This window comes from Charadrius vociferus, unplaced genomic scaffold (genome assembly GCF_000708025.1).
Source record: "Charadrius vociferus isolate BGI_N301 unplaced genomic scaffold, ASM70802v2 scaffold368, whole genome shotgun sequence".
Lineage (NCBI taxonomy): Eukaryota > Metazoa > Chordata > Aves > Charadriiformes > Charadriidae > Charadrius > Charadrius vociferus.
This window is the reverse complement of record NW_009649714.1, coordinates 506,663-559,050: the sequence shown is the minus strand read 5'-3', so window position 1 is coordinate 559,050 and position 52,388 is coordinate 506,663. Positions and strand designations below refer to the sequence as shown.

Here is a 52,388-nt window from a genome sequence, read left to right as displayed (position 1 = left end):
GCCTCCCCACAGTCCCCCGCCCCCCAGCTCTGCCACGGGGCAAAACCATCGGCCGCGGCGTGAAGAGGCACAGTGAATCCTGGGCTAACCTGTGCCAGCCCTTGTGGGGAGGGAGAGAAAGCCGAATTACCTTTGCTTGTCCTGACTGCCCCGAGTTTTATGTTGCCACCATGTCATAAGCAGTGGAAAAAGCACATCGTCTGGCCACGGTTGTGGGGATTCACTGTGCGGGTGTCACAGCTCACGGGATGCGGTTGTTACACGTCTCGCGCACCGCTGGTTGTCGGTGTGGGCTCCTGGAGCAGGAGAGGTCCTTGAAAATGGTTCTGGCCTCAAACTCTGTAAGTCCCCTCACTCAGGCAGCCTCAAAAACGAAGTGAAGCTGACACCAGTTTTCAGCCTCTCACTCTACAAACCTGACAACAGAGGCAGAGACCACACATAAAGGATTTCAGCCCCTGGACACTACCTGCTGACCTCAGCCATCCTTTGCAGACTCCTGAGGAGCAACTCACAGACCCCCGTGAGTCCTCAGACAGAAAACTGCTGCTCTAGACCCCAGGAGAGCTGCCAGGTAGGAGCTATTTGAAGTCAAGAACGACATCAGGCCAGATGGGAACAAAAGCCTTCAGATCTCGGGCAGTTCTCTGAGCCATCACATCCCAAAGGAACTGCCCAAGGGAAGGACTTGTGAGTTTGGCCATTCTGTAAGCAGCGAAAGGAAAGAGGAAAAATAACTAAACTCGATTTCCTTGTTTTGCTCTACAAAGAAGAATATGTGGCTTTCTTTATAAAAGCTACACTTCTGCTTCTAATACCCGAGTTTAAGAAAAACTCTTAGTCTAAAATTTTGGTTTGCAAAGAAGGTCATTGCAATCATTGTGTTAAAAATCACTTTCTACTAGGAATAAGCTCTACAGAAGGAAAAGGAACTAGGTGTGCAGTTTGTCTCCTTAAAGCAGTTTCTGTTTAAAAACAAAATAAAAACCTGTACAGAGAGACTGAAGACTATAGTACACATCTTCCTCAAAGCAAGCAGCTCTTTTACATTCACATCAGGATGGCTCTGAGGAAGCTCGAGGAAAAGAATACATTCCTGATGGCTCCTAGTTTGTTCAGCACGGGAAGATGACCTCAAACTTCCATGGCAAAAGTTTTGGGGGTTTTGCTTTCAGAAGAAATCAAAACTACAAAACAGGGCAAAGAACCCGACCTAAACAATGTAAAACTGCACCATCTTCTTCCCAATTTACTTCCGTGGGCATAGAACTGCTAAGGCTCCTGCAATCCCGATGCCCTGGACTGTCAGAGACCGCCTGGCTTCCATTTTTGGAGGAGATAGTTGCTGTATTTTATTCACAGAAAGCTATTATGTCCTTTTTTCTTTGTAAAAAATAGATTACAGAGGCATTCAGTTTGAAAACAATGAGCTGCAAGGAGGATAAACAAATTCTTTTTACCTAGTCCAGCTGAACAGCCAATATCGATTGGGAAAAATCAGTTTTCTAAACCAGATTTTATCTGCAAAGGATCCAAATTTTCCTTGATGTTTTAGAATTAATGTGAATCAAGAGAGTTGGAACTGTTTATCTAGAGCCCTACAATTCTTTCCTACTGCTGAGAAGTACTTGTGAAGATGGAATATCATTTTTCCTGACTTTAAAAGAACAAAAAAGCATCTCTCCCTCTCTCTCACACAGACACTCAATAGCATTTGATCTCCCTTGCTGTTCATTCTAAGCTCAAATCACAAAATATAATATAGAAAATTATGCTGAAATGGCAGAAAGATGGACACCTTGAGCTAATGAGAAAAGCTTCTCCTGCATTTTCAACAACTGTGGAGGAGGAAGAGAAATCATCCAGAGTGGGCATTACTTCATATAAAGGGATGGAATTAAGCCAAGAGAAATAAATGTAAGACATTCTCAGGGATGAGAATGAAGAGGCTGTGAACAGTTTGGCTAGAAGAGGGTGGAGAACTAATTCAAGACAGATTATTAGAATACACTTAGGGAAGGTCCACTGCACTGTCCAGAAGGACACTGTCCCACACAGCAGAGACAGTCAAAGCCTTAAAGTGCAGCTCTGAAGTGCCTCAAGCAGCGGTGATGGAAGGGAGTTTGTGCTGCCCATTCGAGCAGTCACCAGTAAAGCCAGGCTAGTTAGATTTAGTTCATATCTTACCGAATGCATTTTGCCATCTGTAACTTCTGTGGGTCTAGGAATATAGCCTTAAGAACACTATCAAGCAGCGAATCTGCTAGAAATGATGGGAAGTGTTTTCCTTGGGTTTTAAGTGATGATCACTAGAAGACAAACAGAATCCAACTCACGGCTGATCGTTAGGCACCCCTAAGTCACCTGTGCAGCAGACAGAAGGCACCTCCTTTCATCTCCCAACCCTCCGCTGTGAAATTCACGTTGTATCTGTGATCTGGTAAGGCCATTTCAGTTGGACACCATATCAGTAGTGTCAACTAAGTAGGAACTGATGACATGCACTAACTGTTCAATGACTAATTGCTAATTTTCCATAATTTATGGGGTGAAATGAAAATGTGGCTACTCTGACATGGCACAGAAAGCTGAGACTAGCCAGGTTCCCAACATGTGACTACTGGCTAATTAAGTATTTTAACATTCAAGTAAAAAAAAAAAAAAAAGTGGTTTTTAACAGATATTAATATGAAGTGTTTTAATAAAATGCAAAAACAGTAACAAAAAATACTCATTTACTTGTGTTGGTTTTAATATTTCCCTATAGCATCTGCAACCAAAGCATTGCTGCATCTGTGCTAGTTCCCAAAAATCTGAAAGTGAACCTGGTGACTTAACTGTGTAATTTACTTCTGTAATGCCTCTGGGACTTTCTTTAAGCTGCTCTCTCCAGGTAGATGAAGAAAACCCAGTATTTTGGAAAGAGAGAATTTGCCATCTGAAATTTTACACAGAGCTCCTCTGAGGCTTTGCTATACAAAAAAGAATCTAGTATCTCCAAGCAGGAGGGAAACACAAAGCGGACGAGCATTTGAAATATAGAAAAAATCCGCTATGGAGAAAGATCTCCACAGATGTAGATTAAGTTGCTAACACTGAAAAGCAACAGGGCTTGCCACTTGCACTATGGTAAATTTGGAGTAGTTCCACTAAAGCCAATGGAATTACAATGGCAGAAATCTGATCTAACAGATCAGGACTGAGCCTGTAAACTCTCCTTTTTTAATTTACGTAAAACATGAATGCAATATATTATTTACTATCCACTGTATAAATTATTGAAAAAGTACTTAAGTATAAAAGTGTGGCAAATTTTTCAATGAAACTAAAAACGTGAAATGCGACATTGATCACTGGAGTCATTTTTTTTAATAAAGAAATAAAACAATTTGGGAAATAAAAAAAAATTTAAAATGTTACCACACTGAAAATGGAAATCTTTGCAGCCTACGAATGTGAAATACCTATTCTGAGTTCTTACATTGAGTGTAAAGAGAAAGTGTAAAGAGAAATCTCCCTTGATCACAGCACAAAGTTATAAAAGCTTCTCAGAACACCTGTATTCTGAAACCATTAAGCGATGCTCACAACTAAGTCCCCGGTGCTGATGATTATAAGGCCATTATGCCCATCTTACTGCATTCAAGCCAGACATTTAACCACCAGCTGTGAGAGTAGGTACTTCTGTTTAAGAGACTTTAAAAATACTGAAATGAAATACCAGATGTAGTGCACCCAAGTTCTTGGTTTTTTCTCCAGATGTTACCAGATCCAGTATTTAAAAAACAAAGGGGGAAATTTTCAAAGAACAAGTGTTATGGGTTTTTATAATTTAGAACAAATTATAAATTAACCTGTCCATACTTTTGAGACATAATATACAAGAGCAAACAGCTGAGTGTTCTTTTATTACTCAGGTACTACAATTTTTTCCCAATAAAAATGTCTTTTAAAAATTTCTTGCTACTGTATCCCAGCTCAGGTCCTGGTACAGCCTTTCAGATGAGGTATTCTACCATCTCTCCATCTGGGAGGTCCTGCCCCACAGTCTGAACAGGGGCTTTTCTTTCAAGAGTGCTGGAGTGGAAGAGTGGCCCATCTACGTGAGGAGGAAAAACAAAAGACAGACAATCAAAGCTGTAACTTTAATGAGGTTAGAAAAACGACATGAACATTTTAAAAGTCATCTTCTGTCATTGGCCAAAAGACAGCTAACAACTCCTTATTTCATTTTAAAAAATTCAATTTTTCAGGTACGTAGCCAGACAAATAAAGATATTTTATCAAATTCCCTTCGGGTATCTCCCACTGACACACAATGGCATATAAAACTGGAGTGACTGCATTTAAACCAATGTAGTCAGTGTAGACTTTCACCACAAAACCTGTTCCCCTGTCTCCCACGATGCCCATTAAATAGCATAGCATGGGCAAGATGCACAGCAGACCAGCCAAATTCACTCTTCCATAAAGAACAACATAATTGTAACGTGTCTGTAAGTAGAAGAGGCAAGGTTGTGTAATCTGCATTGATTTGGCAGAGCGGTCTGGAAAATGAGCAGCTCTTGCCAGCTCGGAGCTCTGTGGGAAGCAAATTCAGCTTCTGCGACAGTCACCGTCAACTGGATCTACTTGTGCCAAGGCTCAAGTCGGCCCTGCGACTGGGACAGTACAGTAACGAGACAGCTTTATCACGATAGCTACCTTTCCTTCTTCTCCTTCCCCCTTATCTGAGTCCACTTTGCTCTGAATACCTACTAAAATGCAATGGCCAGTTTCTACAGCCCATTTTCACACACTGTTTAAACCCCACGTGCTACCCGCAATTCAGAGCAGACACTGACTCAGAGACTATCCTGGATTTTGCATATACCCGCTACAATTCTTAAACCTTGTTAAACCTCTCTACCCAGTGTGTCCATGTTTATATTACCACTCTTAAGGCTTTTTTCCCTTCAGAGCATTTGAGACCCCTCAGAACTTTATCAAGCTCACCTCTGAAACCCATCTGTCCTCACAAAAACTAACTCCAGTATTCCTGAGTGGAAAAAGGGATGGCAGAGCCTGTCCCACAGAGCAGAACTGATGGCGAGTCAGTGGTAGGGGCCCCTCTGGGAGAGCAGCGGAGTTTTGTTACCTGTTTTGTCTGCACTGTAGGCCAGGCTGGTACTGGGGAGTCGTCCTGGTGTGGGAGCTGCAGTGGAAGGCGCAGCTTTGCTCTGCTCGTTCCCCCGGTCAGTCTGGGTGCTGCAGTCTCTGCTGCCTGTTTTCGAGTGGGCTGACAGCAACGGTGTGGAAGGAAGGACAGGAGAGGGGGTGGAGGGAATGGATTCGGAGCGATATTCTGTTCCCAGCAGAACACCTTTGTGGAAAAAGGGAAGGGAATTTCACAATCCCAGAAAACTAATTGGTATCGGTTCTGCACTCTGCTGTGGTACTTGCTCCAGGATCTGGAAAGCGCTCCGTGCTTCAGCAGACAGCACTAATCTACCTTTCTAGAGCACCTTTCATCACTGGGTGCTGAAGTACCTGAAGAACAACAGTATCCTCATGTTGCTGCACGTAAAGGTACACAAGTGGGCACTAACACCTTACTTCCCTGTCTCTAAGCAGTGGCTCATCATGGCAGGGTAAATCTGCACAGTCTGAAATCAGCTGCAACAGATTCTCATTTACATTTTAGGGTCTTTTAGTCTCACAGACTCAACTACCCCCAGAAAAAAAAAAAAAAAATCATCTAAGATTTGCTCTGTTACAACTCATTTTTTCTGAACAGTGGTGTTGAGCCATTCCAGACAAAAGTCAGGCTAGTGCAGGCATAACACTACAAGATCACGATCCTGATTAGTACCTCTGCTCCTATTCAAGGATACTTTACACCTTCAGACAGCTGAAACAAGCCAGCTGAAAGCAAGCACTCGGGAACTCTGAAAACTAGATCTCAGATATCCCTAAAGTCAGGTACCAAACTGGGAATAAAGGCTCACACATTTTAATGACAAAGCCTGGACATCAGAAGCCACTATTTCCCAAAAGTGTTTAAAACAAGCAGTAGTTCCAAATGTGTCCCATCGTGCTTGCAGTCAGCTTTACTGCATGCTGGGCCAGCTGATCTGTGTCTCCCACACACCACTTTCCTTCTGCTGCTCCTCCGACCCCTCTAAGCAGTGACTCGTGTACCTGAACTGTCATTGTTATTGAAAAGTTACCTAGGCTGCCTTTCCAGCTCTTGTCCTCCCTCTTCTCCTCCAGGATGGGAGTGCTGCTCAGTGTTGATGAGTGGGACAGCAAGCCCGAGCCAGCGTTCGATATCGACATCAGCGACTTGGCGGGTCTCATTGAGGAGAGCTGGTCTGTCTTACCAGGCTCCTTCCGGGACCGCTGCTGGAGGACTTTGATCATAGCATCCTTCTCAATGATCTGAGCGTGCAGAGTCTTGATCCTTTTTGAGAAGCACAAAGAAGAACAATGTAGTTGTACTCCTGCCTCCTTGGATTGAGGCCTCGGTAGCCCCATGGCTGCAACTAGGACTCCCTTAGGCACGTGGGGAGGCAGAGAGAGGACGCCAGTGAGCCCTGAAGACTGGCTGCTCACTAGCCCACCAGAGCAGATAACACATGAGACTTACTGTACACATGCATGAGAGCACAGCACTGAGATACGCACCCACCACTGGCTACTGGAAGCTGCTCTAAACAGCCACGGAAGGGGCTTTGAGAAAAAGCTGAGAGTTATGGGCAGGACATGAGACTATCAGAAAGAAGAGGATTAACACACTTTGGAGAGTCTGCACTGGACCTAGCCCCAGGCAAAACTGTTCTGTAAGACTGTTAAGAGGTGGCTGGAGCCTGGGGTCTGATGAACACGCCCTGAAGACAGAAGAGGAACAAGCTAGATGCAAAAAAATCTAAGACAACTTTTTTGCATTAGCCCTCAGTATCAAGACAGGTTTTGGATTGCTATGTAGATACTTCCTTGACCAAATGAGCGTCTGGCATCCTACATCGTCGCTATTGGTGAAGACACAAGAATTTCTGGTTCTGAGGCACCTACCCAGGCAATTAATTTAAAGTCCGTGTCCTAGAGAAGCCAGATCGCATTTTACCTTCCCTCCATGTCGAGACACCTCCTGTTGGCAAGCAGGATCTCTTCCTCCTCCTTCTGAATGCGAGCTTCCAACGAGGTGTCATAGCTAGGGTTAGGCGAGTGGCTGATCACTGTTGTGTCCCTGAGAACAAGCAGTAGAGCAGATGAAGGACCAGCTAAGTTTGCTGCTTTCCTCCTAGCCGCACAAAATTATTGCTCAAAAGTAACAAACAAGAATATCCACTTTTTTTGAGTTTAGGCTGGCTCAGTGTCTTCCAAAAATACACTCCCAGTCCTAATGAAAGAAGGATTACAGAAATGTGCAAGTCATTACACCAACAGTCAATCTACCGTCCATCCCGGGCCAGTCTATAATCTAACTGATTCACTGCACTATTGTAAACCGATCGATGAGGCAAATCCAAGGACACGGGGAGGGGGAAGGATGATATAGAACACTAGGCACTTTTCTTCAATTGAAGCAGCGCAAACTTCGCTTCAGATATAAAGCTTTTTCCCTTCCCTTTCCAACAGTATCACACAGGGAATCTGAGTGTCAAAAGGAACTAGGCATGGAAGTTTCTTAAGCAACTCTAAGCAGCTTGGCCCAAAAAACTTGGGAGTGGGCTGAAAACAGTTTTAGACTGATTCCACCTAGTGCCTGATGTTAACACTGTGATAGTTGTTCAGTCCACTAACCAAAACATAGTATTTCATTCTACTTGTTGCTGTTCAGTCAGAACGAAGTCACTGTGCTACACTCTGTATCACTGTATGACTCCATGTTACTGCCCTAACTATGCATTAACATAATTAGAAAAAAAACAAACACACAAAAAAAATTGGAGTTACCAAGAGCTCCAATTCCTTGTAACAAGAAATCTGTTCTCTCAGACCCAGCAGGTCTAAGAATTGTCAGGTAAATGTACCTTTAACTCTGAAAAAGTTTAGATCAGGAACAGCAAAGCACCAACATGAAGGGCTTAAGAAGGTTATTCATCAAAGAAACCTAACCTGACCCAGATTCCTGCCTGTGCTATAAAGCATCCTTTCTGCAACCTCAACTTCCTAAGGGATGCTATTTTCCACTAACAAAGAAAAGGGAAAGAAACCTGTGCACAGCGTAGATGAGGTGGTCACTAAAATTAGTGGAATCCCTCACAGCCTCTGTTTTTGAAGAAGACAGTATAGGTGCCAACTGCGTATAAACTCGCAGGAGTATTGACACTAATGGAATACTCTCTTTTAGGGTAGAAGCAGCTAGAAGGAAACGGAAAAACAGAGGTTGGCTCTTTCCTGACTGGAAGGCGTTCTTGTTCATTTAACGAAACCTGAGCAGACCTAACACATTCCCTCTCATTCCATGACAAACAATAGACCAGACCCTACTTATCAGCGCATGCTGAAAATATAACATGGCCTCTAAGGACAAGCAGTAGCACGAGCCTTTAGAGAATCTCCGGGGAGGCAGAAAACAGGGCACAAGAAGCATCAATACCCTAAAATAACAGCCTGCCTCTGGAGCAAGATAAGATAAGTCTTTAAACGCTAACACAGCAGATCTGCAACTTTCCCCCTGTAATTCTAGTATGATCTTACAAGCTAGGAAGCCAGCTGTGATAACAGCCCTATTTGAATCTGGTTCACGAAACAATCTAAAATAAAATCTGCCATCAAGAACTAGAAACTAGTGAGCAATGAAATTATATGTAAGCAATACTTAACGCTAAAGAGTTGCATCCCAATAACAGCTTTTGTTTACCAACTAGCTGAAGCGCTTGGGCCTATTTGCAGCCATAATAAGTATTTCTGTACAGTTGTCTTGGAATGTGAGCTTGTTACCAAATTTCAGACACCCTTCCCTTCCCACCCCCACAAGCACTGCCCTCCATACACAGCAGAATGTTTTGAGCAGAATTTCCTAGTAGATGTGTCTGGTTAGTAACAATGTTGAGGACAATACCACAAAGTAATTTGCAAAAACATTCTGGAGAACAAGCCAGCCATTCAGGGTGAATGATGTGAATCACCAAGCTTAGCCCATCTCACATGACTTCAGCGAGTACTGATCCCTGTTTAAAAAAAAATAAAAAACCAAATCACTCCTCATACATCTAGTTTTGAACCAACAGTTTCTAGGAATGGCTCAGGACAATTCCAGTCTCGAAAATGGCCTCTGTATGCCGGGGAATCTTCCCCTGGAAAAAAGTTTCTAATTGTTGGCAATTGCACAGCTCCCAGGAAAAGCTGCCAAGCTCCACTTGCAGAAGTCTGAGAAGTTGTTCAGACCGCAAGGAGAGGTATCATGGGAGGGTGGTATGACAACATTCCTTGGTGGGAAATATGACATTCAACTGGAAAAAGAAAATAATCCCTGTACTATGAAAAGTCTCATTTACCTCTGAGCAGCCACAGTTGCAGCTGCATCCAAAGCAAACTGTCTCATCACGCTCTCCTCCAGGTATTTCTGTTCCCACTTGGTCATGTCGGCTTCCAGAGCAAGAATCCTTTCTTCCTTCTCGCGCAGGAGTTCCATAAGCGCCGTGGCATTGTACTCTGAGACGTTGGCAGCCTGAGATGTACCCTGACGCTGATTGCCAAAAGAAAAAAAAAGCCCCAGGATGCATCTGTAAGACTCGGGGTTGGTTTCTTTGCTTTTTGTCTGAAGGACAGAGGCTGGTCCAGAGCAGCACTGGCTGGACATAAGAACACCCCAGGGAGAAATGCAGCGGCCTATGCCATGTTGGGCAGACTAGGTGATGGAAATCATCTCCTTAAGAGCTTAATCCGAAACATCTGCAGGGGCACTTCAGCCTCACTCTGTCAAGACCAGGAAACAAGCTCATATAATGCAAGAAAAGCTCCTTCTCTTTTCCAAGTGTTGAAGCTCAAAAGTCATAAACCACCCAACACTGCTCCCAAGAAAGCTTAACTCACAGAACTCACGCTAGAGTGCTTCCTGGTGCCATTCCAGAGGCGGTCAATACTAACAAGCAAATATCTGAGATGGAAAATACTCCTCCTAAAGCCTTTTTCCATGGGCAAAGCCCCACATGTGCATCTGAGAGCTGGATCAGGCTATTCAGGTCTGATGCCTACAGCCCATCCACAATGGGCATAACCACAGACTAACTTCCAACACTGTTCCAGCAAAATACTAAATAGTATACAAGAGTTATCACACCTTTAAAAAAATACATCCAATATATTTTTAAAGGATTTGTTTATTAAATCAATATGATCAGTGTATACCTGTTGATTAAGTAGCTGGGGATCAAAAATAATTCAGTTCTAAAGCAAGATTTGGAGGACAAGCAGTGTTCATTTTCAAAACAAGAAAGAGTGGAGATTTGCTGAGCTAATAGTTCAACAGATAAAATGCATAGTTTTATATGGAAGTCTTATCTGGGATTGGCAGGATATTTGACTGAAAAATTTTAAAAATAGTTTAAAAGGAAAGAAATTGGGCAGACAAGCTCTTTTATGTTCAGCTCAGAATTCTTAATCATGACAAGAAAGCTAGTTTTTTTGTGCTGACTCAGACTCAATGTCAAAAATTGTGGAGTTCAGAGCACCTAATCTTCCAAAGGTAACACAGAAAAGTTTATCAAATTACTGTAACTCCTACTAAAACCAACACAAAAATACAAGTAAGATATAAGTATCCATTCCTATGCAGAGGTGGAAGTTAGGGGATAAACATAACCTGAAACTAAATGCGATTTAGAACACAGACCTGCACCCTATTTCCAGTAAAATCTACAAACCTGACAGTTCACCTATGTTTGACATAGGTTAAAATAAAACTAAAACTGCACATCCAATTCATAACACCACTGCACCATCTATTTCTCATTCATTCTTTTCACTGAAAAAGACACGTGTTGCAATTGTAAGAATATTCTCTATGTGAAGCTCCCATCCATTTCCATCAACTGCATTTATAGAATTGGTTTTGCAGGTTTGGTTTTGTTTTATTCTTAAATGCAAAAGTTTTTTGAAGGCCCTCTTTTCAGGCCAGTTGTTAATGAATTTTATGTAAAATCTCAAACTGTGAATGATATTCTTAAAATAATATAAAAGTAAATATAACCAGGTTACTTAAAAACAGAACACCATGTGGCTACATCTGAATCTTGTCACGTGATGGATCCCCTATTGCTCTTAACCAAATTTTCTGGTTGGAATGGAAGAATTAAATCAAGTAAAAACAATAGAATGGCCAGCAAATCCATGATTCTAGCCACCAAAAGAAAAATTCGGTAATTTTACAACATGGAAAAAACCACTGCCCTTCTTTTACGTGTGGTGTAGGGTGTAGTGTACAATCCTACAAGAAACCTCGTATGGCACAGGGAAACAGCGGGTACCTGCTGCATCCGGAGAGATTCCAGTTCTCTCTCCAGGCGGGTCCGCAGCCTGTGTTCCAGCTGTTCCCGTTTCTCGCACGCTGCCTGCAGCTGTACCAAAGCCTGCTGCATCTTCTCCACCTTCTCAACATAGACCTGCTTCTTTTTGAGCTAAAACAAAGGAAGAAAACGCAACGTAAGTTAAATAATGAGAACAAGTGAGTGAACTTCTGGCTTCGGACGCACTGGAGAGCACAGAACACCAGCGGGGAAGAACACGTCCAGATGACTGCTGTCAGTGTGCCTCCGACTCCTGCTCTGGCCTCGACACTCAGGGCGTTACAGGTCTTTCCCATCTCTGCTTTCCTGCTCCGTGTATTTGTTCTTGTCCTCAGCGACCCCATGGTAATGATGGGGAAACTGAGGTAATTATCTGTTGCAAACGACTGAGAGCAGCAATGGGCAAGAAAGGGCACCTGGGTTCATAATAGAGAGTGTTTAAGTGACTTGACATGTTACCAAGGTAACTGTAGCAAAGACGGGGATTAGAGCTGGTCCACAAATTGGGAACACTTTTCAGTGCAATACTGAAAATTGCTGGCGGTGTTTTTGTGAGATTCAGCAGAAACTGAATGAAAAACTGCAGGATCCTATTCCAGTCCTGTAACAATAAAATAATAGATAGGATCAAAGCATACAATCAATATGGCCTGTGCTCTCTCCACACCGCAGCCAGGTTTATTCTAGCAGTCCGGACATTCATCTTGGTCATCTTTGCCCGGTGTGACCTGAGAGGTCCCACTCCATCCCTTGCCCCTGCCGTTCTGTCCTCCTCCATCGTTCATCCTGCAAACCCCACTGCCACCTTGTCTCACAATAAGCAATGAAAACTACCACGCTGAGACCCCCAGTAACTGTCTTAGCAAGGTTAATCCACAGTTCAGGCAGAATAAAACCAAACTAAAATGGGAATTAAAAAAAGGAATAAAACACACCCAGGGCCCAGCTCGATTCTAATATATAGAATACCGCGCACCTACGGACATAATTTCCCATTAAGGAAAAGAGTAACAATGACAATGAGGTGGCCTTCTGCGGCAAATCCAGGGCATTGGTATTTTAGCTATGATTGTCATAAACCCTGAAATACAAAAATAGCAGGAAGGAGGCAACTTTTCCCAACAGTCAGAGCCAAAGTCTAGAGAAGCATCACAATGCAAAACACAGACTCCCTTGTGCGAGTTCAAAGAGCTACTCTACAGCTTCATGGAAGGAAAGTCCACTGAGGGATATCAAAGACAAAAGACGCCACTTTTGGCTCAGGAAGTCCTTCTTGGAAGCAGAAAGTATTCTGGGAAAGTATCGCTGTTTGTTGGCCCCATTCTGATAGCGTTCCCTAGGACTCTGTAATAAGTTTTGGTGGAGACGGGATACTTGGCTGGGTGGGCTTTGATCTGTACAACATGAACCATTCTTATATCGCACCTTCCTTCCGAAAAGGTCCTATCGTGTGTTTCTTCAAAATTTTCCCTTTTCACTCTCCTGTTCCTTGAGGCAATCCAGAGACTGCAATGTGAATAGCAGAGAGAAAAATCTCCAAACACTATTAATCCCAGACATGGTAGCCTTTTCTTCTCTTCATAAAGTCAGCAGGCATCTAATCTCACAGCGTGAATGTTGCTGCCCTAGAGGATTTTCCCCAAACAAGTATTTTATAATAGAAGTTACAATAAATAGTGAGTAATCCTGCCAAAGGCCTTCCCACCAGTGCATGTACAGTAGAAAGGTATTTTTATTCTTCGATTGCTCAAGATTTCAAGCTTGTTTGGAATGGGAGGGACAAGAACATTTTAATACAACTTAATATTCCACTGCTGCTCTGCAGAAAATCAGTAAAAACGTTATATTTAATAGATCTTTTTATTCCAGATTATAGTGCTTAATAACCATGATTTAAGCTTTCTCAGACTCCAATAAAGCGTAGATTAATGCACTAGTTTTACACTTAGATTAACAGCAGCTCACAGTAGTTATGTAACTAGCCAAAAATGATCAACTATGAGTCAGCAGCAGAACCTAGAAATGGAGAGCATCCCGTGTCTCGGCTTTGCATAAGATCTCACTGACCGGGGCAAGAGTAAGGAATAACCTAACAGGAAAAGAGGAAATGGCGCCAAGTTGTGCCAGGGGAGGTTTAGGTTAGACATGAGGAAAAACTTCTACACTGAAAGGGTTATCAAAGGCTGGAACAGGCTGCCCAGGGCAGTGGTTGAATCGCCATCCTTGGGTGTATTTAAAAGCCCTCTAGTTATGGTGTTCAGGGACATGGTCTAGAAGCGGGCCGGGTAGAGTTATCTAATGGTCAGACTTGATGATCTTAAAGGTCTTTTCCAGCCATAACGATTCTATGATTCTATGAATAAACTTGCTATCAGCGAAATATCATGCATCAAGACAAATAATAATCTCTTGAAAATCAGCTCTCCTCCCCCACTCTTCTGTATAAAAAATTAAGGAAGGAAGGACAGACATTTGGTCTCTTATTACCTACCACAAAGCATTTACATTTCTGAAAAGTTTTTTAACACACAGGTAAAATGCTCCTTGCAAAAGTAGGCACCGACAACATTTTACCGGTTTCATAATTAATAAACCTGAGTATGCGTATGTGTGGATTAACATTTTGGCCCACATTCAAAGAATACCAAGAGCCCAGCCAAAAAAAGAATTAGGACACAGAAATTCCACTGAAACGTTCACTTTGAAAGTGCTCCCATCAGCCGAACCTGCAGGTGAAACGTTGCAACACAAGGTGTTGCCCAACTTACCAGCACTGCCTGCACATGCCTAACTCATGCACCAGACCTAAAAGTACAGGCGCGGCTTGTTCAGTGGCTTTTCATAAAGACTTTTTTTTTTTTTTCCCTTTCACAAAATACACTTCATCTTCCAGCATCAGGAAGAATTAGGAATGTTAGAAAATTCGGGGTTTGCGTGTGTATTTTTTTTAATGGCTTAAAACCAGAATTAACTCAGGAATCCCTCAAATCATTTTCAGTTTTTTGGAACACGGATGTTCAGTAAGCTTTAAAGGCATGTATGTGCTCCAGACAACTCAGCTTTCCTAACGTGCCTTTTGACACAATTATCCTTTATATATGAGATTGTTTCATTTCATGCACTCGCTGCACTCAGTCAACTCACTGCGTATTCCGGCAGTGGCATTCATCTCCAGCTCTGCCATCTCTGCTACTGCGAGTATTTGTGAGGAACAATTTACCCTTCTGCGAACCAGAATTCTAATTTTTATTTTGTTTTTTTTAAAATCTTTCTGACTTGATCCGTCCTTGCAATGTAAAGAGGATCAGGAATAATTCTTCCAAGCACAGAGGGATTTCATTACCATAAATTGAGAGTATGATCGTGTTTTTCTAAGACAGGAATTGGAAACAGGTTCCTGAGTATTGCCAGGGTGCTGCAGACATGAGTGAGATGGGAGGAAGAAAAAAAGGCAGCGTGCTGAGGCGTGCTCTTGGTCATTTGCCATGGATTCCCCACCCTCCCTCTTCCAGCAAAGAACCAAAACTGGCTGCTCAGTGCCAAGGGCCACAGTAACATCTACCACAGGGGAGATGGCATCAAAGGACACTGGAATTCTCTCCTCTGCAACAGGCCGTGCAGTGAACACATGCTCTAGATAAGAGTTCGTTCCTGAAGCTTTACACAGATGCAGTCACACCCTTCGGTACATCATTTGAAATAAATTTGACAAGATAGTAATTTTCCTTTTGATGGTACTGCATTTAACTAAGAAGCAAGCTCATGCTCACATAATGTATTGTAACTGTTTTGCCTTGAAGGCTGCTCTGAAAATGCAGAGCATTTTACTCATAATAATATCTTTATTATGACACCTCTTTAAGACGGTAAGATTGCAAATAACCTCTCAGTGCACGTCTGGAAGCACAGCAGAGCACTTCAGCACGACTGTATCCCTTCCCAGCATTTCCTACAGCACATGGCACAACTTTAATCACGCACCTATCTTCTCCAGGTCAATCCCTGACTACTTTGGAGAATGTCCTCACCAACTATCAGAGGTCAGGCTTTAACTCTATCAACAAGATTTTTCTAATTAAACCATTGTAACCAAGAGCAGTCACTCTCCAGTTTGCATCCACTACGATGTTTATGTAAATTCTGCAACAGGACTGAGGGAAAGAAAAGTAAAGAATGCAAGGACTGGCTCAGGACTCTGCACAAATCTAATACACCAAAGAGCGAACTGATGCCGGGAATACCGCTGAAAGATTCCCTGGCCTCCTAATCAAGTACTTCTCTCTTCATTTGATTTTCTCTATCCCTTGTCAAGATTGCTGTCTGCAGTTGAGAGCCAGCTGGGAGAAGCAGGATACGGTTGGGATTCAGAGGCTTCATTGCTCACAAGAGTCTGGCTGACCTGAAGAGCAATCTGTTTCCAAGTTAGTCAGATTTACTGCCTGAAAATGTCTGCACGCTGATATCCCCGAACTGCAGGGCTTCCAGCCATGGAAAATGAATCAACCACTCTAAACATACAGGGATGAAATGATTAAACAAATTCACTAAACCTAGAAAACTGAAACTAGTACTCAGAATCTTTTCACAGGAGGAAAGATTTCCTAAGACAACGTAATGCCTGGCAGGAGGCAACCTGCAGGCTTCTCTGCTACAGAGAGCATCTGTATGGTCTAAGATCAATGGCCAAGGACAAAGCGTTCCTGTCAGAAATAGGGACATTTGATTATTACTACAACTGCCCAGCAGAAAAGAGATTAAGAGTCTAAAAGCCAAACAAATCCTGTTCCTTCATTTGATTTCGGCTTCGACAAACCATGTAATCTCTGTCAGGGACCCCAGGTCCTCGCAGAAGAAAGGCGCTGAAGAGGGCGTGGAGGTTTCATGCACACAGCGCAGGGAGCCGGCAAGCGGGAATGAGGAATTTTCCCTGCCCAGTCGCTAGAAGCAAGGAAGGCAGAGGCTGTAGCATCCTCTGGGCTGGAGCTGCCTCTGCAGGACAAACGTAGTCCTGGACATAGCAGGTGAGGGGGAAGGAAGGTTCTTCTTTTGTAAAGAGACTCATCACTTCCAGATGCGTTACTCAGCAAAGAGTTTTTCTGGGGAAGAAGAGAAGACTTCCTGCATAGCTAGCAATGAATCAGAAACTCTCCCAGGCATTCTGAGAAACTCAGCCATCACCCTCCTCATCTTGGACAGCTCCTATTCCAGCAAATTAGTAACACTCGTCAGCATCTGCTTGTCTCCCACCCACTATTTCTGATGTCTTCAAAGTCCTCTGTTTAATATATTCAGGGTGTTTTCATTACATTCTGAGTTTATCCTAAAGCTGAATCCATTCCGATGCAGCTGAAAATGTGTTTCCCCACAAGAATTTGCCTGCTATGGCAGAAATGCAGTAAAAAAAAAGACAGCAAGCACGTTTAAACCACCTCTCCCTCTTGCAGTTGGAATATATTCCTCTAGGATGCCTTTGAACCCTCCGTTTGTTTGAATTCCGGCCCAATAAGGCGCCACTGGCCTCAGCAAGAACTCATGCTGAAGCAATTTGGTAACGCTATCCTCTTGCTAGGGAACAGAGTTTGTTGCATGGGAATGTCATAATGTCGTCTCTCCGTTTGTTTGTGTTAAAATAAGTTATAACTCTCAAAGCCACCTCTGGAAAATTACTAACAGGGAGAATAGGAGAGGTAGCAACACAGCAGTAAAAAGCTAGTCCGGCGTTGTTACAAGAATGCAGGTCATTAAAGACACACACATACTCGTTACAGGGAAGAGAGGGAGTTTTCTCAATAAGCCATCCAAAAAGTGTCCCCTTTAAAAGCAACTCTGTCCTGAATGGACTAGTTATGTAGCTCTGAGAGTCTAAGAATTTAAGTAAGACAAAGCTGTGGAGACTAGGAATATCTTTTTATAGACCCAGAGAAGTAAGTGGAAAAAAACAGGCAAGCCTTCAAGCACACAACTCTCCTTTGGGTCTCTTCCCTATAAGCCAGAGCTCTGTTCTGAAAGTATCTCAGATGCAGCATATGAAGTACAATAGATGTCATTTGGAAATGAATGTTTCTACGTCTCCCCACAGACAGAAGCCTCAGTGTTATCAGAAATAGTCTTCTATTTCTCTCCACAATAGCTGAGTGGGAAATGAATATAACGTCTTAGCTCTGATATCTGGTTTATGTTGAATTCTGATAGCTGAAAGATCCTATAGCTTCTAAATACAAGCCACTTTTAGAAAAGATACTTGATTCAAACTTCTTCCCTTCTCCCAGCCCCCAATTTGCACCCAGTAGAGAGGATGTCTGGCTTCTCTTTCCATTGCAAGGTGTGTGCATGAGGACGGCAAAGAGTAGATATTTATGTCTTCTTAGTGGTAGTCACTGTTTTTCAAAGCCGTCTCCTTAAGGCACTCATTAAAACAGTGGCTTGTAAAGGGGTGGAGTAAAGGAGCACAAGTTACACTACTGTAAAAAAAACCACACGCTTTTTTAAAGCTGAAGTGTGGTCTTCCACAGTATGAATTAAGCAGGGTAAGCAGAAATTACCAAGTTCAATAAAACTTCTGGAAATTCCTTTTTTAAAAAAAAGAAAGTGTAGAAACAGTAGCAATCGTACCGTCTACATCCAGCAGCTGCGGTTAGATAAAGTATTTGGCATGAAACTCCCTCCTGCAATATTACAAGTCTCACAGTGAGCCAGCCTTCACCCAGAGTCTCAGGCTGCCCAGGATGGTCCTTTCTGTAAAACCAGCAACTCTGCCTCTGGCCCAGAGCAAAGCCAAGTTTAACCATCTGCTTTGCTGGTTGAAGGCTGCCAAGGTGTACGCTAGCAGATGGTGGGTTAAATCACGGTAATGTGACTATTTTAAAAGCTCACACATACAGGTCATCTGTGACCATCTACCAGCTACAAACCGGCTGCACGCTGCAGCCATTCAAATGTTTACATCAAAATTGAGACCATCATGGCAATCCATGCTCCAAAATGAGAATTTTTCATTGCTTTAGCTGTAAATATTATCATCACTCTTTCTGATCGTCCTATATGACTTTAAACCAACATGCATTTTACCTCAAATATATTCAATTTCTCTCAAATTTATTCCATGTAATGAAAATAATCTGAAGTTTTGATTTTAAAAAATGAAGACTAATACTTCACTAGAAACAATTGTAATAAGCTGCCGACATGCATAACTGGAGCATCTACTAAAGGGAAGAATGAAAACGGAGAAGTGAAAATTGGGGCTAAAAGCTGGGTATCTTTATGTAGAGTAGAGAAGTAGTGAAGTTTAAATATTACATATAAAACATATACATGCTTAGCAAGCCTGTTCGTAGACATATTTCAGTTTGCTTTAAATATTCATGATCACTCACCCTTTTTAGCACTTTGTAGAAATAAACTCCACACTATCGAAAACTTTAATGGCGGCTTGTTCTAAATTCAAAGAGTCATTTCACCCCTGCTAACAGACCAGGGAAAGTATTCTGCGAATGTCTACTTTTGCTTCCAACTACTTCACACTATGCTTCAGTATCTCCAAGATCATTCCTTTCTCCATCACATTTAGTGTCCCTTTATCTCTTCCTTCCCTCTAACTTGGATGCTAAAATCCAATAAAAGCTCTCAAAGCTCCATGGGAGTAGGCAAGTGTCTACATTTTACAGATGGGTGGTTTTGTCCAAACTGGCAATTCAGGCAAAGGATTTTAAAAAGAATCTGGAAGTTTCCATTCCAATGCAACATTTAAATTCAGCTATACCGATATATGGCTTATAGCTCTCATTAGAACGGAAATATTCTTTTTATAAAGGATCTGGTGCATATAACGCAGGGTAACTCTGCTTAATAGGAAGTCAAAACGGAAGGGGAAAAAAAAAAAAGCTGGAAATTTACATTACAGGATGCAACAACTGAAATATGCACACCCCCCTCAGGCCCTGAGCCAGAGTGGCTGCCAAACCTTAGCGTAAGAAACTCCACCCTCTTCTGCAGGACTAGTTTCGAAATTCCTGACAATTACAGGGACTAGTAACTCAGATTAAGATGGCAGGAATAAAAGAAATAATTGACAAATTGTTCGTATCTCTCGGTCACTGAATGTCACTAACTCAGGCTGACATTTACAGTCCCTTCTAAACGGTGCCCTGAGCGCTGAACAGCTTGCTTGGCTGTCTTTCGGAAAGTTACCAAACAGCTGGGGGATTTGAGAAGTTCCCACAATTTAATACTAATGAGGCAACAAATGCTTTATAATCCTAAGTATTTCATTAAAAAGTGATTTGGGAAACCTGCAAAAGTGACTCTTTACCCCTTCTGTTTCCCCTTATATCCCCTCACCTCTAGGAAAAAGCAGAGTTAATTCCTGCTCCCTGACTGAGACACTTCCATATTTATCTACAACAGGAAGGGTGGCACTTCCTGCGCACCCTGGGATTCGAGCAAAGGTTGGATGCAAACGACCACAAGTCCTCATGCAGGGCATTTCACTCTATATCAGCATATGTGTGTTTTTTAAGCTATCATACAATCTAGCCCACAGTTACTCACCTATTTCACTATTCTACCTAGGCAGAAACACTGTGCAGCAACACTGAACCCAGTTCTTCTAGTAAAATGAGAGACGTCTTTGAAAAGAAAACATACAATTATTATTACCCCTAAAGAGTTCAACTTTAATGTGAGGGAGCCAATATTAGTGCCTACACAGAGGTTCGACCTAGCCGAGTGCTGTGTGCGCTGGCCCTGGCTGATCTACACGTTGACTCCAAGCACGTGAATAGTTCCAGGGAAGCCACAAGGATGTCCTGTGAACTTAAAGTAAGTCACTCATCGGACTTTCAGTGTAATAAGGTGCTGAAATCTGAATGGAAGCCAAAGAGCTCCAATATGTTACAGGATTAAATGACAGAATAGCTTTAGAACCAAATAGAATCACGTCATGTTTAAATTTGCGTATAACCTACAGCTCCCTGTCCCCCTGAGCAACAGAGGTGCAAGTCGGCCTTGCCAGGAGATGCTGCAGTTTTAGTGAAATCAATGGACTCGTCAACTGTGCACAAGGCTGGATGTGGCCAGTGATATTTACGCATTCATCTGACTCTGTTCTTCTTTTTTTGTTATGATGATTTGTATTGCACAGGACCTGGATCCCCAGTGACGGACCCCAGCCTGGCGATGCAAAGTGCTGTACAAATGGAAGCTCCTTGCCCTCAAAGCTCACAGCCTGAGCCTGGGACCGGAGACAACAGGAGGAAACCCATGCAGAGGGCAGGCCAAGTGGACAGTCTCTGGGTCAGCATGAACTGCGGCCTACCCTCTGCCAACCATGTTGTGAGCACCACAGCAAGGGATGCTTCAAAGTGGCCTTGTCAGTGTTTGCAGTGAAGGTGAGGACAGTCTGGGAGAAAGCACAGAAGCACTTGTTTGGGGTGGGGAAGAAGGGGTGGTTGCAAATTGAGAAGATAGAAGACATCCTCTAAACAACAAGGGGAGAAGAGAAACATGGTTGGGTAAACCATGAGGGGCCTGGAAAGCAAAAAGGAACTGCCTGAATTTGATGTGGGGAAAGGAAAGCGAGCTGAAGCACTGGGGAGAAAGGTTAATAAGGTATGATGGAGGTGACACTGCAACAACATCCTGAATGAGCAGAGCAGATCCAGGAGGGGAGAGACTGAGGGAGGGCTTCCATGAAGCTGAAGAAATTAAAAGAAGGGTAGTGCAAGGGGCAAAAATTAAGGACATCAGGGAAAGAAACACAGGAAGATTTAGGAGACGGGCTACTGAGGCAAATACAGAGCTTAGAGACGAGCAGGCTAAAATTTCAAAGGCAGCAACATCTGTACCTGGGAGAGGAGGAAAGTAGGCAAGACAAGATAGCAGGGTGTTCACTTTGTATTTGGTCATTCCTCCTCTCTTGGCACAATGCGATCCTGAACAGAGAGAGCAGTAGAAGCAGAAAAGGGGAGGGTTTGAGGAATGTCTCTGAAGACAGCAAGCTGCAGGTGGATATAGGCACAGCGCTCAGCTGAGGGTGATGGTGGCGCAGCGCTCAACTGAGGGTGATGGTGAGTGCTAGTAGGCAGGAATGTGGCAGAATTGAAGAAGAGAACAAATCTGCAGTGGAGGAAATGTGCTTGGTCATGAGATTTCCTCCAGAGGCTCTCTTTGGAGGAAGAGTAGGAGTAAAGGAAGCAGAGGCTGGGAGTGGGAAATGGAGCCTTTGAGAGGAAAGGAGTAGGCGGGAGGAAAGAGGACGGCACTATGACGCAGAAGGGAAGCGAGGTGAGAGCCATGTGCGAGTGGCAGGGACAAGGCTACAAAAAAAATGCTGTGAAAGCTGCCCAGTAAAGCAGCTCAAATGCTTTATCCCCTCTTGGGAGGAAAGGGAGAGAAAACAACCAAGGTCATGCCCAGGTTATTACAAACGCTGGGCACATACGGCGATCTGCACTGTGTGCCACGATAACCTGGTCTAAGTGGAACACCTGGCAAGGGGACAAGCTGCATTCATTTGATATTAGTTAAAAGTTCATCCAGATCTGAATTTCTGCCAAGTTCAGGAGGTTGCCAGGGCTTGGATTTCAGTTCCAGCCCACTTTTATCAGTTGAAACAAAAAGAAAATGAGACATGGCTACTTAGAAGAAAGCACTTCCAAGGAAATACAGATTTGTGGCTTATCTGTGCGCAGTTCAGTGGTTTAGCGAACCAACACAAAGCTAAGCCGACATAAACAGCTTTGAAGCAAGCAGATTTCCTTATAATTTGCACAAGGCAGACTCATTCCCATAGTCACTTTTACTGGAACCCAAGCTACCCTAATTTCTCTCTTCCAGCATCCTTACCTCCTCCTCCAGTTTCACCACCTTGGCCTGAGCATTGTTCAAGGCCTGGTCTCGGATCTCGATGTGTCTTCGTTGGTCCTCGTTGGTGGAGCGTGCAGCAGCCAGTTCTATTTCCAGTTTCTCTTTTTCCCGCTGTGTTTCTTTGTCTATCAAAACAAAGTGAAAGTTATCAATGGACAGCACTCATCTCTACGCAGCTCTCAGGAGGCTTTCACTCCAGAGGTGAAGGGAAGATTGTACTGGAACTTCTCACAAAAGAGAGAATGCAAATCTAGTGCTAAGGGGAAAAGAAAAAAAAAAGTACATGGCTTTCAAGGAAGAGAAGGACTTGTAACCCTGAAAAACAAGCATGGCACCTTCAAGTAACAATGTGCCACAATGCCAGTGAGAAGGAATAGAAGGTGCATCACTCAGTACAGTTAGGAAATTTGCCCTGATTATGCAGATGATTAGTGAAACTTGGCACCTCTTTACCTCTGAGCTTTCAGCAGTGGAGAACAAAGTGGGTAATTTTAATATCCTTGGCTGGGGAGAGGAGATGGCAGACTTCTGTGCCTGAAAAACTTGAGCTCCTTTTTTTCACACTGACCCCACAAACAGGAAGGCTCTTCTGCCTGGGGCAGCTGTCCTCCTTCTAAAGGAACACCCAGTTGTCCCACTTTGCTGACAGTACCATCAGAGGAGTCGGAAAACAAGTGAGCAATGAGAACTCCTCAGTCTTCCTCTACTGCCCTTATAAATGACCAGTTCTGGGCCAGAACTGAGGCACATATATCTGTCCTCTCACTGCTCAAAGCAGATCTGCAGTTCGAGAAAGCCTTTTCCCCAGCACTGAGAGTCCATATCTAATGCTTTAAAGCCACCCCAAGCAGAGCAGCCAGTCCTTTTCTGCTGCTCTCCAGAAAGAGCTGGACCTAGTGGGAGCAGCTATGCTGTATGTTTCAGGAACAGGGCAAATGCCTTCATAAAAAAAAAAAATACGATAAAATAATTGGGGACTGGAGAAATTATCACACAGGGGTGTAAAGCAAAGCCACAACACAGAGCTGATGTCCTCTGTCTATGTTGTCACTCCCAGCTCAAGCCAACCAGCTACAATGATAACATTAGCACACTTGCTGGATACATAACCACAGAATACTCCCTGGAGTGATCTACACCCAGCACTGATGACACCAGAGAAACTGCATTCCAGAAACCAACATCCCACGACAAAGGAATGAGGACAAGGAGTGGAAGGCTTGAAAAACAGGAATTAGATCCTGGGTGTTAGGACAGACTGCATATGGAGTAGTGCACAGGCCCGTTTGTGCAAGCATGTGCATAACTATATTTACAGGACCACAATTATTCCCTTTCTTCTGCCAGCAGAGAGCCAGGAGCAAAGCTTTAGCAACTCGGAGTAGCTAAAGATTCCCTTCTGCTAGGGAATCAACGCAACCCACACACAGGTTGCAAAACAAACCTGTCCACCAACAGCACCCAGAACTCCACAGAGCAAACCCTGACTGCAACTCAGAGCTAGTCTGTGACATAAGACACAAGGACAAAGGCTAATGTCACCATCTGCCTATACTTTTCCCCATTTCTCCCATCCCAGTATTTCTCCTCCACCCAGGAAATAAGTTGCTGACAGCGTCAGCACGTTAAAATGTGTTGCAGAAAATGGGCAGAGATGAGACAGGGTGGCGTTATGCCAGCAGGTATCAATCAGTGCCAGCAGTCTGTTTGCTAATCTGTAAGTGCTTGCAGCGAGGCTTTTGGAGGTTTTGTTCCAGACTTCTCCCTAAACGAGTACTGCTTCACCTGACAAGTGCCTACAGCACCCCTAGAAATGCTGGGACCAATGAAATGTAGCATTATGGTTTCCATGTTCATCCAAAAGGAGAAAGTGAGTGTAAGGCCTCACAGCTTTGACCTTCCCACCTCTCTGGGTGAACCTATGAACCTCTAAGTCTACCCAGCCAGTCTGAATGCAAGACTAAACTCTCAGACTTTCCACTACCACCAGTTTTTGATTCACACCCTGACAGCCATCTGCTCGCAGAGTAAGCCACAAGGAATAAGCTAAAGACAACACAAGAAAGGGATACCAGCATTTGTCAGAGTAGAAGCAGTGTGTGTTACACCACAGAAAATCTCTATTTTGCAATTTTATTGCATTACCTTTTTATATAACAATTGGAGAAAAGTGAGCATTGTCAGAAGGGTGGAGTACACTATGGGATGACAGAGAAGTTGGCTCGCTGCCGTCGGCCTCAAGACATTTCAGTACAAAGGAAAAGCAGCATTTCACATCCGTCATTTTGGCTTGCCTTGTGATAAATCCACTGCTGTGGATTGCATTCATGACCCTTACCCAGCATACTGCGGGCAGTGTTCATCCCCTTTATTTTTGCTGAACTGGATAGGGCAGCGATAAATTAAAGAGGAAAGAGATAGGTTCCAGTTCCACTGGCCTTAACTCACGCCAGGACTCTTGTCAGCCTGGAAAGGCTTAATTCCAAAGCTTTCAGAGGAAAAAATAAGTGGATAAAATATCCGGTACGTTATGGGGTAAACACTAATTTTACAGTTGAACAGCAAACTACATTTGCTGCAAAATCTCTAATAAATGCCATCAGATGGACTTTACATACTGACAGAAAAAGAATTCTTGAATCCTTCCTCCTTTCTCCACTGACAGTTTTGAGCTGTCACTGTCCCGATTCCTGTCCTGGTAGAAAACCGACAGATTTGAACTAGGCTAACCTGCAGCATTGTTATCCTTCCCAGGACAACTGGAGCATTTCTACTGACCCACAATGATTGCGTAACTCACTTTGTGCAAAGAGTTGAGAAATGGTTTTCCGATTGTCTTCAGACCCCTCAAATTCCTTCTCTGCAAGCTGCTTGTTGGCTGTCTCCATACGTTCTGAAAAAATTTTCAACAAAAGGAACACTAAATAATTAAAATCTTTCAAGCATTAAGTCACATCTGCTCAGGACATTTCTAATGCAAGCTAGGGGAACAGATCTCCTAATTCTACAGAGCCAAAAGTAAAAAGCCTATCAGAAGCTGACACTCCCTTTTGAAACGTTTCTAATTATGTCCTTAAGAAGATATTCTCAATGAGACAAAATGGGTTAAATAAAGTTCCAATAAAATGACTTTAAATAATTATAATACCTAAGAAGTTTATTTTTTCAATTTTTACAAATGTTAAGGCACCTTATTTTTTCCACCTGAATAAATTTCACCATGCAATTAAAGGATTCCCTTATAATTCTCCACTAAATCTTAACAGTTAGAAGATTAAATCACCGCTGTCCAATTACCTGACTTTAGGGAAAAGCATAAAACCCTAAGCACAGCTTAACGGTTCTGCTGCTGCAGGCTGTTAGAAATCTATATCAGTCTATGAAAATAAGAATAAAATGTTCATGCTGTTTTATTATGAATAAGATGGTTTAATGCAGGCCTTTGTGTACTGTCCTTCTCGATAGCACTGGGCACTGTACGGCCTTACTTCTTAGATGCAAAACAATTTCTGGGAACACAGTCTTAGTAAGAGACTAGGGGCAGTGAGAGCCGATGACATGTAGGACAATCAGAAAGCTTTCATAAAAAAATAACTTACAATTTAAAAGCCTGATTGTGCACCTTTAAACATCTCAAATTGCAGATGTTTTTCACCTTTCAAACTAACGCTTAAACTTTGACCCACATTAAGGTCAAATACCATTCAACACCACTCTCCACTGCCAGCCATCCTACTGCCTCAGCCGCTGAGCAAGAACCAGACACCAATAACACCTCACTGTGGAAAAGGAAGGGAGATCCAAAAAACCAGATGCCTACGTTGATAAGGAATGACAAGACCTTCAGGAAGAACAGACAGTCTGTAGTTTGTATGTCAGTGCAAAAGGGTCACTGGACAGGAAATAAAGCGAACATGCCTGGTGTGGGATTAGGCAGTCAGCAAAACGTCTTTTCATTTGTACAAACTGAACAAATTGTACAAATTGTGTCCAGGATATAAGACAAGACAGAATTCCAGGCTTGCATCTGGTTTATGGTATTTGGCTTATCACATGTTTCTGCTCAACGAGAAACAGGGTGGAAATGAGAGACTACAGCACTCTCCTAAACCTGTCTCTTCCATACTTCCAGCAAGCGCTTAAGATCTCAGAGTACTGAATATACCTGAGCATCCTGTCATAGCCTAGTTGTGTCACCAGACACAGGGAATTCTGCAGCAAAACACCACCCTGCCAAGTAAGCACAACAATAAAAAAAACAACATTGAAGAATAGAAGTTTTACTTCATTCACCTCTTAGATCCCTGTTGAAATCATGAAGCCTACGAATTTCTCCTTCCAGCTTGTTTCTCATGGCCTTTTCCAGGGCATCTCGCTTAGAGGATGATTTCTCCAGGTTTTTGTACGCCTCTGAAACTTGCTGAATTTCTGTTTCCAGCTGCAGTGAAAATGAAAACAAGCACTTACTACTTTATCACTAAAAATTCTTTTCATTCAGTCTCAGAAAGGAGATCAGTCTCTCTCAAGTTTTCTATACTGAAAGAAACCTACACATATATATTAAGTAAAACAACAGTCTCAGGTTTGTGATGGATCCTTCTGTATAAATAATACCAATGGCTGAAATGAAGATCTGGACTCTCCTTCCAGACTCTACCTCTGTTTCCCCAAGATGATCAGAGCATTGATAAAGCAAATTGAAGTGCAAATGTCATCTAATTTTTTCTAAGACTGGGGCAGTTTCGCACTACTGTTAGTTTGGGCAAAAAGCATTTCTATAAATAGCTAATGGAATATCAAGTTGAGTGAGTAAAATAAAACAAGAAAGGCAGACAAAACTATACTAAAAAAAATGCTAGCAGCAGATCTTGCATTAGTGATCAACTCTGTAGATCCATAATTGTTATGGTCCAAAACTCACAGTAAAACCTCCTGATGTTTAAAACCTCCTATGTTTACACTTTTCAACTTAGTTTGCTTTTAATTATTCAATTTACTAAATGGGGTGAGGGAAACATTTGCAGTAAAATATTCTTTATCCTTCCTTCTAGCCTTCAGTGTAAAGGTTCTCTGATCACCCAGAGGAGAAGGAGATTCCCTTCTAACTCTCCTTACTAGGCATGGTTTGCATTGCTATTCCACATAATAGCGAATATTCCACGTAATAGCAAACCCCACCAGCACTGTCTACAGCAAGTGATCAACAGGGGGGTGGAGGGAAGTGCATTTTTATCCTTCTTTCATTATCAGGAAGCCGTCAAACATTTCTCTAAAGCATTTCCTGGCCAGGAAACTTCCAAAAAAAAATACAACAAAATGAACGTATGTCCCTGGAAAGAGGTAACACAGGGAACAAACGAGTGTGGGAAGCCACACTGGTCACCTGAACTCAAACAAGTGTTTTAAGCAGCCACACATTTTTATGGCCCTTGCTCAGTGCAAAGAGCACAGCAAGGGCCACAAAGTCCTAAACTGCAAGTAGAATCAGCCTTTTCACGGCTGCAAGGCAAAAGCAAAGCTGACCTGCTGCCCAGCTTTAAACCGCTGGTCATCAAGAAGGCTGCAATGAAAACACCTCTCTACACATGCACGTTAATGATGAGTCTCACTGGGATTTTTTTTTTTTAAATATTTTAGCATCACTTAACATTACTTGTTTCAAATAAAGCCAAAGGTGGCAAATAGCTCGATCCAAAACAAGATATTAAGTTTTCATGGAAGTTTTGTGGTATTGAGAGATTGACAAAAGAAGTGTTAGTTTCAGTCCTGCAGTCCAAATGTCTTTAATGTAGCCATAGCAGCAGTACTTGCCTTGCACACTGTCCTGCCAACCAGTTTTGTAGCAGTGTCCCCTGTTGCCTCCTTGAGTGACTATGATCTCATGTCATTCCAAAAAGGCCCTTCCTGCAGTCTCTAACATCTTTTAGACTCATGGGAAAATGAAGCCTGCTGCTATCCTGGACATAAGAACACTAACTTTAATTTAACCAAGCAAGCCAAGCAGTCAGCCTCTTCAAGACAGCTGATGAGGATATTCTTTTGAGCATGGTCAATAAACTGTTAGAATAAAACTGAAGGCTTTGATTCTATCTTCTGACAAAGTTAAGCTGCTGCCCAAAGGGACAGGATACAAACTAATCAATCTGCATGTAAAAGACTCTAAAGTGGATAATCAATCCCTTAAGCAAGGAACGTAACAGCTGCAGACTAGATGATTCAATTAAGGATGACACTAGACACAGGAGAGTGCCTGATATCCAAAAACACCCACCTTCTGCAGCCGGGCTACTTTCTCATAACACCCATCCAGCTCCTGTCGTAGAGACCGGTTCTCTTCTGACAGGATTTCCACCATCTGCTGGGCCCTGGAAACTATGGCAAAAGGATCTACTTGCATCTGCTGATAGGGGGAAGGTATCTGCTGAGCCCGGGACATTACTGAATAGGAATCGCCTTGCTGCTGCTGCGGGCCTAGGAAGGGCTGGCATAGTCGGTACAGATCTCCCTGATGGACTTGGTTCGACAAGAACGGCTGCTGGGTCCGTGGCAGAAGGCCAGGATCTCCCTGGCTTGGCGTCAGAGGTTGCTGATGCTGGGAAGGGGACAGCCTGGATGGTGGCGGAGACTGAAGCAAAGTCAAAGATCCCAGGGATGTCAAGGAGGAAGTTGGGCTGTGATGGTGAGGTGGTCTCTGTTGTAACTGCAGCTGCACATCTGGGTTCTGCCTGGAAAACAGAGAGCAGAAGCTCCATCACAGTCATGCAGAAATGGTGCACAAGCCCAGTGACAAGGCACGGGATGACCTGTGTAGGTCCTAAGCACAGGTCCTTCCCGCACAGAAGACTCATCTGGGAGGTTTTCCTCATTTTTATAACGCTTCAAAATCAAACCATTATCAGAGAATATATTCTAAGTGTACAAAGGTCTTTCTCCTCTTAAGTCTATTTTGTACAGAAACACTAAAAGAAACTCCATCTACAACTACTGACCAAAATTATTTTTGTAACTTTTCTCCACACTTTGTGGATAAAACAGCTAAACTGAGGACTATTAAGAATGGGCTCACTTGTTCTGTCCTGAAACGTGCCATGTCTCATGGAGAAAACAATGCATTTTCTTCTGCAATTCAGGATACAGAATTAAAGGGATTGGCTAAGCTCCATGCTTAGCTCTATGCTAGCACCACCGATTGAAACGTTCTGAAATATCAACCAACAAGCTGCAGCCTGGTCAAATGAGACAGTTAAAGGATCTGAAAACCAGCCTGAGAGTCAGAAGCAGCCTCTTGATTCAGAATAATCCTCAGTCCTGTGCAGTAGGCATGTTTACTGCTCCTAACGATAACTTTTATAGCATACCGAAGACCACTCTAGCAATATATTACATGCTTGAATCTATCACTGAACTAACTCCAAGCTACACCAGCTCACATTTCCCAGGCGCTGGAGATCCCCAGCTCAACTTCTGCTACATTAGCCAAGTAAGAAATCTCTCTTAGAAGATTGTGCGGATTTATCGTGCTTGGATGACCTCAGGAGGCAGGTTTTGCTTCCTCCTCCAAAGACATTAAACCTTTAACTTCTCTGGATGTTCTTTATTCTAACAGTTGAAGTCACTCCCTCTGCGTGCTGCAGCCAGTCTCTTCTTAAGCACAGACCTCAGCCCGGTGCAGACCCAGTCTGGCAGTTCAACGTGTTCTGAAATACTCCTGGTTCCTCTGATAAAATTTCCCACCCTTTGAGATGTAGTTCAACCCTGCAGCTGGAAGAGGACATACTGTTGTTCCACCTGGTCATAGCTGCTACAGAATATCCCCGTGGTTGCCCGCGTTCACAAAAAGGACCCTACGCGCTCGCTCTGCTGAGTGCGGTGGGGGTACTGGGTGGACAAGACAGCCCGCAGCAGAGCTCTCCCACTGCACCAGGAGCATTAGTGGCATGTCAGTTGACAACAACAAGCGTGAAGCTGAACTGGGAACTAAAGGGTTACACAACGGGCTTCTCGGCCGATGTGCAAACACTCAGCATCATCCTTCCTGTCCTCTGCAGAAAGAACTCATCAACTCTTCGTACCAGTCCAAAGAGGAAACGACTGCATTACTCACATCTGTCTGGCAGCGCATGTAAGAGTTCATACGTTCTCAGCCCAGCACAAGGTTCGCTGTTTCACTATCATGCATCTTACATCTCATTTTCCCTGCTTTCCAGCAGAGAAGGTGCACAGAAACCTCCAAGCTGATGCTCAAATTCCTTAACAGGGAAACAAATCTACCCTTTGTCACTTAGGAAAAAGCAAATAATTACTGCTCTAGTTACTGCTTCTCTCTCTCTCACGCTCAGGTGACTGTGGTCCCTGCCAGCAACATCATTTCAGGAGCTGTTTTTCCCCAGAAATGATCATATGCAGCGTGAGGATCTCAGGGGTCATGGAGAAGAAAGATGTGCAATTAATTTCCATAGGAATGTTCAGTTTAGTGGCAACAATTTGGTTCTTTCCCTCCCGGGAGGGCAGCTCTACTTATCGTTGCATTTAGTTCATTACCTTTATTTGGCAGTTCTCAAAACACAGAATGAGGCAAAACCATCACATGCCATGCTCAAGGTCATCTGGTTTGTCTCAGGTGGTTTCCAGCTCCTTTCTTAGCTCACCCAGTTACGTGCAGAATTAAAACTTTGCATCTTCAGAAATCACTCACCTCCTTGAGCTTACTCTTCACCTAACAGCACGCACCTCTGTTTTGATGTTATGATCAGTTAGGGAATAACTTTGCTGTGACATTTAATCTATGATGGCCTACAGAGGCTAGATCAAAAGAGATACGCTGCCAGTCTGCCTCATGGATGGAAAAAAAAACACCTTTCCAATTTCGAACCTACAAAATACTCTCTTCCAGTCTGGAATCGACCTGATGCAGTTACTCAGAAAGACTGACTCCGCTGATCTCAGTGTGTTAATATTATAAGTCTAATGAGGACTATTTAGATCTCAATGTTAACAATTTGAGCTATTAGACTAAAAGCATCTCGTTATTCTGCCATCGGAGAAGCATGGGCAGAGTCTTGCCATTTCTGCAGGACCTGAGCACTAACGAAAGGAACACAAAGATGGCCAAAGCAAAGCAACAGCAGCAGCTAAATTCTGAGGGGACAGTCTTTGTACTGACATGCCCAGTAATGACATTTTTTTGTTTAAACCTATTGTAAAGAACAACTCTAGGAAATCATGGCTGAGTATTTCTAAACAAGATACATTTCCAAGATTTCCAGCATCTTGGCACTCACAGCTGAAGCCTCTCATAATCTTGTAATCATACCAATCTTGTGGGTTCAAGCTAAAACATGAGAGCCGGGAGCCTCTAGTTCTGTTACATTACCGCTAGCATCAGAGCTTCCAAAATGTCACAAAGGCGTTTATATTCCCAGCAAAACCAGGTAATGCAACCGGGGTAATACAGCCTACCTTTAAAAAAAAATCTAAAAATCCTAGTAACCTCACAGTGACAACTAGGCCTTTTAAGATCTTGTATGCAAACTTTTACATGCATGTTCAAAGAACCTTTTAGCACCCCCACTACTCTCAATTTTGTCTTATAAAATACTTATATATATTTTGTGCGTTCAAAATACCTGGCTCCGAAATCCCTCAGATTAACATGAGAATTGCAGAATTTATTTCCATATAATTTTATTATTTAAAAACCAGTTTTGGACTGAGAGATTCAGAAAGGTAAATGAACACAACTGGACTTTTCAAGATTTTTAAGCCAGACTGCAAAATTTTAAGGTACAATTCACTACTGGGGTCACCTAACAGAATTGCTGATACAATGGTAGTAGAAACTTCCCTCCATGAGAGAATCAGTCCTCGGGTAACCCTGCAGTAGTAATCAAAACTAAATCTGAACTAACCACTTCATGCAAAAAATGCAGAAAGACTCTCAAAGTACATGGAAAAAAAAATTATGCAATCTCCTTCCATTTGCCTCAGTGTCATAAAGACCAGAAAACTCCAAACGCAGGAAAAAGACTCAGAGCAATAATTCCCACAAGTGTTTAAGTTTGAAAGCATAACTTTAAGGGCCACTTCATTTTGAAGACCGTATCACGCAAGAATCTCTGCTTCCCTTACAGTCCCTGGCACGTATCGGAGAAACACACCACGCGGGCCAAGCACAAACCTGCATTTATGGTTCTGCAACTAGAAGGGTCACATTAGCTTTTAAGTCATGAAGACAAAGATACGGAGTAAGGGCAGCTCTGCAAGCAAACGTAGCCATCAGGAGTCCTGAGGCTGCCAGGATTGCAAACAGCAAGTCACGCAGAAGATCTGCGGGTAGAGCAACAAAGTGGGGAGGGCAGAAGAATGAAGAGATCAGGAAAGGTCTCTGGCTCGTTAAAATTTTTTCTGCCTTCCCAGCTTCTCCTGCCTGTTTCATGTTCAAGAAGCTACAGTTCCCCTCTCTTCCATACCCCTCCCGCACAAACCGGGAAACGCGACTGCAGGAGGGCACAGACTCCGCTTGATTAGACAGCTGAAATCAAACCAATGCATTTTTGTTCTGCTTCCTAGTCATACCTGATTATCCCCTGCTTTGATGCCGCCCAGGGGAACGCAGTGCACAGAAGTGATTTACTAATTATGGGACAAATTCTGCAGCCCTCCTTCTCAAAAAGTTTCTGTGAAGTCAACGGGATTAATCACCACAGCAGGAGATCAGTCATTTGGGCTCTGAACAGAGGATGGCGCTTGAATCAGAGAGACAGCAAGCTTCCTCTGCACCCAAAACTCTACCAACACGAGCCCCTTCTCGCCCGTCTCTCGCTGTTCTGCCACAGGAGACTTTGCAACCCCCCAGGACACTGAGCCCACGGCACCCGTCTTCTCCTCTTAGACCTGCAGGTTTGCCTTCATCACCAATGCTAAAGCACAGCTGAGATATTAGGGAGAGAACAGGATTTTGGAGCTTCATATGGAGCCAGCCCTCTTCTGAACTTTCTTTAAAATTTCCAAATAACAGCATAGATGCCTCCGGCATGCCCAGTATTTACATTAAACCAACATCATTACGAACATATACGTGTTCCCAACCTTACACCGCCCAGGAGCAGGTGAGGCAAACTGTTTGCAGACTGGTTTAAACTTACCACACAGCCCATTCCTTTCCCAGACTGGGGAGGGTGAAGCATGAGAATGCTGTGAATTCCCCAATGTTTATCTTGCTCAACGAGTTTTATTTAACCGCATCGTTAGGTCACCCTCAAATTCCCCCGAACAATGAGGGGAAAAACCCGCAGAAAAGGGTGTGGCTTCACCAGCAGAGAGAAGGGGCTTTGTTTCCTTGACGCACGGTTCAAAAAATGCACACATTTACCGATCCAGATTAATCCCGATAAACACAAAGCCGCAGCGCAGGAAAACTGGAATCTCTGAAAATACTTTATCACTCCAGTGAGGCTGCAAAGACACTCGTTAGCGCTGCCTGGTGCGAGAAAAACGCACTCCCGAAAGTTGTACGCCTTTAAAATCCTCACACCATTACCCAGCTGCACCTTTAGTAACACAGAAGGTTTCTTGTCTAAATGACAGTTTCTCTTAAAGCATGTGGGAGAGGGAGGGGAATAGAGGACTCGCTCCTTTCCTTTGCTACGCTGCTCTGTAATTTATGGATTAGTCTTGCAATTGTTCTACTGCTTCAGCATTTGCCTGCAAAGGAAACCTCTCCTCTGTGCAGCTATTTAGGTTAAAAAGTAACCTCATTAGATTCCCAGTGCTTTGAAGACAAATTTCAGTTGCTTCCCCTACTGGAACCCTTGCCAGCTGAACCTTTCTCCTTCCCCCCCCTTCCCCCTGCCATGTTCTTTCAAAGCAGCCAGGATCCATCCAATACAGACAAAAATCACCCTGTCTAGAGGAGCTGACTGTTGGCGTGTTTTCAAATACCTCTCCCTTAACCAGCAAGCAGGCTACGTCTCACATTCACTGTATGTAATATCATGAGTATTTCTGATGCAGCGTAACCATCAAGGATCTGTTTCCCTTTCCTGTGTGCACAGAGATTTAAGGCCTTTGAATTTTCAAAAACATTTGCAACGAGCTTCTACAATCATTACCCCCCCTAAACCCTTTACTTCCCCTTTTCCTGGCCTCTTTATTATTTATTTAGCCAGATCAAAGGGCCTTTTCATCAGGCTTGTATGCTGCTGAAGTCATTTCAGATCACAAACAATGGTGGACAAACTCTGAAAATAGCTCCCCACAGGACTTAGGAAGGTTCTGAGAAGATTCAAATTCTCCAAAATTCAGCCTCTGTTCCCAAATACAGACTGGTTTCTTCTTCATGCCCCCCTCAAAACACAACACAATATGTGCAAACACAAACGCACGGAGACCTCACCATTTACTTATGCAGCAAGGCCCTCCTGTTGCTCCTTTGTATTACCCTTTTAGCTTCAAGATGAGGCCAAAACCATTGTACCAAATCCCACCTGGTCTTGGACAGAGATGAGACAGGAAGGAAACAGGTAAAGTAAAGCTGTATTTCTAGCCCACCTGAATAAAACTTCACCTTCACCCACATGGACATCAGTGTTTGGCTCAAGCCAAATCTAGTTCCTTATCTAGAGGAAACCAGAGCAGGCTGAGATGTCAAACGATGCAAGGAAAAATAGCGAAAGCTAAACAAGCAAGCCTGGGATGAGGCACAAAGCACACTCCATTTTCCACTCCTGCACTTTGGTCCACTGAAAATAAAATTTGAGAAACTCTAAAGGAAGCCCAGGTGACTTTTGTTACCTGCATCATTATTGCTTACATTCATTTTTCTCCTTTCCTACGTAGCATTTAGATGCAGTTTAAATTTAAAAAAAAATCTTTTGCCTGGGCAGATGTAATTAAAGAACAGCTTAAGTCCTGCAATAAGTAACTGCAAGTTTCTACAATGAATCACTCCATAACTTTGGCTTTTGTAGCAAACCTTTTGTAAGGCTCTGGAGCCTCACCATTAAACTTCCCCATGCCATAAAATCAAGCTAGCTTGTTTTGTGTTTTGGTGCGGTTTTTTTTTTTCATTTGCATCTTTTGTTTTGTTTTTTAAAGAGTCAGGCCTCTCTAAGAAAGCTACTGAAACAGGTTACAGCCCTTCCAGGCACAGTCGGTAGCTGAACACAATATGTTGTCTCACATAATAAAGATGGGACCTTTGCTGAAAGAAAACCTGCCCCAGGAGCGAGGGCAATGGACTGAGTTTGATACTGTCCTTCCTTTTGTGGCTGTCATGGAGGTTGTTTTAAGATCTTGCTTACCTGACTGACCCATACTCAGGGGGATGTTGATACCTCATCATAGGCCCATCAGATCTTCCCTGCTGGCTCATGCGATGATCACTATAAAAATGTCCCGAGTCCTGAGGTTTGCAGTTCATAGACGGGGTGGACACGTTTTTGTAAGGATATTCTGGAGGAGGACCCCGCTGCTCCATTCCTTTCATGTTGGGCTGGGAAGGGGGCTGCACCGAGTTCTTGTAGAACTCATTGGAGCCAGAATTTTTATAAGGGTCGCTGGACTGCTGAGGGGAAAGCGGAGAGAGGGGGGAGAGAGGTGCACTCGTGACAGGCGCGTGGGCCTTGACACCGCTGGTGGCCAAGGACAGCTGCATCAGCCTCTCGCTCAAGGAGCGGACATGCCCTTGCTTGAGGTCCTTAAGTCCTTCATCCTGGTGGACCTTCCCCGGGCTCACCCGCTGAACCGTGGGCCGCCCTTCAGTCCTCATCTTTTGGTTGGTGACCCCCGTTACATAAAATGCTGCCCCAACGCTAGCGTGCGGCTGGCCCCTGAAATACTGCGACTGGACTTTGGCTTCCTCGTAGGTCGGGAGATCCTCGCTGTTCTGAAGTCGCGGGGAGAGCTGCTTCTCCATGATGCTGTTGTCCACCTGTATCTCCTGGCCCTGGGGCTCCTGACGGGCAGCATGAGTCACAAGCTGGTGGTCCTGGGAGCTCAGCCCTTCGTTCTGAGATGCTGGACTCCCAGTGCTGTTGAAAGGGGGGGCATTTCCTGTGGCTTGCTGGTGTAAGGCAAGAAGGTTACGGTTGTCATTTGGGTTTCCGTATCGGAGCTGCTCCTGCAGCAGGCGCTGTAAAACTGTCGTAGCTGCTTGCTCTTCTGAATTCCTCATCTCAAACTGCGGTTCCTTTTGGGTGGAATGTAAAAGCTGCCCTTGACCTAAGGAAAGGAGACACGGTTATTAGCGCCTGAGTGGATCAAGCAAGAGACATTTAAGAGCAATGGCTTGAAATACAGAAAAAAAGCAGGTTAGATTACCAAAGGTTCCCATAACAATGGGGGTCATTAAGGCCCTTGACCTAAGAAGGACTTGCATGCCAGGGGGCAAAGCCTCCAAGGTGATGAAAGGTGCCTTGCAAATTTTTAGGAATATCAATAGACTGCAAGCTGTAGGGATGCATGCCGAATACCTCAGACAGAGAGGCTGCTTTCAGGCGGAAAGGAGACCTATAATTCACAGGACGATGGTAAAAATGCCTAAGACCTATTTGCTTTACACTTAGGGCTACCAACAGTGAAATACATTTCCCCTATTTGCAGGCAGACAAGGATTAAAGGGCGAAATCAGTGATTCGTCAGTTTTAAGGGGAAAAAAAAAACAGAGTGGCCTATTAAGATAGTGTATGGTTCAAAGGAAGTAAAGAAATCTCTTAGCTTAGATCGCTTAAAGCAATTAATGAATACCTCGTTAGCCAGCAGGTTTTTAGAGTTATGAAATACCCTGAGTGAGATCAGCACCTAGTCTCCCTGCTGCAGAAAACCCTACATACTGGTGCAAGTGAGGACTCTGTAACTTCCTGCTATACAAAGGCAACCAAATCCTCACACATCTAAATATCATCAGCTGAATGCATGCAAATGCAAGAGGAGGAAAAAAGAGTTGTCTGATCTAAGGAACAGAAAAAGACCTCTGGGTGGCAGGAAAAAACACTGTGTACCAATGAGAGAAACACAAAGAGCCAATGTCAAGCACATCCTAAGTACAGATTAAGTCAGTGACCAACAGGGATTACACTTCACTCGGTCCCTCAGTGGAGTCAGGAATTTGTCATGGAAACTCAAGCCCATTGGCCTTGCAGGAGTTGAAATATCCAAAATTAATGATACCTTTGAGACGTTTAACTGAAGGCAGAGCTATTTTTGAGCCGGAACAGTTCAGAATAGAGTACTCTTTACTTTTTGGCTAAGCTGTGGCTCTGCCCTGACAGCAGAACGCATGTTGGTATTCTAGCACTTTATTTTGACACCTTTTTTCTGTATAATTTTGTGCCTTAGCAAAAGGTAACTTGCTCCCAACAGTTTGTTCCATGGCAGAACCAGGGACGGACTGCAGGAGTAAAGAGACCCGTCTCCACAACCACCCAGTGTCCTCCCTGAGGCCAGCCTCCCGCAGGAGTCTACCCCCGTGACATCAGGCCTCGATGCATCAGGCAGATAGAACCCTCCTGCCACCGTTAAGGAGGAGAAAGTTAAAATCCACCTCATTCCAGGCTGCCTCACCAAACTAGGAATTCAGGGCCTGTTAAATAGCCTGGAACATGATTCTTCTGAAATCCTATTTGAAGTGGCACATACCTATTTCCTTCACTTTGACTTCCTTGGTAAGGAGGAGCGGTTCTGCCACATGTGGGAAACACACACAGCCTTCCTCCCGCAAGTCCAAAATCTCCACTCAGAGATGGCTTCAGTCTCCTCTTCAGTAGGCCAGATCACTTGATACTCTCCTCGCTTCCAAAATAATTCTGAGGAAAGCATTGAAAACATCATTTTAATCAGCAGATGAGACCCTAGAAATAATAAACCTTGGCCCATATTTCAGATTTTTCTTTTGTAGCTTCTTGTTTTGTCCCAGAGCCCAACAGTTTTGATCCCTTTAGGATGAATGAACCCCCCTGTCCCTAGCAATCTACTCCAGCTGCTGCTTTAATCATGACAATTTCTGCTCCAAGATTAAATGTTGCCAAGTAATGCTCTGTCCCATCTGTGCCTCCAAGTGAAACAGTGATTAAAACCCACTAATTCTTTAACTCCATTGTTTTATTTTTTGCTAAGAATGAAAGCTGCAGCACAGATGATGATACCCTGTGCTTATGGCTCCTTTTGCAGTGGTGCTGTATATTTCAAACTATATCAGCAGAAATCCTTCGATGAAAGGTGATATGGTCAAATGCTTTACAAACTTCAACAAATTATGCCTCAGCAATGACTGTGAGAATGATCGGTGTACAAATATTAGCTTTATTTCACAGACTGGGAAAGTGAGGGGAAGAAAAGGACACTGACAAAGTATATGCCAGAAACATATTGCATAGCACAGCTCTAATTCCCCAAACATTCTTTAATTATGTTACTTTTCCCTTTCAGAATACAAAGCACTAAAGAAACTTTAACTATTGAGGGGAGAATCAGGAGAACACAGAAAAATGTGTATTTAGGTGTGTTATTCGAGAAGCGGTTAAATCTACTACTGAAGGTGTCCTAAAGAAAAAGGCAAATGACGCAAAAGAAGTGAAACATATTTGTGCACTCGGTGTGCTTACACTTTAAGGGCAGGCAATTAAAACAGAACTAGTGAAATAAAAAAATATTCAGAGATGTATAATTCAACTGAATTTCCTGCAATGTTGCAAAAAATAAAGCGAACAGATGTAGCGAAGGAATGCAGACGTGGATACTTCTGTCTCTGTCTTATTATGGCACACATCCACACCCAACAAAAGTTATCTCAGATCTGCAAGTTAAATACTTGAGGTGTCAACAGCAATTTCAAGGCACATGAACAATATCTAACGAGAGAACAAGGCTGTGTTGTCTGGTACGGTACTTCAAGATGGTGGTTGAAAAAAACATCTAATGTCAAATTCTTAACTGGTGACTTAGCTCGAGAGGGATATATTGAAAACAGCTGCCAGCAAATATGCAGTAAAGAACCTTTAAACCGGGCATTAAGATAGCAGATAACCAGAGCAATTTCTAGCCTCTTTTCCCAGTGTTGCACAACAGAAGTTGAGGATTCCTCATCCCCCTCATACCAGTATCATCACTGACTCTTCTTTTTTTTTTTTTTTTAAACAAAGTTGCCCTAAGCAACCCTTTTTAGTAGAGCATTAAAAGGCTTTTATTATGCAATATGACGCTGCCTTTCCACCCAAAGATTTCTTTTGTCTCAACTGGAAAAATCTAAGGGGGGGGGGGTGGGGGTGGGGGGTGTTTATTTTTTTTAATACAAAGATACAACCCAGCTTGAGATTCTGCCTGTCTGCCTTAAAGATTTTCTCAACAGACAAATTCAATCTGTGCATGTTTAACTCCTTCAAACGCTCAAGGAAGTAATTCTGTATGCAACCATTTCACACACACAGTTTCACTTCACAGCCATCCAAGCTTATTCTGCTGATCTGATGAAGGGAGGGCACAGTTCACAGCGAAAGTATTTGCTGGAACTGAATACTACTAATTTTAGTGTGGATGTAAACTAGGAATCAGGCTGGAAATCCAAAACAAAAGGTGGACTGAGACACAATATGAAGATATTCTGGCCAACAAATCCACTTTCTTCAAATACCAACTGTTAGCATTAAGCCTATTTTTTTCCAGTTTTATCCCATCATTTTTAATTAACCAAGAAAATCCTGTGCAACTAACTTGGGTGGCAGCATTCCTGGAATCTGTTTTCTGAGTGAGCTGGAAACTCATGGCAGAACCAGTGAGTTAACTTTTTTATGTAATGAAACACAAAAATGAACAGTACAATCGGTACTGAAGCCCATGTGTTATTTATTTGAACACCAAATTGTATTTGTGTTAGGCTCTTCCAGCAATTTCAGTTTTCAGTGCGCCAAAGATGGAAATTAGCGAGGTGCACTGGAAAAGTTGTTATGAGAGCGCTGGAATGAAATTGGAATAGGTTCTGTAGACATTTTTAAACAGACATGTATAGGGGGTTAGCCTAAATCTGTTACAATGGATAGGGCTGAATTCAGACTACCAACAACTCTGCAAAACTGTACTTGCTTATGGATTGGATGGTGCACCCTTCATAACCACAAAGCCTAGAAACACCTCGCTTTTCAAGTCAGTTTTAGACCAATTCTGTTCCAAGAAACCACTGTGAGGTAGATTGCCCAGGCTGAACTGATTTTGCAGTTTGTTCCTGAGCTTTGTAGCTCTATCACCTTACTACCTTATTCTAATGTATAGTCCGAAATTACTCATGATCATTTTATATCTGTATGTTCTTGAGCAAAACATCAGTCTAGAACTGGTAGAACACAGGAATTGCAAATCGTGTTGCACGTAACCATGCTGAGATCAAGAAGAGGCATAAAAGGGGCGGTAGCATAGGTGCTATTTAAGGAAGAAAAGACCCATGTTTGCAGGGCATTGTGTAAAAACTCAGTAGCTGAGGCTTCTGTCTTAAACATCATGTAATTATGCCCAGGAACTTTGCCAGTCCCTCGTGAGGAAGAAAGATTAATGAAGAATTTAAAATGATAATACTGCCAGGCTGTAAGGAACCAAAGCAGCACATTTCTGTACAGCATGCAAATATTTTTCAGCATTATAAAAATAAACAAGCTTAGACAAGTGTGCTACTCACCACTGTTTGATGAGTGGCTAGAACGCTATAGCTCAATTAACCGGCATGGAGCAATAATAACCTCACAAGCAAAGAGAAGCATCTTTCTTTAGCTTGTGAAACTAAGAGGAATGCAAGAGTCCCAGTGAGGACAGCCTGTACATACTTGCCCAGAATTACTGCTTAGCCAAGAAGCTAATTAGCTTACGCATCAGGTGGGATGGGAACAGGTTCACCACCTCAAAAGGGCTGGAGTACAGTTAAGCACTTTCAGTTTTACTACTAAATTCTGTGTCACTCACACACAAAACAATCCAGTGACAGTGTCAGACTTCAAACTCAAGCAGTAAATTTCGCTAAGCAATTCCACATTTTTCTTAACAGATGTGGATGCGATACGGCTTATCCTGGTTGGCAACAGGTGATGGGATGCTATCAGTTAAATGAAGTCGCAGGTTGGTTTTTTTGGTGCAGAGTTATCTTAAGACATACCTGCATACTGCAACAGAGGAGGGGAACACAAAACAGAGATAGCAGAGAAAGGACTGGCTGTGAAGTCCCCCGGCAACCGCAGAGACCAGCTCACATGCTGAGTCACCCACCGTTTAACAGAAATATGCCTTGGCTACCTGGCCTACGCAAAACCCGGCAGGCTGATCATCTGACCCTGCAAAATTCGCTTAACACAAGTGTCTATAAGACCACTGGAAACACAGCTATTCTGCACACACACTCCCTTTGAAGTGGGTAGGAGCACCAGACTCACAAGGGCGAGGTCCAAAATTATTTAATGAATAGTGCAGGTTATCACTGAATGCTCTTCATTTCATTTCAGCCCTACCCAAGGAGGAGTAAGGGAGAGAATACACACGAGGACAGTCCTTGAGAATAAAAGTTCCCAACGTCTGGCGCCAACACCCAAACCTGCGAGGCAGCACACAACAAATCCCAGAGTTGTGATAGCATTTTAGCACCTGCTCCAAACCAAAAGTGGGTTTCGGACTCCAACCATAAACACTTTCCCAGCTTTCATTCAACCATCCCGTCCCTGCTTGCCTAGATCTGCTGACTGTGGCTCAGGTGATCTCGGAGGGTGGCACTGAGCAGGTGCGTGGAGCAGCGCCAACATTACTCATCCTCATACCAGAAGGACAGAGTCACTGGGCAAACAAGAAAAACTTCCTTCTTTTAACTAAAAACAAGAACCATGTCACCCGCAGGGGTGCAAATAATATGCATACCCATTACACTACATCATCAGGCAGTTATAGCAAGAGGCCACCAGAACACTGGAAGACTGATCAGGGTTCTAACAACTCTCTGGGCCAAACCAAGTCCACCTTCAGCAAGGACTAGACTGCCTCACCGAGAGCCACTAACTGTTCTTCTCAAATGCTCATGGTATTGGCATCTGGGCACAGAACAGCACAAGAAAGCCTGGCAGGCCTGAAGAAAAAGCAGCAAGTCGTTTGGTCTGGCTAAAGATAAATAAGTCAAGACATCAACGTAGAAAGACCCCCTCTAAATAACATCTCTAAGGAAAAAACCGCAAAGACCTTACTTGACCTTTGAATTACTGCTCCCTCACTATAAAGTATCGATTTCTTCAGAGGGAAGTACCTATAATCTTCACCAACATAATTTAGGTTTTAAATTACAAAGGAAAAAAGAAAAAAAGGAGAAGAATAAACACTTACAGAGCCTGGTATAAACAGGAATGCTTCACGGCTCTTAATCATTTTGATAAGAATGCTATGGAATTTCAAGTTCCTCCATAAAATTTCAAAAGTCAAAGGGCAAGAGGATTTATTCTGAATATACCGGTCTAATAGCAAAACCACTCTAGATATATTCATCCAGCTGTTTTTAATGCAAGTATTTCTAGCTGAATACATCCCACCATTCGGTTACTTAAACTGTTATGCAGCACTCCCAAGGGCTATGTGCACATCCGCAGAGAGACAGCCCTTTAGTGGCATGTACTGCAATTTCTGCATATTTAATGAAACACTAATTCCAGCACAGGTGACGGGAGCTCTGCTACTAACTTCACAAAGGCCAAGATCTCACCTTTTAGCTGTCGTCTTGATAAAACCAGATCAAGCTTACACAGGTTTAGTCACATCGGGTCTCATTTCAGAGGACTGCCTCCCAGCGCATACCGGGCAAGATTCATCTGCTTCGAACTTCACGGATTTCCAGTAATTATCCTTGTAGAATTGGGGAACTGTTGTAAACCCAAGCCGCAATTTTAATTCAACACCAAGTTTTGTTTTTGTCTTTTAAGAATGCTCCGCTTCTTGCTGCTGCTGCTAGCACTCCGGCAGCGCCCTGCTTCTGTCGTCAGCAGCCCCGGTCCCACAACTATCCCAAGTATGCCTCAGCACCATTTTCATTGCACTGTGTGGTTTCTCCATTCCTTCACTGATTTAGTCCAGGCCTCTCCTCGGGGCTCTCAGATAATGAAAACCATGTGAGAGTAAAATGTAATCTTCAAACACGCAAACCAGTTTCATGTGCATTATCAGAAGGGAGCAAAACGTTGACAGTGCATCATTTGTCCCTACCGATAGGATCAGGCTGGTTTAATTGCTGGTGAGATAAAAAAAGATTAGAATCACCATCTACATTAAAAAGAAAGTCAAAATTCGAACCTAAAAGCTTAAGTCCTGAAAACAACGGAAACACACTCCCCAAAAAGATATACATCCCTTTTACGCTACCTTAAGGTCATTTTTCCTCATGTCAGTTGTGACATCCTGAAAATTTGTATCCTAAATTGACACAAATAAAAACTGCAGGTGAAGAAGGGCAAGGAGAAGAAAACAATCACCATGGCCTAACTTTAGCATGGAATTTTCTGGCTTTTTCTTGCATTACCACAATTTAAACTATTTTAAGCCCCCCATATGGAGGAGCTCTTCTTTTTTCACAAAGCAGTTTTACAGAATTCAACGGGACTCGTCACAGGCATGGGCCCTCCTTTTTTCAAAGGGCTGCTTTTTTTTTTTTTTTTCTTTCTAAAAAGAAACAGTTAAAATACAGTTACCTTATCAGCCCTCAGTCAGCCTAACAGAGCTGGCAATGCTCATTTGGAGATGCTGTGGCTCAAGGAAGGGAACAAGTACTGGGACAACCCAGTATCACGAAGCAAGCCCATTTTGTGATCTCAATGGGTAGCATGGGTTAAATGGATGGATCTACTTTTTTTTAAAAAAAAAAAAGTAAAACCCAACAGAAGATCCAGACCACCAAATTTTTAGAAAGCAAGGATGTTATAAAAGAACACCACCAAAACCACTTTTATCATAACCACCTGGGTTTTTCATGTGCACCTTGTAAAAACGTTTAATTACTTGTAAGATGATTAATTAAGCCTCACCACCACACTGGAAGGAAGATATTACTAGGTTCGTTACAGCGCAGCGTTCGTTGGCTAAGTCCTGGCCTACACGTATGTTTTTGTTGCCACAACTATGTCACTCAGGGAATTGATTTCTTTCAGTGTAACTATTCCAACAACCACTCTAAAGCAGATGCAGTTACACTAGGAAATAATTGTTTTTAGGTACATTGCTTAGGAATCCTTGTGTAAACCATACCAGCAAAACTTCTTCCTTGCTAATATAAACTTCATCACTACTAGAAAGACTTTTCCATAATAACAGGAGCAACAAAAATTTTAAGCATAGATCCTGCCCAAAATGGTTTTGACCGAGGATGTAGGCGTCCCAGGACTTGTTCAAGCAGAAGGCAGGGGAACTTTCTGAGTATTTTCTACAGCTGGAGAAGATACCTCTGCAACGTATCCCTGGCGGCTGCAGAAACAAAAAGTTAAGAGCTACACAATATTCCCCTAATGAAAGAAATCTGCGTGTTTGTGTTATGATGGTGCAATGTCAGCAACTAACAACACACCATGATCTTATGCCACTTAAGCACTGAGATGTGCTAAAATGAACTTCACTGAATACGCAGAAACCACAGGTAACACATTGCTCCTTGAGCACAAATCCAAAATAATCACCCTTGCCCCAGCTCCCGTTCAGAGCCGCAGTCAGCGCCAGCAGCGCCTGCAGCACGGAACGCATCCAGCTCTCCGCTGCCCCAGGAACGTGACGGCGAGGACCTCGCTCGGGATGGAAAACCTGCTGTCTCAAAGGGCAACAGGCAGCTGATGTGCTCCCCCCGAGCCGTCTGCCTCCCACAGTCTTGGGCCCCATTTTGGGCCCTCATCCCCTCCAAATGCCACCTGAGCAGTTCGGGATGGGGCCAGTGGCCTCCCATACAAATTTTCCTTTGCTGTCCCTACTTCCCCAAATCAGAAATGCATTGGTCTAGCGCCAGCTGGTAAATACACTCTTCCCCCATGGGCACTGAGATTGTTTTAATTACTTTTTCTTTTTTTAAACAAGATTGGAGTGCTCTGCACCCGATCCCAACTCAGAAACAGCAAAAGCCGAGTTTTTTCATGCGATTTTTCTGTCTGCTCTCTACGGCTCCCTGGTCTTACCCAAAGGAAGGATGAGATAGGCTGCATAATTGCTCTCAGTCTCTTCAACCTTTATCATTCTGCAGTAAAAAGTCTTTCAAATTTGTTTTTACCTAATATCAATATCAGCGTCTAGTTGTGATGATCTCAGCGAACGACAGATTATCAAGTCCTTGTGCACCTCTGCAGGCTGTCCTACAGTTTTCATGTTCCGTGTCCCCAGAAATACGGCGGAGGTTTCAGCTTTGTTTCTTTTCAAAAAGACAATGGGAAAACTAGGAAGATATGTTTTCCCACCCTGTTTTTCCCAAGTCCCACAACAAGACGGGCTAGCCCTAGTATTAAGCAATAAAATTTGTTTCAGCTGGACACAGAACCACCCAAATTAGAACAGCAGGAAAAAGTCCACCAAACCCTGAAGTGAACAAAGTCACTGAAATGTGGAATTACTTTCCTTGAGGGTTACAGTAAATAATCCTAAGAGATTAAGTAATTCTTTTAAAAAACAAGTTGTGTAGAGACACAAAGCATTTTAAAGCAAACAAGCACTACTGTGATACAATCCTTAGAGAAGGTCTTACAAATGCTAATTAATTCATTAAACAAAAACTTAAATTGGCTTAATTCATAGACATTCATATAGCATCTTGGTCTACAATTACACACTGTAAGTGCTAACAAATAATAGCAAAGCCTTTAAAAAACAGTTTTATTAGATCAGTTAACTTTTTCATGGTTTAAACAAAGTCTTGGTTCTCTATTCTAATCAATAGTGATCAACCGTATATAGTCCAACTGTAGTTTTCAAGAAAAACGACCAAAGACCTCTCCAAACTCCCAAAGATTTTCAAATACTTAGTATTTAAAAAAATAAAAGGTTATTTTAAGCCTAGACACAACCGAATTAGACAACAGTCATTCTGAGAGAGGATGAGAAAGTAAAAAAGCAACAAGTATGAATGGCAGTATTTATCTCTGAAGCCTTTCTGCAGGACCAAGAATGCAGACTGCGTGCCAGTAAAATATGAGACGATTCAGCTATTAGAAACAGGAGAGAGCACTCACTTTCCCAGCGCTAAGCTAGCAATATGGGAGCTGCTCCCAACAAAGCATGACACATCAAACAACCATCATATGAAGGATGACCACAACTCATGATCCCCAGGCGCTACAGGAGACTCCAACACACGTTCTTCCTTCACTTAAGCTAAGCACCTCACGTAACCATTACTCTACTACGACATGATTTTAAGGCTTTGAGAACGCCGTTTCCACAGGCCTTTTTATTTTGTTCTCGGTTTTTTGATTTGTTCATGACTTTTTCTTTTCCGTTCCTATTCGTTCGCCTATTCCTGTTCATTCCCATGTTCATTCCTCATTCACCATTCTCCCACTTGCATCAAACATCTGGTTTGCCCCGAATGGCCATTTATACACGGGTAAGTTTCAAATATATTCTTACTTAAAAAATTACATCCAAGTGTCTAGGTAAACACGAATTTCATCAACCCCGAAAAACTCCTTTCACTTAAAGGCATAGTAGGCAAGTAAGACAAATATTATATTGCATATTTAGAATTAATTGCTCCTAGGAGCTCCTTTACATTATTATTCCCCAAAGTTGTTGAGATTTTTTTTTTCAGTCTCGAAGATTACATTTCAAGGCTACTCTGGAGAGCCAAGTAATGTGCAAGATTTGGATATTTGCTGACTTTAGAGTTCTCCATACAGTAGAGTATTTTCACATGGATACAATTTCAGCATCAGATCTGTTCAAAGCATGAACCAAATACTTTTGCAAAAGCTGAAGGTATGGCCATGGCGCGGAGGCTGCAGTATGCAATTCCTCCTGTGGCCGGCACTGCATTCCAGAACTGTTTGGGAATACACTCTCTCCTGTCTTAAAGGGCTTAACAACTGAGAAGCTCCTGCAGCCAAACTGGACTCACAGGGCAGCTATGTGCCTGTTCTTTCATAAAGAGGATGATTTAAAGCCTACAACATGATGATGCCCTGTGTGTGGCACAGATACAGAGAAGATCAGGCACAAAAGGTAGATGAAAGTTTAATCTAGAAAGTAACTTCTCATCAGAAAGTAAGGCAAGCAAAGAATTCCTGAAAGCAGAAAATGAGCTTAAAGAAATCAGTTGTGGCCCAGATTCAACACAATGGACTAAATCATTTTGACAAATCCTCTAGTGCTTCCTGAAACTTTATAACCCCAGCAATAGGCAATTTGGAACACTTCTACGAAGAACCAAGAGATCCAAGTCCTTTCTTGTATTTCAGTGGATAGAAGAGGAGAAAGAGAGCCTTCAACCTTATTGCCAATCACCAAGAATGGCTGTTCTCACACTATTATAAACATTTGGTATCCATGGAAGGGGGATACCTAGCAGCAAACATTGGCAACCAAGGACATTCCACTCCCACTATATCGTCCACAATAGCAAGGAGAAAAAAAAAAAGTCCATAAGGCTGTTTCAGTTAGGAAACGTTTGAGAAGACTTCTTCAAAAGTAAGTGTCTGAAAATACCTTGAAATATGGGAATATGCAACAACGGTTAGATGGGGGAAAACAGGCATCTTACTTTATTCTGAAAGCATTTACACTTCACCTCAAAGTGGGAACATCTAATAATCCAAGAACCTTTTGCCAAGAACAAGGTCATAGTTTTCTTTTTAATTCAGAACAGAACCTAACACACACCATATTCTGCACTGAACAGAGAATCTCATCATTTACAGGTGTTTGGAGACAGGTTTCAGTTTAATACAAACTCTTAACATGCAAGAACTTTCTTATACTGGGCTTTGTCTTTCCGTCGGGTTACAGTTCTGCAGCTCTTTAAAAGCTGTCAGTAAGAACGAAGCAAGAATTGCAAAACGAAGTTCTGCTCCAAGAGAGCTACAAACAGATAAATTCATTCACAGCTAAAAGTATTTATACATCAACATACACTTGGACTGTTGATAATTCTAGAATTAAAGACTTATCTCTGTATATACATGAATACAGCAACAACCTAAACCTACATCAAATTTTGCTCTACGTTAAGAAAATAAAGCCTTTAATGAGCTGAAACTATACTTCAGCTGTTCAATCACTGTACTAACAGTGAGCCTTAGCCATGGACCAAGACATCACTGCACTGGGTGCTATACAGAGTTACATGGTGCAAATTGGTCCACCAAAAAAACCACCATCACCACTCTACTCTCAAAAAAAAAAAAAAAGTCACATTACACTCAACTGGAGACAAAAGGAAGGGATAGAAGAGGGAGAAGCATTTATGTTTTGAGAACTTGGGGGTTGCAAATTCTCAATTTCACTGTCATGGCTAGGAAAACGTGGCAGTAAAGCAATGCAACCTCATTTCTAAATAAACAAAAAGATCAGTCCGTCCGCTGATGAAAGACAGGATAAAAAGAACTATTAAATTATCTACACTTCTGGGATTCTTGCTATTCTTCTGCAAAGTGAATGGCTTATGCTAATCAGGATGCATCTGAAATACATCATTCAAGCCTTCTTGTACAAATATAGTTCTTATTTATCCAGAAAGATCCCCACCAGCTGGCAATGTTTGCATACAATGTTAAACCCAACTTCAAGAGCCCATGCATTATGAGTCATTTTACATTTAAAAACATTAGTTCTTTTAGCTATTCTTGAAAATGGTGTATCCCATGAGAAGAATTTTAATGAAATTCAACAATGATACACTATGTTACCATCCTACTTCCTCTAGCACAAAGAAGTTACAAGTTTTCTGTTGTTTGGTGTCCTTTTTTTTCTCCCAACGGTGCTTTGCCTACCGAACATCTTTGGAGAAGGGACAAAAGGATTTGCGCCAATCCCTTCTACATGAATCAAATATTTATGCTATACCCTCTTCAAGCACTTTCTTCTAGTAACCTGTGGAATGTGATCCCTTGACCTTAACCCTCAAGCACGTCTAAATCAGCTGCCCTTTGAGCTGTATTACAGACTACAGAGAATTTTTATACGTTTGTATTAGAGGCATATGAAAAACTTGTAGCACAGAATGCCACGGCTGGGCCACAAAGCACACATTAATCCAAAGTCACTCCAGCATGCTTCAAGAAAAAGCAATACTTCGATTCTCCCATGTTTATGGCACAACCTGATGTCGTGTGTCACCATAAATAGGTAGAATCATGAGCCACACTATCAGTATATTAACCGGCCATCACAATTTAAGTATGTGTCATGCCAAACAATACCACAATTACGAGGTGCCAACACCACTGCAATCCCATGTCCCACTATATGGCCCATTTTGCCTACTCCACACTGCCCAGCTTCTTTTCTGCCTCCAGCCTCCTCCCCGGGACAGGCAGCACTGCCTGCAAAACGTCTCCAGAATCAGAAAGACAGGGAGCGTGGGGGGAAGATGAGGCGCCCCTTTCCCTCCTCCTGGAAATCCTACTCTTTCCTCAAGAAAGCGCTAGAACAGAAACCAATCATTTTGTGTTGTTTGTGGCTCCCAGGAATGTTTTAAGGACAGGGGTTATGTTGCAATAAGCATCTTGGAGAAAAAGAAAGGGAGACCAAATGCCCCACATAAACCTGCAACTTCAACTAGGGGACAAATTTTTCCAGGGTGAGCTCATGACACTGCTCCTAGGAGGAGCAGTCACTGAGGTAACACCGGTGAAAATCTGACCCAAAAATTTAACAGGGTCATGGTCTTGATGGTAGGGTCCATGTTTTTATATCAGCCCTGAAAAACTGACGTGATGCTGCCCGTCACCCACACAGCACAAGGGTGTAGGACAAGCTCGAGAAGATGGTTCTTGTGTTCCCACCCTGACTTGGCAGAAAGGCTCAGTCCCCAGAAAAAGTCAAGGGCAGCAGAAAAAAGTGAGACAGCAACCAAAACCGATGCCACGTCCTCTCCCCCAGGATGGATCCTGGCCAGTCATCCGCCCCAGTCCCCCTGCAAGGTGCCCCGCTGGCTGTTAGACCTCAGCAGAGACCGAGGCGCCCTCAGTTCTCTGAGGGGCCATCAGCTCAGAGCACACTGACTTGCTGCTCCCCCCTCTTAAGGGAGGAACGGGACACCTTTTCCACCTTTTTTCCCCCCACAGAAATTCCTCCAGGCGAGTGGGGGGAAGAAAGCAGAACAGGGACCACAACAGACCAAGATTTAGCATTTCCTGTATCATCTACAGGAAAAACCCACGCAGTGGGGAAGAGCATTATGTCAAGGCCGGTTTCACCACAGAAACGGCCAAATCCTCCTGCTGGGGGATGCTGCGTGTTTCCACAGGGAACAATATCATCCTCCCTGCAAAGAGGAATCCTAGTACCAGCCACACGGAATTCCACAGGTCCTTCCCTTGCACAAAAGGCTGGTAGCAATGAAACTCTGGCCGTGGGAAGTGGGTATGCGGGCACAGAGCTGGGGGAGAAGGAAAATTAAAAATTCACAGCGGTATTATCACTTGTAAAACAGCACACAGTCGGCACTTGGCCCCTAGAGAAAGGAGTATGCTACAAAATATGTTTCCCCGCACAGAGACTGGGCCTCCATCCAGTTATTATGTGCACATGTCCCTGCTGCGTTTTCAGCCTTACTTAAAAAAAAAAAAATAGTCTCAAAACAAAGAAAACATATCCTCATACTCGCTCTGTACAGTGCCAAGCATGTTCCTAGCCATGTTCATTAATCTGTTAAGGCGTGTTAATTATGGGTTCAACACTTTTACACCTTGTGACACAGTAGTAAAGCATTTAATGTAAAACAAATTCCAGTGTGAAACAAGAAATCTCAACTGCCTGTGGAAGCCCTGTTTGCACACGTGCATACGTAAATGCACATACATGCTTCTCTGTGAAGCATGACTAGCAAAGACAATCTTGACACGTGGATTACAAGCACAATGACTGCGATTATTTTCTCAAAAGAAAAGAGCACTGCAAGAAACGCGGCTGCTTTCAAACACAGCCTGACACAAACCCACTTCAGCGACTTCCACAGAATTTTACTTTATCCAATTACACACAAGTACATCACTATCAATTTTGGCTATTTACTGCCAGTGGTGAAAGGGGTAGATGAGTGTATTTTTTTTTTTTTTTTTGCAAGAATTCTGCAAGATGAAGAGTAATCTTTACAGGAGAGAGAAGTGATGGGCAAAAGCCGACAAGAGAAGAGAGCGAGTCTAACTCCCAGGTTTAGGCTGGAAGCGAGTCCCTTGCGCCATGAGCACGTCTCTTACCTACTGATCTGCTGAAGACAAAAGGGTTTTCTTCTTTCAGAAACTGGACACTTGTAGCTCGTTGGGTCAGTCACACAAAGCTTCCCTGCTGCCAAAGGTATTTTTTTCCCCTCGCGTTTTTGTTGTTGTTGTTTGGTTTTTTACCCCAGAGAGTAAAGGGCAGAACAGTGGATTCAGCAGGGGCAAAGGGTGGAATTCGAGACTCAACAGGCAAACTGCAGAGCTCTCTCTAAAAGATGTTGTATTTCAAGGCGCTTTCACTTGCAAATCCTTCTTCATCCTCAGTGTCAATAAAAGGGGGGGGGGGGAGTAAACTTTTTTAACTGCAGAAATAAACCGGACTCCACAGAAAGGGGAAGGTGCTATGAATGCTATGAACTGGATTTGTGGCTCCACTTTTTCCTTTATTAAAAATAAATATACTTTCAGACAGAAAAATCAAGACAGACGGGTAAAAATCCAGTACAGTCAGCCAGGACCTGCCCGCAGTCCTTGGAAGGAGGTTAGCGGGATCTCAAGAACGGGCAGAATAAACAAAAAAAAAGAAGGGAAAGTCGGCGTCCGGCTGGAGGTGGCCCGGCGCGGGCCCCGCTGTCAGCGCCCGCCGCCCCGGCAGGGAAGGGCGGCGCTCAGCATCGCGGCCGGG

The 52,388-nt window shown here is 43.1% G+C and overlaps 1 protein-coding gene across 1 annotated transcript; it reads right to left on the bottom strand.

Moving 5' to 3' along the window:
* Positions 1-3,388: 3,388 nt before the first annotated feature.
* AMOT (angiomotin) lies at positions 3,389-38,159 on the bottom strand. The gene is made up of 12 exons (XM_009890720.1): positions 37,998-38,159; positions 35,663-36,581; positions 28,633-29,086; positions 26,655-26,799; positions 25,162-25,254; positions 22,341-22,486; positions 11,457-11,606; positions 9,486-9,676; positions 7,106-7,228; positions 6,210-6,442; positions 5,138-5,362; positions 3,389-4,099 (listed from the first exon to the last, which is right to left on the bottom strand). The coding sequence occupies exons 2-12, from the start codon at positions 36,532-36,534 to the stop codon at positions 3,999-4,001; spliced, it is 2,733 nt and encodes a 910-aa protein (XP_009889022.1). The 5' UTR covers positions 36,535-36,581; positions 37,998-38,159; the 3' UTR covers positions 3,389-3,998.
* Positions 38,160-52,388: the final 14,229 nt, after the last annotated feature.

What these genes read in the sequence shown, in the direction of transcription:
- AMOT (XM_009890720.1), bottom strand. Translation starts at nt 36,534, where the DNA reads ATGAGGAATTCAGAAGAGCAAGCAGCTACGACAGTTTTACAGCGCCTG. An exon ending in CCTGAGTATGGGTCAGTCAG is followed by an intron (nt 29,087 to 35,662) that starts GTAAGCAAGATC and finishes TCTGTTTTCCAG; the next exon opens with GCAGAACCCAGATGTGCAGC. An exon ending in TTCTCAACTCTTTGCACAAA is followed by an intron (nt 22,487 to 25,161) that starts GTGAGTTACGCA and finishes TTGTTTTGATAG; the next exon opens with ACAAAGAAACACAGCGGGAA.